General features: G+C 44.4%; 5 protein-coding genes and 1 pseudogene across 7 annotated transcripts in view; 2 read left to right on the forward strand and 4 right to left on the reverse strand.

Moving 5' to 3' along the window:
- Positions 1-22,782: 22,782 nt before the first annotated feature.
- On the forward strand, positions 22,783-23,358 carry LOC127333217 (putative ripening-related protein 5). Its single transcript, XM_051359560.2, has one exon. The coding sequence runs from the start codon at positions 22,783-22,785 to the stop codon at positions 23,356-23,358; it is 576 nt and encodes a 191-aa protein (XP_051215520.2).
- Positions 23,359-25,545: 2,187 nt separating this feature from the next.
- Positions 25,546-30,254, reverse strand: LOC127301602 (CDT1-like protein a, chloroplastic). 2 transcript variants are annotated; one of them, XM_051331878.2, is made up of 8 exons: positions 30,120-30,254; positions 28,475-28,830; positions 28,266-28,385; positions 27,955-28,183; positions 27,028-27,756; positions 26,252-26,432; positions 26,063-26,150; positions 25,546-25,955 (listed from the first exon to the last, which is right to left on the reverse strand). In XM_051331878.2, exons 2-8 carry the CDS (start codon positions 28,813-28,815, stop codon positions 25,898-25,900), a joined length of 1,746 nt encoding a protein of 581 aa, XP_051187838.1. In that variant the 5' UTR covers positions 28,816-28,830; positions 30,120-30,254; the 3' UTR covers positions 25,546-25,897. The 2 variants fall into 2 exon arrangements, with proteins under 2 accessions (XP_051187838.1, XP_051187842.1); XM_051331882.2 differs by having other exon boundaries at positions 28,475-28,843; positions 30,120-30,243.
- A 141-nt stretch (positions 30,255-30,395) lies between these two features.
- Positions 30,396-33,477, forward strand: LOC127301615 (uncharacterized). Of its 2 annotated transcripts, none has more exons than XM_051331893.2 (3): positions 30,396-31,416; positions 31,810-31,976; positions 33,127-33,477. In XM_051331893.2, exons 1-3 carry the CDS (start codon positions 30,487-30,489, stop codon positions 33,212-33,214), a joined length of 1,185 nt encoding a protein of 394 aa, XP_051187853.1. In that variant the 5' UTR covers positions 30,396-30,486; the 3' UTR covers positions 33,215-33,477. The 2 variants fall into 2 exon arrangements, with proteins under 2 accessions (XP_051187853.1, XP_051187844.1); XM_051331884.2 differs by having other exon boundaries at positions 30,409-31,416; positions 33,122-33,477.
- An 8,336-nt stretch (positions 33,478-41,813) lies between these two features.
- On the reverse strand, positions 41,814-44,170 carry LOC127301630 (uncharacterized). Its single transcript, XM_051331902.2, has 3 exons — positions 43,978-44,170; positions 42,855-42,892; positions 41,814-42,174 (listed from the first exon to the last, which is right to left on the reverse strand). Exons 1-3 carry the CDS (start codon positions 44,051-44,053, stop codon positions 42,061-42,063), a joined length of 228 nt encoding a protein of 75 aa, XP_051187862.1. The 5' UTR covers positions 44,054-44,170; the 3' UTR covers positions 41,814-42,060.
- Positions 44,171-46,643: 2,473 nt separating this feature from the next.
- LOC139833012 (putative ripening-related protein 5) lies at positions 46,644-47,248 on the reverse strand (annotated as a pseudogene).
- A 23,502-nt stretch (positions 47,249-70,750) lies between these two features.
- The window catches only part of LOC127301639 (NDR1/HIN1-like protein 6), a 1,198-nt gene continuing 622 nt past the window's right edge, over positions 70,751-71,326 (reverse strand). Inside the window, exon 1 of the mRNA XM_051331911.2 lies at positions 70,751-71,326. This exon is cut by the window's right edge and continues 622 nt beyond it. Within this exon, the coding sequence (XP_051187871.1) occupies positions 70,987-71,326 (340 nt within the window). The 3' untranslated portion in view covers positions 70,751-70,986.

Raw genomic sequence — 71,326 nt, forward strand, 5'->3', positions numbered from 1 at the left:
GCACTATGCCCTAACAATCTTATGCTATTACATGACCAATCTCATCCAATCCCTACCATCCCCTTCGGCCTACAGCGGGGGAATTACTCACACATGGATGGGGGAAACATGGCTGGTTGATGTAGAGGCGTTGGCGGTGATGGCGGCGATGATCTCCTCCAATTCCCCGTCCCGGCGGAGTGCCAGAACGGAGACTTCTGGCTCCCGCGACGGAGTTTCGCGATGTGGCGGCGTTCTGGAGGGTTTCTGGCGACTTCGACTTCTCTTTAGGCGTTTTTAGGTCGAGGCCGATAAATAGTCCGAAGGAGGGCGTCGGAGGCCGGCCGAGGGGGCCACACCACAGGGCCGCGCGAGCCCCCTGGGCCGCGCCGCCCTATGGTGTGGGGCCCTCGGGCCTCCACCTCAATTGTCCTTCTGGCTCCGTTAGTTTCCTGGGAAAATAGGGCCTTCTGCATAAATTCCGAGGATTTTCCCGAAAGTTGGATTTCTGCACAAAAACGAGACACCAGAGCAGTTCTGCTGAAAATAGCGTTAGTCCGTGTTAGTTGTATCCAAAATACACAAATTAGAGGCAAAACAATAGCAAAAGTGTTCGGGAAAGTAGATACATTTTGGACGTATCAAGGGGCGGCACCCCGCTTGATCATTATTTAGTAGATCTGATCCATTACGATTGCTCCTTGTTCATCGAGGATTAGTTTAATATCTGCAATAGTTAGGCCTTACAAAGGGCTGGAGGATCCAGCGGCACGTAGGGTGTCGTTTGCTAGTCCTAGACAGGATGTTCCGGGGATCAACCTCGTGTTGGTTTTTAGGCCTTGTCTAGGATCGGCTTATGATCATCGTGCGTGGCCGCGAGGCCCAATCCTGAGTAGGATGATCCGATTATGCGGTGAAAGCCCTAAATCGTCGTAGATCTCATTAGCTTTATCTTGATCAAGCAGGACCACCATATATTAGTGCACCTCGTACGAATCATGGGTGGATCGGCTCCCTGAGCCGATTCACAGGATAACCTAAGAGCCGATCGAGGCTCGTATTTAATGTTTACGTGTATGCCATGCAGGAAACTAAGCGAGGTATCTCCATCACCTTCCTGACCAGGTATAGGTCAGGTGGCACGCCCTTGCAATCAGCATCGGACGTGTGACCAGAAGGCTTTGCGGGCCGTCGCTCGGAGGGACCTCGGCCAGCCGCAGCCCTAGGTTGTTCCCGGCTCTACGGTGTTGCCCGTCGCTGCCCGCCGGTGGGTTTTGGCAGCAACAGCAGTAGTGAAATATAAGCAGCAGTGTAATAAAGACAGCAGTAGTGATTATAGTAAACAACAGGATTAAAATACTGTAGGCATAGGGATGGATGAACGGGCGCTGCATGGATAAGATAACTCATGTAATAATCAAGACTAGGCATTTGCAGATAATAATAAAACAGTATCCAAGTACTAAATAACCATAGGCATGTGTTCTGTATATAGTCGTACGTGCTCGCAATGAGAAACTTGCACAATATTTTTTGTCCTACCAGTCGGTGGCAGCCGGGCCTCTAGGGAAACTACTGGTAATTAAGGTACTCATTTTAATAGAGTACCGGAGCAAAGCATTAACACTCCGTGAACACATGTGATCCTCATATCACAGCCTTCCCCTCCGGTTGTCCCAATTTCTGTCACTTTGGGGCCTCGGGTTCCGGACAACAATATGTGTATAAAACTTGCAGGTAAGATCATAAAACAATGAATATCATCATGAATGAATAACATGTTTAGATCTGAAATCACGGCACTCGGGCCCTAGTGACAAGCATTAAGCATAACAAGTTGCAACAATATCATAAAAGTACCAACAACGGATACTAGGCACCATGCCCTAACAATCGTATGGCTATTACATGAACAATTTCATCCAATCCCTACCATCCCCTTCAGCCTACAGCGAGGGATTTACTCACACATGGATGGGGAAGCATGGATGGTTGATGGAGAGGCGTCGGTGGTGATGATGGCGATGATTTCCTCCAATTCCCCATCCCGGCAGGGTGCCAGAATGGAGTTTCTGATCCCGAGATTGGGTTTCGCGACGGTGCGTTTTTAGGTCAAGGGCTTTAAGTAGTCCAGAGGGGAGCGTCGGGGGCTGGCCGAGGCGGCGCCACCATAGGGCGGCGCAGCCCAGGGGCCCACCGCGCCGCCATGTGGTGTGCGCACCTCGTGGCCCCCCTCCGTCTCGTCTTCTGGCTCCGTAAGTCTTCTGTGAAAATAGGCCCATTGCAATTATTTCTGGGGATTTTCCTGAAAGTTGATTTTCTGCACAAAAATAAGACACCAGGGCAATTCTGCTGAAAACAACGTTAATCCGTGTTAGTTGTATCCAAAATACACAAATTAGAGGCAAAACAATAGCAAAAGTGTTCGGGAAAGTAGATACGTTTTGGACGTATCAACTCCCCCCAAGCTTAGCTTATTGCTTGTCCTCAAGCAATTCAATTAACAACTGAGTGCAATAAAAGAACTTTCATGAACACATTTGCTCATATGATGTAAATATTCTCATTATATGGACGAGTACTTAGGCAATTCATAATAAGATAAATGCAAGTAAAGTCATCTAATAGTTATGTCAATCATGAAAAAGATACCAACAAACTAATAATAAGCATCATGAAACATATCTATCAACAGGATTGCAATGCTCATAAAAAGATATGATGAAGTGGTATCTCGCTTGCCCTATTTGTACAGCAAAACATAAATGCCCAGGCACCTCTGAATTTCATGGAAAGACTAGAAGTAAAGATTATCAAAGATAAAAGCATCAAAGTTATACCACAGTTAACCATATTCTGGGACAAACATATTACACTAAGAATGCCAATTATGCTCTCAAGAGGGTGCTCAAAGAAATGATGGTGACTCAACATAAAAGTAAAAGATTGACCCTTCGCAAAGGGAAGCAGGGATTAACAGGTGCTAGAACTTTTCATTTTTAAAACAGAAGTAAAATTGTTTTGAGAGGTGTTTGTTGTTGTCAACGAATGGTAGTGGGCACTCTAACTACCTTGTCAACCAGACTTTCAAGAGCGGCTCCCATGAAGGACGTTATCTCTACCACCAAGGTAAATCATCCCTCTTCTCTTTAGTTTACACATGTATTTTAGTTTCATTATGGATGACACTCCCCCCAACCTTTGCTTTCACAAGCCATGGCTAACCGAATCCTCGGGTGCCTTCCAACATTCACATACCATGGAGGAGTGTCTATTTGCAAATTAAGTTGCTTACTGATAAATCAGGGCAAAACATGTGAAGAGAATTATTAATGAAAGTTAATTAATTGGGGCTGGGCACCCCGTTGCTAGCTCTTTTTGCAAAATTATTGGATAAGCGGATGTGCCACTAGTCCATTGGTGAAAGTCTGTCAGAAGTAAATGACAAGGTTGAAAGATAAAACACCACATACTTCCTCATGAGCTATAAAACATTGACACAAATTGAGAAGTACTTTGAAGGTTTTAAAGGTAGCACATGAAAATTTACTTGGAATGGTTTGAAATGCCATGCATAGGTATTTATGGTGGACACTTTGGATAACTTGGTTTTCAGGGATTTGGAAGCACGAGCAGCATTCCCGCTCAGTACAAGTGAAGGCTAGCAATAGACTGGGAAGCGACAATCAAGAGAGCAATAACTGTCATAATCATGCTTGCGACAAAATAAAATTAACGGAGGCATAAAAGTGATACGAGAACTCTGAAGCAAAGTAAATCATCGAGGCTTAATTGACTTTTGTTTTTCAGTCATATGCATGCGTGAGCATGTGCCAAGTCAATTCAAATGAATTATTCATAGGAGGATACCACAATGTCATACCTATCTATGAATAAAACAATGCAAGCAAATATTTATGACATGCTACTCATTATTAATAAATTGGAGCTAAACATGAGAGATCATGAACTACTAGACTTTCATTAAATGACATATACCTCACATGAACCAACTAAGCATGCTCACATGAATGAGTATATGTACAAAAATGAAAAAACAAATAGAGTTCATACCAGCCTCTCAAGTCTCACCACAGTCGAGTTGTCGTAGATCGTCATTATTGCCTTTCACTTGTGTGGCTTGAATAATATGAAATGAAAACCAAGCTCCAACCACCGGAGACCGCTGAACTCCATCATAAACTTTACAAAACCGAAGAAGAACAACAAATATTTTTGGTGTTTTCGAATTGGAAACAAGAACAAAAGTAAAATCTTTTTGGATTTTCTTATAGCAAACCAACAATAGTAAATAAACCAAAATAGGAACAAGAAACCAAATAAACAAATGATAAAGAGAAACAACAGAAATATTTTTGGTCTTTTTGTTTTTTAGAAAAGAAACAAAGCAAAAACAAGAGAATGAAAACTAAAAGAGTCACACAAAGACAAGGTGGCAGAAATCCGTCAAACTTGACAGCAGTACAGTAATCACTTTTTTCAAAAATCTTCTGCTGTTCAACTCGAACAGTGCTCAACTAATGAAAGTTAGATGATAACCTGGGGAACATGTACAAAAATTGGCTGCTCAAAATAACGTTCTGGCTATTTTTTAGGAATTTTTTTAGTATCAGTCCAGAATCTGTTTTTTAGACAGCACTTCCACAAATATCATATTCCTCATATTAGAGGCAACCATCGGCAGACAAATGAAATAAAAAGGTAAAAGTAAAGGTTACTACAGTAGTAACAACCTTCAAAAACTAAAATAAGAACCTACTGAAATAAAAAATAACCGAAAGAGAAACAACCAAAAGAAGCAAAACAAGTATATATAAATGACTGGCAATTGTAATATGCAATGAATGAGTCATGCTGGCATACCTCCCCCTAAGCTTAGGATTTTGGCCTAAGTGGAGATCAATCCCACCGAGGGTCAGGGTTCCACGTCGGTGGATCATACATGGCGTGGTCGTAATAAGATCCATGTGCAGAAGAAGAGGATGAAGGCTCCACATGCCCAAAATGCTGATGTGAAGAACTTGCTGCGTCGGATGACGAGTCGAGGGGTTCCCGGCCTCCTCCATGCCATCCCCTGCATGATGGCTGCTCCTCTCCATGTATGCATCAAGTTCATCTTCTGTGACCGACCAATTTTCCCTGGAATCAAGGTTAAACAAAGTAGGTCCAGGCAATCCAACTAGCCTTTCAGATTTAGTTACTCTCCACTTTTTCTTGAAAAAGGTTATCTCATAGGACAGGTTATTCAAATTAGACCAATTAGAAACAAAGTCATGTTTTATCATGGAAACAATATCAAGTTTCTCTATAGAGAGCTGAACATCAAGAGAGTGAGGTTCTACACCATGCATAGCTAGCAAACGAGAGGCAATGAGACCTCCACAAATTCCTCCTTTATCATGGTTAGTAGCAAGCCTAAAAGCTATCAAAGCACCCAAATTATAAGTTCTATCAAGTTGCAATGCAGCAGCTAAGAAAACCAAGTCATGGATGGATAACTTATTTGCATTCTTTCTAGCAAGAACGCACTTGGTGATAAAGTAAGCAAAATAGCGAATAGATGGGAGTTGAATACTACGAATTTTACCACTCTCATCTGAGAAGCTTCTCCCTTGACAGATCATCTCGCATAGATTCAAGAGTTGCCGTGGCAGCCCCCTAATATTCTCACATGATCCCCACTGTGGCACTTTAATAGCTGCACAAAAATCATCAAAGGGCAAGTTGATAGTTTTATTGTAGATTTTATATTGAACCATGGGGTTAGGTTGGGACCAATGGAATTCAAAATCCTGCATAACTGACATGGTTAGTTTTGCATATTGGTAAGGTTCACCAACAACAAAATCCTCTAACCCTGCATTAGAAATTGGATTTTGAACATCCTGAAAAATTCCTGCACTCTTCATGAAATCGGTGCATGGATAGTAGGAGGGAAATACCCCTCTTCACGGTGGACTCTCATAACGTCATGCACCTCCAATTCATGTTGGTTGAGTTGGTGTCTATTCCGCTCCATTTTTGGAGAACAAATGTCCCAAATCTCAACAGCAAAGATGGGCTGAGCAAGGAGATCGAAAATCTTGAGCAAGAACAGCAAGAAACTCGGGTTTGAACAATGGTGGTGTGTTTTCCCGTGGAAGAGAGTGGAGTGGTAGGTGGATGAGTGAGTGGAGGGCCAGGTGGGGGGTGCCCCACTGGTCAGCCCCAGGCACTCCCAGGTTGCAAATTTAAAAATAGGACCAGTGGTATAATTTTTTGTAAATTTTTGAAAACTTTGGAAACTGCACATTTCTGGGTGTTAAAACAACTACTTCAGGGCAGAAAAAGATTTTCAAAGTTTTAAGAAACTAATGCATCTTGCAAAACAGGTAGTATTACAGAAAGTAAAACAAGTGTGGAGAAAGAAAGAAATGTTGTTTAGCTCTTCCATGCATTTAAAATGTACTTGTTAACAAGGTTGATCAAGTCTTGCCACCAAATAAATTTTACATGGCATAAGAAGAAATAAACCTCAAATCAATTATGTTACCTTATATTGTATTGATATGGACCCAATCATAATATTTTGATATCCTTCTTTAGGTTCATATATAGGACAATCAATAACTCCCACTTTGATAGTTCTCAAATTAGAAATTGTATTAACTCCATATACTTTATCAATCCTCTTGGGAAAATAAACAGTATGCTCCTTGTCATCAACATTGAAAGTAACTTTTCCTTTATTGCAATCAATAACAGCCCCTGCAGTGTTAATAGGTCTTCCAAGAATAATAGACATATTATCATCTTCAGGCATTTCCAACACAACAAAATTAGTTAATATTAAGCAATTATTAACAACTTGAACAGGAACATCCTCACATATACCAACAGGAACAGCTGTAGATTTATCAGCCATTTGCAAAGATATATCAGTTGGTATCAACTTATCTAAATAAAGTCTCTTGTAAAGAGAAAAATCCATAACACTAACTCCTGCTCCCAAATCACATAGAGGAGTTCTAACATAATTATTCTTGGTGGAACAAAGGATAGTCGGTATACCTGGGTCGCCCTGCTTCTTTGGAACCTTGCCATTGAAAGAGTAATTAGCAAGCATAGTGGAAATATCCTCATTAGGAATTTTCCTTTTGTTAGAGACAATATCTTTCATATACTTTGAATAAGGAGGCAATTTAATAGCATCAGTCAAAGGGATTTGCATGAACAAAGGTTTCGTCCAATCAGAAAATTTATTATAGTGTTCTTCCTCCTTTGATTTTAGTTTCTTAACAGGAAAAGGCATTTGCTTTTGAACCCAAGGTTCTCTTTCATTACCATGTTTCTTAGCAATAAAATCTTCTTTAGTGTACTTTTTATTTTTAGCATGCTTTTCAGGTTCATCTTCAACCTCTTCTTTATCAGAAACATAATTCTTATCATTATCTTCATCATGTTCATTACCACTTTCAGTTTCAGCATCAGAAATAGAAATACTATTAGGATCATTAACAGGCTCAGAGGATTCTACAACAGTTTTATGTTTCTTCTTCTTTTTCTTAGAAGGAGCGCTAGTTTCTTTGGTTTGTTGAGAATCTTGTTCAACTCTTTTGGGATGCCCCTCAGGATATAGAGGATCCTGAGTAGAAACACTGCCTCTAGTTGTTACTTCATAAGCATGTTTTTCTTTAGAAGTATTTCTTAACAAGTCATTTGCACTTTAGTGAGTTGATCAATTTGAGTTTGAATCATATGAAAATGTTTAACAAGCATCTTAACATCATTGGAGGTTCTCTCCACAATATCATGCAATTTACTAATAGCTTGAGAATTTTCCATTAAATGATTCTCTACTCTCATATTAAAGTTATCTTGCTTAACAACATAATTATCAAATTCATCTAAACATTGATCAGGAGGTTTTGAGTAAGGAATGTCTTCTTTATCAAAGCGTTGAAGAGAATGTACCTCAATCATGGATGAAGGGGGAGTTATCTTAAATAAATCTTCTATGGGGGGTAAATTCTTCACATCTTCAGATTTAATACCTTTCTCTTTAAGAGATTTCTTGGCTTCCCTCATATCTTCATCATTTAATTAAATCATACCCCTCTTCTTCAATATTGGTGTTGGGGTTGGTTCAGGTATAGTCCAATCATCATGATTTTGGCTTATTCTAGCCATTAATTCTTGACTTAAATGTCTGAGTTCTTTTCCTGAAAACACAACCAGCACAACTATCCAGGTATGCCCTAGACTCAATGGTTAGTCCACTATAAAATATATCAAGTAAGTCATGCTTTTCCAAATCATGTCCAGGCCGAGCTCTAAGAAGAGAGCAAAACCTTGCCCAAGCTTCAGGCAATTTCTCTCCATCTTCCTGGTCAAAACTATAAATTTTCTGCAAAGCAATATGTTGAGCACTAGCAGGAAAATACTTCCGAAAGAAAACATCAAGCAAAACATTTGGACTATCAATAGAATCAGGAGGCAAACTATTATACCAAGTTTTAGCATCATCCTTTAATGAGAAAGGAAAAAAATTAGCAACAAAATAAGTACGCTTCTTGGTATCATCAGAAAACAAGCTACTCAAAGTAGAAAGCTCAATCATGTGCTCTACAACAGTTTCTTTTTCAGTACCACAAAAGGTGTTTTCTCAACAATAGATATATGAGATAAATCAAGAGAAAAATCATAATCCTTAACCTTAATGTTTATAGGAGATGTGGCAAATTTAGGATCAGGAGACAGTTTATATCTAACAACACGTTGTGCAAGAAGCTTTTTAATATTACGTACTTGCACCAGTAGTAGCATTACATTTATCAATAAAATCATCATCAAGTTCCACATAATCTTCATCAAGATCATCACTAAAGTGTTCAACAGACTCAGGTGAATTAACAGGTGTAACAGTATTTTCATTAGGAATTTCAGTATTTTCAATTTGTCTAGACCTAGCAATTGTAGCATCTAGAAAAAGGACCTAATGAACCATTATCATCAAGCACAGTAGAAGCATCATTAAAATTATAAGAGGAATTTTCAGATTCAGCAGAAGTACCAGCATGTGAAGCTTGAGGTGGTGAAGCAAGTTGACTTATCACAGATGGTGAATCAAGAGCAGCAGAGGTACTCAGAGTTGTACCTTTTCTTGTAGTGGATGGTAATATGGCGACTTTAGCATCGCGAGGTTTACCCATGATGGAGGATTTGCAGCGAACAATATCAATTCAGGTGAACTTGCAAATAAAGCTATGCTCCCCGGCAACGGCGCCAGAAAATAGTCTTGATGACCCACAAGTATAGGGGATCGCAACAGTCTTCGAGGGAAGTAAAACCCAATTTATTGATTCGACACAAGGGGAGCCAAAGAATATTTGTAAGCCTTAACAGCAGAGTTGTCAATTCAGCTGCACCTGGAAACAGACTTGCTCGCAATAGTTTATCAGTGGCAACAGTTTTATAGCAGTAGCAGTAGTGAAATATAAGCAACAGTGTAATAAAGACAGTAGTAGTGATTATAGTAAACAGCAGGATTAAAATATTGTACGCATAGGGATGGATGAACGGGCGCTGCATGGATAAGATAACTCATGTAATAATCAAGACTAGGCATTTGCAGATAATAATAAAACAGTATCCAAGTACTAAATAACCATAGGCATGTGTTCCGTATATACTCGTACGTGCTCGCAATGAGAAACTTGCACAACATCTTTTGTCCTACCAGCCGGTGGCAGCCGGGCCTCTAGGGAAACTACTGGTAATTAAGGTACTCCTTTTAATAGAGTACCGGAGCAAAGCATTAACACTCCGTGAACACATGTGATCCTCATATCACAGCCTTCCCCTCCGGTTGTCCCAATTTCTGTCACTTTGGGGCCTCGGGTTCCGGACAACAATATGTGTATACAACTTGCAGGTAAGATCATAAAACAATGAATATCATCATGAATCAATAACATGTTCAGATCTGAAATCATGGCACTCGGGCCCTAGTGACAAGCATTAAGCATAACAAGTTGCAACAATATCATAAAAGTACCAACAACGGATACTAGGCACCATGCCCTAACAATCTTATGGCTATTACATAAATAATCTCATCCAATCCCTACCATCCCCTTCAGCCTACAGCGAGGGATTTACTCACACATGGATGGGGGAAGCATGGATGGTTGATGGAGAGGCGTCGGTGGCGATGATGGCGATGATCTCATCCAATTCCCCGTCCCGCCAGGGTGCCAGAACGGAGTTTCTGATCCCGAGATTGGGTTTCGTGACTGCGGCGGAGTTCTGGATGTCTTCTGGAAAATTGGTCGAACCCCGTGCGTTTTTAGGTCAAGGGCTTTAAGTAGTCCAGAGGGGAGCGTCGGGGGCTGGCCGAGGCGGCGCCATCATAGGGCGGCGCCCAGGGGGCCACCGCGCCGCCATGTGGTGTGCGCACCTTGGGGCCCCCCCTCCGTCTCGTCTTCTGGCTCCGTAAGTCTTCTGTGAAAATAGGCCCATTGCAATTATTTCCGGGGATTTTCCTGAAAGTTGATTTTCTGCACAAAAATAAGACACCAGGGCAATTCTGCTGAAAACAGCGTTAATCCATGTTAGTTGTATCCAAAATACACAAATTAGAGGCAAAACAATAGCAAAAGTGTTCGGGGAAGTAGATAAGTTTTGGACGTATCACAACCCAAGAAACTCTGTTCTTCTTGGTCCATGGAGCTGAGGCGGTACTCCCTATAGAGATAGAGCATAACTCTCCAAGAGTCGCAGAATATGACGAAGAAACTTCAAAAAAGGCACTGGAAGATGATGTCGATGCACTCGATGAAGCAACGGATGAAGTATTGTCAAGAGTAACCAAGTACCAGGAGAACCTCAAGAATTATCATAGTCGATGTTTGCGACCCAGATCCTTCCAAGTTGGCGACCTAGTTCTTCGGCTCACGCAAGATTTATACGCCACCAAAACACTCGGGGGCTAGAAGAAAACAAAAAACATATAAACTTCCTTTGACTATACATAAGTCTCGGAATAGTGTTTACAACTCACATGACTCGCAGTATACAAACTTTACACTTTGGCTCAGAATCGAGCACAATAGAAGAAAGAGAAGATGAGGATCTATAACAAATAATCTATGGTCACTTTTTCACCCTCAGCAGGAGCATCAAGGGCATCTGCGTAATGATATTCTTGGAAGAAAGCGGCATCCACCCTCAGAAACTCTTCAATCATTTTTTCAGCAACGGGCGTCACCGCATCGTTAAGCTTGTCGACGTTTCTTCTCCTATGCTTTAACTTGGAGTAGCAGACGTCGATAACTTTATTCAGATCCAGTTTTGAGTGACAAATTTTCAACCAGATCAAAGCAAATCTGGCGCCGGCCATCAGCTGAACTTTCACAAAGTCATGAATCTGATGTACGCTCTTGATCTTTTTTCATCAAATCAGGAAGAGTTGCGGGTTGAGGATTCCGAGGAAACATAGCGTTGTACACCATGGCCAAAGTAATAGTGCAGAAGTCAAGAAACTCCCGGACTTGAGCGGCATGATCCTGGAACCGAACAATTCGTCGAGTGTGGTCTTCGTTCGCCCAGAAATCACTACCACTTTGTCTGGCAAGCTGGAGAAGGACCTCAACTCGCGAATCAACGCGTTGATACTCAGCAACAGAATCAAGAAAGGAACCTAGATCCAGTCAAGAAAAAAAAAGATATGACAAAGCACACGGGCAATGTCGAGGAAAAAGAAAGATGTAGCAAAACGTACCCGCCATATCCTGACTTGTTTCAGTCATCAAGTCAAGCATGTAATCTTCATGGGTGGTAGCTCGCAAAGCTTCAGTTACCGCAGTTTTCTTTAACTCCAGAGCTTCCTAGGCTTGTCGAAGAGCAGTTTTCTCATGCTCGGAGGATTTGCGAGATTGGTCCATAACAGTGACGGCTTATTTTTTCATGGCTTGAAGCTATTGTCGAAGTTCGGCCAGCCCCTGTTGAACTAAGTCAGCACACGAAGAATCGTCCAAGTAAACATCGGCATGTGTCCATATAGAGCGAGACGTGGCAGGAGAAGCATGGGAAGGTCTAGCAGCCTCGGTATAGTTATCAAATATGAACTGGAAGAAAGAAATATCGACATCAATCATTCAACAAGGATCACTTTTCTATTAATAGTGAAGATATTTACATAATCGAGGTCCTTTACAAAAGTTTGACTCCTAGCGATTCGACATAGATAGTCGCAAATCACAAAGATAACGACAACTACAAAAGAAAAAAGAGGAAACATAGGCACAGGTTGGTCTACTTGACCTCCGTCCTGGCAGTACTAGCGGATGGAGCAAGCTTCGGTTCCAAGAAAGCGAGGATTTTCTTCGAGTGAGGCTTGGCAGCCTTCACCAAGCTTTTCCAATTCTCCTTGTTCATCCATTCAGGGCTACCAGCTTTTGCCCAATCGACGTCCTACCGGCTGTCGGTCACCAAAGCGATGGTTCCCTCGACTCCAATCTTCAAGTTTTCCTGCCGATAAACCAAGGCAGGATCTTCCTTACCCAGGAAGCGATGGACAAGCTCAGAGAAAATTTCAGGATGTGTTTCCTTAGGAAAGAAGTGGGGAAAAAGTCTCTTAAACGCGACACGAGCGTTGGAAATATTGGTGTGCGCCAGGTCGCCATGCAACTCGAGGATTGAAAGGGTGTCGAGAATACGATCCTCGACCCCCTCGTGCAAGGTAAAATCTTCACCCATCCTTCCTGCTGGAGCAAAGAAGGGGTTCGTCAACATTTAGAGAAGCAAATCAAGATAAACACAAAGACAAGTGAAGGAAAGAACTTACTAACAAATCTACGATTCTGGGTGTCGAACCGATCTACTATGGCGTTCTCACGCGCGATCTGTTGAGCAATTTTGTCGCTCAAAGCGTGATCAGCATCTTGAAATCTCTAGCGGAGGTCCCCAACAGTAGCGGCATCTTTCTCGGCTTTTTCGCGGGTCTTTTCGCTGAGCTCTAGCTTAGCCGCAAGAGTGTCAGCACATTCCTCGGCCCGGGGGAGCGCCTCTGGAAAGATAGTCAAGGAGCAAAGATCGATAATCAAAAATCAGAAACAGGTGCTAGGCGACGAAACTGAGTTACCAAAGATAAGGCGGGTTCTACCTCTCAAATCGTCGGCTTCATCACGAAAACCAATAAACAGGGTTCCAAGGTTGACGAGATGCTTCATCAGAGGATATAAAGAGTACAAGTTAAGAAGTAAGTCCAGGAGAAGAAAAATTCGGCAAACGCTCAAAGATACTGACGGAAAGGAAAAAATATACAATACAAAACATCGAGTCAAAGAAAATGAAGACTTACATCATCCAGGGAAGGATTCGAGGAACTCCCCGCAACAATTTCATGACTATCGCCAGCCCCAACTCTTCGTTTCTTCAGCAAGGGGGCTCGGGGGCTGGCCAAAGGAGTCGACGTTTCCACGTTTTGTTGAGGGGGAGGCGAAGATTCCGCGGCAGTGCGGTGTTCTTCAGAAAGAACCATGGTATTGGATGTGCTCTTCGGAGTTGTACCATGAACTGCGGGTTCTTCCTTTTCTTCTTCCTCTTCGGAGTTGTCAATATATAAAAATGAGCATTCCGAAGAAAAGGGAGTTAGATAAAACATAACAATAAAGTGACTCACGAGCTCACGGCGCCAGCGTCATCATAGGGGTTAAAGGCACCCTCTTCTTCAGGAGAAGCTTCTTCGGCAGCCGAGTCAATAGGCTTGGGGGTGCCCCAATCTTCGACATCATCTGTTTTCCTCCTGCGCCCAGGACAAACGGCGAGAGGAGGAGAGATGGAGTGGTCAGAGTCAGAGCGTTCTGACTCAGTCTCTTTTTCGGAGGATGCTGTGGATTTTTGAGATCCTGCGACTTCACTCTCAGGACGAGAGGTTTCTTGCGAGTCATCGGTAACAACGTCTCTCTCTTCTACCTCTCCACCTTCAGGAAGGGGGAGAAGAAAGAATTTGGTGACCCTATACAAGGCAACATCAAGACAAAGGTGATTACACAAGGAAAACAAAAAGCAGTCGACAAAAATAGCTAAGCAACACAAAGGACAGCTACTTACTTTGGGAAGAGCGTGGGAGGCGCTATATGGCTCCACGCGACTGGAGGAAGGAACCTTGTGTTTCTTGCTCAAGGAGGAAAAACGTCGGATGAGCCTCTCCAAGTCTTTCACAAAGAGATCCTTGGACAAACGATCAATATATTTCTTGCCAGAGTACATCCAAAGGGGGTTTTTGCAAGCCTGCAGAGGCTGCACCCTGATCCTAAGGAAGTAAGCAGTTATCTGAACACCCGAGAGTTATTCTCCACGGGTGTTCTGGAGCTGATGGATGCGCTTCATCAGGGCATCGATAGTCGTCTTTTCTTCAGCAGTGGCCTCTGCGTCCCAAGATCGGTGTCTGAGAATTTCTTGGGCAGGTTCAAATGGAACAATGACATACTCCTGGGAGTTGACATAATCATCATGGATGTACATCCATCTTTTGCGCCACCCTTGGACGGAGTCGGGGAATTTGGCGTCAAAATAGTCAACGTCGGGTCGAACGCACATGCAAACGTGCCCACGTTGTAGACGACGTTGCGGGAGTTGTTGCGCCGGAGGTAGAAAATGTGCTTCCACAGGCCCCAATGAGGATGGGTGATGAGGAAGCATTCGCACAATGTGATAAAAATAGAGATGTGAAGGATGGAGTTTGGGGTTAGCTGGTGTACGTACTTGGATCCCGTAAACAAAGAGAATACCACGAAGGAATTCGTGGACAGGGGTGGAGAGGCCGCAAATGAGGTGGTCAATAAAAGTTACCCGATATCCAATTAGAGGACGCGGGAAGCTCTCGTCGCCAGGGAAGATCAACGAGTCCTTTTTCTTCAGCAGCCCAAGTTTCTTGAGCATCCTTTAGTCCTGATTGGAGATCTTGGAGCGCTCCCATCCAGAGACCTCAGTCTTGTCCATCGGAGCGTTGGTGCCCGAAGCTATGTGTCTGGTCAGCTTCGTGCGTGGTGGCATAGAGGAGCGCTTTGGTGGAGCAGAGGAGCGAAAGAGAGCGAGAGGGCTCGAAGAGCTCAGAGGAATAGCAATGGCGGAAGCAGAGGGAGGAAGAATATGTGCGGCGCCGCGAAGGGAAAAAAGGTAGAAGGTGCGGTGGCTTTATAACGAGGAGCTGATCCGCCGCGGCGTTAGATGAAAAAGAAATGCATCTTAAGCCTGATGCGTGTCCACAAGGGTACAAAGGTCTTTTCAGCGAGAAGTTACTGGAAATGAGTTACTGCATGCGTGCCGGAAATTACGGAGGACATGTGCCCCCCACTTGTGCAACGTGTCGATGGTACAGAATCTTGGGCCCACGTTTCAGCGAAGTGACAGGAGTCGTGGTTTCCCAAGGAAGCAATCGTGGCTATCGTCAGCACTGACATCGCTCCAAAGAGAACCTCGAGTGCTTCTATCAAATATAGCGACAGGAAAATTTCGAGTGTTTCGGTAGAGAAACTTTGAGAGCCCATGATCAAACACAAGCATTTGCTCATATGCTCGGGGGCTACTCTTATCAGAATTATTGTTCATACTTCTGATAAGAGGACAAGGTAGCAAAGAAAAAGATAGAGCTGGTGAAAATAGAAAATAATGAGCTTACAACCAAGTGCAAACACTTGATTGTAGCCTCGGGGGCTACTCCCGTCGGGAGCGCTGGTCACGCACCCGATGAAATTGAAGAAAAAAAGAGAGCGAGGGAGATAAAAAAAATAGCGAGAAGACAATACAAGTTGAGCCTACAACCAAGTACAAGCACTTGGTCGTAGCCTTGGGGGCTACTCCCATCGGGAGCGCTGGTCGCGCACCCGACAAAATATGGGATCATCACATTTTTGAGTTATATATAACTCGAAATATAATCCCATCGGGAGGACAAGATACTATGTCATCATATGAGTCGAATAAATGCGCCATTCCAACAGCCAAAAAAGGCACTCGACAATATATTCTCAGAACGTGTCTGCCGCGGTAAAATTTCTGAATGCCGTAATTTTTTACGAAGGTAAGTCACGGGATCCGTCCTATGCGGCGTGGTATCGCACCCGAATGCGCTCTACTATTTTATACGTGTCAACAGACGCAAAGAAAAATCCTAATGGAAGCTTTAGGTACTCGATAAAATTCAATTGGAATTCGGCATATGGTAAGACCTTGAGCGGCGCATGTCGAATTAAGCCAGTATCCCAAGGTCGTGTCCAGGGACTTGACCTTAAGTAGGTTTTTGCGGCATTGCTACAACAGCAGTTAACTGGTACCTGATCCGTCAGATGAACCAGCCCCTTCTACCATTATCGTTGTACAAGATATAAATACTTCGAGCAAAAATATTACAAAGATTCATAGAACTTATGGATTGTGTTTACAATGAAGATTTTACTCGACTCTATGATTCAAGCAAAATCTCGGAGGCTACTGACATAGGCATCCCTGATGGGCCTGCCAAATAAGGTACCCGGGGATAACTGAAGGCCTACGACCCGAAGTCTTTGAAGCTCGGAAGCCCAATAAGTATTGATATGGAAGATAGATGTATTAGGAAGTCTTGATGTAATACAAAGAGGACTCGTGTAAACCTTCCAAACATTGTAAACTTGTACGATACGAAACCCTCGGCTCTACCTCCTATATAAAGGGGAGCCGAGGGAGAAAGAAAGGATCGAATCATTGTCCACACAAACCCTAGTTTTCAACAGTCGAGCACCTTTTCGGCTGAAACCTTCGAGATCTACTTTCCCTCTATTTTCCGCAACCCTAGTCTATAACTTGTAGGCATTGACAAGTTAATACCTTGTCAACGACGTACCTAGGTTCACGTCCCCGCGGTGGAGGATCGCTACGTCCTACTAGCAATCTACTAAATGAGTATATGTGTACAGGGGGCCGCCATAGGCGGAGTTGTTGTATCTAGTCTAGTTCTAAGTTGCGGGTTGCGATGTCTAGGCGTATCTCCTCTATGTATTTATGTTTTTTAATATGTGTACCCTAAGGGGTGCCCCTGCATGGCTTTATATATCAGCCAAGTTAGGGTTTACAAGATTCCTAGTAAGATTCGTATTGGAGTCTTTCTTCTTGTAATCCTAGTTGATATTCCTTGTGGGTCCAGCTTGTCGAGTCCTTGTGCTGGCCCATCTTCATAATCTGCTCCGAGTATGGAAATGTCGGGTACCCAAAGGGTTATGCCCACATCAGTAGCCCCTGAGTGTCTAGCCGAAGTGAAGCTTCGGGCAGGGACTAAAGTTGTCATCGTCCGAATGTCTTGATCATCTGTTGAATATTGAATCTTGTGCTTGATGTAGAGTCGAAGTTTCTTTTTGTCGGGTGCGCGAAGCGCTCCCGATGGGAGTTACCCCCGAGTCTATGGGCGGGTTCTCGCAACTGCACATAGACTCAAGTTGTACTAATCGAAGATCTTGATGTTGATGCCGACATCTTCGGATTTAATCTTCTTTGTTGTTGAGGCTGCCATCTTTTTATCGGGTGCGCGACCAGCGCTCCCGATGGGAGTAGCCCCCGAGCCTGTAGATGAATATGAAATAGTCATGTATAGGGTGTAAAAAATGCTGAGTCCAATACCATAGACTTCTTCGAGTTCCGAGAACATTTGGATGCTTTTGATGACGTCGATGATTTTGATGATATCATAGATAGAGGAGTTGATGATTTTCATGATGTCACAGAGGAATCGATGATTTTGATGATGTCTCAGAGGAATCGATGATTTTGATGATGTCCTGGAGGAGTCGGTGATTTTGATGATGTCCCGGAGGAGTCGATGATTTTGATGATGTCCCGGAGGAGTCGATGATTTTGATGATGGCGCGAAGGAGTCGATAATTTTTATCGGGTGCGTTTCCAACGCTTCCGATGGGAGTAGCCGCCGAGTCTAGGCACGGATGGTTGCAACCGTGTGTAGACTCAAGTCGAGCAACCCGATGTTATAGTTTTCTTCAGATGCCGGTGGAAAATATTTGTTGAGCAAATCTTGATGCTGTTATTTTTGGCATCGGTATTATGATGCTTTTGTATGAAAGTTTTCGGGAGAAATTTCTTTGAGTGATCAGCTCATGTTGCAGGTTCAATAAACCCATAGTAATAGCAACTTTGTTACAACCGATGATGTATGTTTTGGCGACATCCCCCGAACAAATCGAGGGAACTATGCCTGCCGTTGACTCCGTCGCTCTTTAGTACCTCCTTTTTTTGATGTACCGACATGGGTCTTTTTTGTAAGTAATTTTATCCTTGCTATTAGCAGCACTCGCATATTTTCTGAGGCATTTAGCAAAAGGATAATTGTATATTTTTGCAAGTCCCGTTGATTGCCATCTATTGCAGCGCTCGTATTTTTTCCGAGGCTTTAGATGATAATTTCAGGTATAAAGAGTCTTCATGTTTGCTTGAATTCCAGCGAACCAGCGCTCCTAATGGGAGTAGTCAAAATAGTCGGAGATCTTCATGTCTTCTTGAATTTCAATGAACCAGCGCTCCCGATTGGAGTACCGACATGAACCTTTCATATGTTTTATTGTTTCCAGCAATTGCAGCACTCACATGCTCCCTGAGGCTTTTGGTGAAATCATTGATAGTATAAGATTCTTCATGTTGCTTAAATTCAAGCGAACCAGCGCTCTCGATGGGAGTAGTCAAAATAGTTGGAGATCTTCATGTCTTCTTGAATTCCAACGCTCCCGATGGAAGTAAACTCAATAGTCGAAGATCTTCCAAGAGCCCCCAAGTAATTCCAGCGCTTCCAATGGGAGCGCATCGGTTCAATATTATATAAGATGATATCCATTGAATATTCCTGATGATAAATCCACTGACCCAAGAATATATCGGATCAATATTATATAGCCATAGGAGATAAATCCGTTAATAACCATATGTGTCATCGGGAGAAGATATATCCAGAGATGAAGAAAGTAAATCTGTTGATAACCATAGATGATGAAGCCATTAACTCGGCTGTGACGAGACCAATGTGGAAGCAGGTCGCATGGTGGACGCAGTCGAAATAATTGCGCAATCAGAAATAGTTGATGTGACGGACGCAGTCGAAGTAGATACGCGGCCATAAATAATCGATGAAGAGGACATGTGAACACCCGAATATATGGGGTCCGTGATGTCGGGTCCATAGCAGGTGAGCCCCCTAGTAAGACGAGTGCACCATGGCGGGCGCAGTCGACCGAGCAGAGTAATCGAAGCTTTGTTTTCAATCTGTAATTATACTGTAGTACGCAAATTCGCTCGCAAATAATAGTATGGGCCGAAAATATCTAGCCAAATAATTTTACATGTAAAAATTAATTGAAAGTATAACACCTGATGATCCTTGTGTTGGATGGCGATGTAAGTTTCTTCGGACTTGATGGTGATGAAAACTGCCCATAATTGAAGCCATCGGAAACCACGGCGAAGCCGAAAGTGGCAGCAACAAAATATGAGTATATGTTAAATTGTCCGCGCATGATGTACTGGTGCCTCGAAGTAATCTTCTTTTTCCCTTTGTCATAGCATGAGCATGTACGTACGTAGTACAAGGTAGGAACTTGTAAAGGAGCTGATTCCTTTTTTTCCTTCCTTCTTTGCCACGTGAAGTCGTGTTGCTAAGCAGCACTTTGATGGAAATGAAGCAGCACTTTGATGGAAACGAACCAGCACTTTGACGGAGGAAACAATCTTGCTGCAGTCGCGAGTCCTGTTGTCAAAATTTTGCTCGACTTTGACCGGCGTTTTTCACGAGCAACCTCGTGATGATGCTTTGATCTGCTTCTTTTCTCGTCTTCCATCTTGCTAACGATGTTGATGGTGAACTTTATAGATACAACCCAGATGATAAAATTCAGTCGCCGTTTTTTTCATAGACGGCGTCAATTGACGAGGCGGTTCCTCGACAATGCCCACCATGAGAGGTCTAGGTTTAGAGAAAGGCGACGACGGAAGTTTCGGGAGCGAGAGGAGACACGACGTACCCAGGTTCACGTCACCGCGGTGGAGGATCGCTGCGGGTTGCGATGTCTAGGCGTATCGCCTCTATGTATTTCTGTTTTTGAATATGTGTACCCTAAGGGGTGCCCCTACCTGGCTTTATATATCAGCCAAGCTAGGGTTTACAAGAGTCCTAGTAAGATTCGTATTGAAGTCTTCCTTCTTGTAATCCAAGTTGATATTCCTTGTGGGTTCATCCTGTCGAGTCCTTGTGTTGGCGCATCTTCATAATCTGCACCGAGTATGGCAATGTCGGGTACCCGAAGGGTTATGCCCACATCAGCCGGCAACATAGTACTCGAACAACGGTTGATTCGCTCCAAGACAATCCCCAAAAACCTTATCGCATGCCTCCTGGTGCAGGATCTCATCGGGGCGGGGTTTTTGAGACCCTTCTCTCCCGATGGCCGTGCACACGGTCGCCGGGATGGGAAGCCCAGAGGATGGCCCAACTGTTGGAACTTACGGTGAGGAAGAGACGGAATGAACGAACCACTCATCGTATTTGTTAAGTTTTTCCTCTATATAGCTGAGACTTGGGTGACACTCTACCAAACCAAATTGATATGTGGCGAAGGAAGACTCTAGAAGCCGAGTACATGTCAAACAAGCACATGCTTGTCGACACATTCACACCCAGCCTAGCTGGTACACCGAACAAAAAGAAGTCTGCCACAAAACCGGTTTCAAACTCGAACTCGAGTCACGCGACGCAATGTGGCGGCAGAGGAGGGGTGTAAGGGGACCCCTTCTCTTCTCACTCACTTAGTGGAGCTGGAACAACTACCCTTGTAAGCTACTTCAACTCCCTCCTAGCTAGCAATGTGGGACTAAACATAATCGCCACAACTCCAACCAGCTGCCATAGAATTGGGGTTGAGATTTCAAGAAGTGTAGGTTACATGGGCTGCCTAAATGGGATGCAGCCCATCTATATCTATCATGTAGATCGTGTTTTATTCTTCTATCTAGATTGTGTGACGGAATTAAGATAGAACAGTCTTATCAACTATTGTACATGCCACTAAAATTTGTTGTTTTTGTTTAAGAAACATGTTTTGAATTTGGCTATGAATTGTCTACATGTTATTTCTTTGCACTCGTTTTCTATGAAATTTTTGATGTTTAAAACAAGTAAAAAAAAGGTTTGTCTGGTACACCTCTTAGTCTCTTACCTCGGATAGGAACATTCACGTGCAGCAATCAACCTTCTTTTTTATGGGTAAAAGAGGATATATTAAGCCACAGGGATTACAAGAAGGTCTTGGGCAAACACCTGAGACAGAACCTCGGGCCCCGATCCAAGCCAAATGGCAGTTCTAGCTTCTGTTCTTGCTAAATTAGCTAGACAGTGACTAACCCTGTTTTGCATACGATCCACTTTTACAAAAGAAATAACTCTATTACTATTAAGCATATCTCTAATCTCTGAAATCAAATGTGCGATTGACAAACGGTCTTGGTTCTTCTCCTTGATAGCATCAACTAGGACTGAACAGTCGAGCTCAACTGTTATTGGACTATCGCTCCTTTGCATAGCCAATCTCAAACCTTCTTCACATGCCATAGCTTCGGCCTCAAGAGGATCAGAACAGTTTAACAACTAGCGACAAGCCAAGAATATGATGTGGCCATTCTCATCTCTAATTAAGCACCATACCAGCTCCGGCCGAGCTATCTTCCAACTTGACCGATCCATCGCAGTTTAACTTCACCCAACCCATAGGAGGGAGTTCCCAATGTTTATCAGGTGGCTTTTCTGGTACAGCACCAACCGAGTTTGAAACTGAACCAGTCAGAACTAGTTGCTTGCCTTTGATCATATCTCCGGTTGATGAAGTCTTCAGATTTTTTTAGTATACTCACGTAGCCAGTGAGGAAGCGTTTGGAACTCTCGATCGAAGGGAGAGGTTTAGAATGAGTAGCTTCATTACGAGCATACCAAGCTCGCCAAGCAACGAGCAGAGCATCGCACATCTGCTTCGGAGCAGCTTCCAGGATGGAACGCAACCAACAACCTGTGTTGGTCCGGAGCTCTACGTCCGAAGGTAAATACCAAATGCCTCTCATTGCATCCCAAAGTTGACGTGCATGTGGGTAGCTATACAACGCGTGTGCTGAATCTTCCTGGGTAGTGCCGCAAATTAAGCAAATTCCAGTAACTTTAAGCAACCAACCTTGTTTTTCTCTCCTTGATCAGGAAACTGATTTTTTTCCTTATAGAAATTGACATGATTATGGATGTATATATATACATTACTTGTATAAATTAACTCCGTTTTGTTAAATAAAACACTTCAACTTTTTAGTTGTTCTACCATGATCATTCCCGATGGTGTTAGTTTAAAAATTGTCATCGGTTCATTCAGTTTATAGAAAACACCTGCACCTTTTTTGTTTATATAACGTTGCTATCAGTTCATTCAGTTCCTTCACCCTATTCTTCAATATTTTATCATCGCTCTAATCCGCTCTTCCGGAGGATCCTGATGAGACGTACGTCACGCTCCATCCTATTTCAAATCATTTGATACGCTACGGAGTATAAAACTATCAGCAATTTGCCGTAGAAAACATGCAGATAATTTGTGTTCATAACTGAACTAGAAGCAGGGAGATCACCACCTATAAAATCGACCCTGCAGCTCTTTAACTCAAGCAACCAACGCAAACAAACTAGCGTAGCATCAACCAAGGGGGGTCATACAAGAGTGCTCAGTGTCTAAGATGACAACTGTAAGAGCTCTTGCCACCATGGCAATCTTCCTCATGGTGGCGCTCTCGACCTCCCACATTGCATCCTCACTCCGCCCAGGCCTCGGTGTTTGCCGTGCAAGCGGCTACCTTCCGGGAAAATCAGGGAACTGTGAGAGGAGCAACGATCCGGACTGTTGTGAGGATGGCAAGAAGTACCCGCAGTTCCATTGCTCGCCACCAGTCACGGCGAGCACAAAGGCCGTCCTAACTCTCAACAGTTTCGAGAAGGGCAAGGACGGCGGTGGTCCGTCGGAGTGTGACAATGCCTACCATAGTGATAAGGAGATGGTTGTCGCGCTGTCAACCGGCTGGTTTAATAACATGGATCGTTGCGGGCATCGCATCAAGATCAGTGCCAATGGCAAGTCCGTGTATGCCAAGGTGGTGGATGAGTGTGACTCCGTGTATGGCTGCGATGAAGATCACAACTATGAACCCCCTTGTGCCAACAACATTGTCGACGCCTCTCCTGCAGTGTGGAATGCCCTAGGGCTAGACCAGAATATTGGGATGGAGGGCATCACCTGGTCCGATGGCGACAGTTGATTAGTAGGCCACTAATACCCATTGTATTGTTCGTGTTTGTGTCTATATTGAGTGCCATGTCGGTACATATTGGCATTAGCATGTACAAATATTGCATCATAGATTTGTTCCTAGTAGCATGTATAATTATTGCACATGTATGTTCCTACCAGATGTTATCCGTTAAGATCATTGATTTTTAAAATAAATTGTGAGACGTATTGGTAGCACTTGTTAGGCTGAAGAATGTTGCATTTTGCTGTCTGAAATTATTGTAGCACCTTGTTTCCTTAAGCAATTAGTTTCCTATTGTTGATTAAAATGTTGTAATAGATGCATACATAACCTATAATTTCCAAGTAAACCAACCAAGTAAAACTAATTGATTATATTTTGTTCTCTCGCTGATCACTTTAGTTCATTTGCTCGTCGAAAACTCAATTACAATGACATATTTTCAGACTAGAGCACTGATTAAGATAGTGTAAAAAAAACCAAAGTCTTAAACTCATCTAGGAGAAACCATTTGTGTTTGACTTAGAGCATCTCCAGCCGTTGGAGGTCCCCGGGGCACAATCCGGATGAAAATTGATCCGGATTGGACCTATTTTTGGCATGGGGAGCAACGATTTTCCAGTCGTTCGGGGAATTTACGCGGGCCAGAGCGCGGAATCTTCAATGACAAGCGGGCTAGAGCGCGGAATTTTTGCTCCATCCGGAGTCCCCGGCAGCACTCCGGGAAACCGAGGATGGCCTGGGGAGTCCGGACAGATTTAGGCCTAAATTCAGACGAAAATGAGAAGTTGGGGCGTGACTGGGCCGTTTTCGTCCGTCCGAATTAAAAAAAGAGGTCCTGGAGGCCTTCCCGGGGAGATGGCTGGAGATGCTCTTAGATTGGTGTGAGGACAGATGGATGTACCAGCTCGCCCCATGTCAACTGGACCATCAGGGCTACCCTGACGATCAACAGCTTCGAGAATCAATTTGGCAATGGGGCCCCACTCCCCGATCCCCGGTGGTTAAATCACCTATTAGGGGACGATTTTGGTTAGTACTTCATCCCCGTGGGGGTCCTATTGAAGGCAAACTCTTCCCGTTAGGCAAGGTGGGGATGAATCTGTGTTACCACTATCCATACCCGATAACCATGAAATCCCCGTTAGGCACATGACATGTGGCACTAGGGTACAAGATATGTATGTATAGATACCAGAAAACCCTAATTCTATTGTGCTCACATTTCCCCTCCCGTCCCCAACCGCCATAGCCCCAAGATCCCAACTCCCAAATGCTCGCCTCTCCTTTCTAAACTCCTGATCTAGCCAGCCCCATCATCCTATTATGTTGTTATTTTTATTTTGGGCTCATAGTTAGCAGCTAAAGCGGGGATGGTTAACCGACAGTTATTTATTTACCCGATGGAGATGTGGATGACAAAGAACTGACCACATGACAATTAGTGGGGATGGGAACGGAGAAAATTTTCCACGGGGATGGTTATGGTTGAGCAATAACCAGTGGTTAGTGTTTCCGTTGCCATATAGATTCGAGAAGGACATGGATGGTGTGGCGGCCTTTGGGAGTGCGGCAACGCCTACCAGACTACCATAGCGACGGAAAGATGATTGTTGCACTTTCCACTGACTGGTTGAAGAACATGGCCCATGTATAGTGGATAATGTACCAAAGGTCGCCTGCAATAGCAACTCCGTCTCGGACAAGATCGTGGATATATGACCGTACGCGAACTGTGATGACAACCAAGACTACGAATCCCTCCAAGATATGGTCATGTGGAATGCCTTGTAAGTTAGGGCTCGACCAGAATGGTGGCACGAAGGGCATCACTTAATCTAATGACTGCCATCTTCATCAAAGAAATGGTGAGCTGTTGGTGGTTGTGCTCGTCATGTACTCCCTCCATCTAAAAGGTGTCTCAATTTTATCTAGGTGGCATACCTAGATAAAATTGAGACACCTATTTTTAGACGGAGTATTGATTTTCAGTGTACGTATATATGTCCCACATACTTGAGGCTGGTGATGTTATTACAAAATAAAAACAAAAGCAGTGTATGGTTAGCAGCAGTGAGAGAAGTTCTTGCGTGCAGCATCTGGTAAGCAGTAAGACTGAACATATCAAGACAGTAACAAACATGTTATTCCTATTTGCAGGAGGAACTCGAGACTAGATCATCACAAAGCGAGTAACAAACACGGTTAAATTCCATAGAAAATGATATTCTACAGAAGGTTCTCCAGCATGGTTCCATCTAAACTACAGCATGCATGCAGCATCTTTTAAGCAGGAAGGATGCATTCCCCCATGATGCAAATTCAACTCGGTCAACTCCAGTATTACACAAGAAATCAACAAATGGAGCTGCTAACTCAAGGCTCCGTACAGATCCATGGAGAATCATTCCATGATGCTTGATACTTGATTGAAGCACTGAATGTGCAGTCAAGAGGATTCCATGATGATAAGTAACACGACTGGTCAACTCCCGACAAATCAGTACGTACAGATTTTTCCAGGTTCTTCAGCTTAGCACAGATCTCAAATGACTTCCACGAGTCTTTCCCGAACTAACTTCTGGTCTGGTATTTGTTTAATGCTGCCCATGGGTCAAAAATTTAAGTGTCAATACTTATTACCTTCATAAAATATTTACAAAAGGTTGCCTAGGAATACATAACAATCAAAATGTCAAATATAACTTGCCTGTAAAGAACTTCTCCACCACGTAACTTCTTAGATAACCACTCGGGAGAAAGATCCTCCAAGATATGCAACTGTTCTTCTATCTCTCCTGTCAAGTGACAGACCAGACATGGGGAAGAGAATGGACAATCAGAACAGCTTTGAGAAATATTCAGTACAGAAGGGTTGGAACTGTTATATACGACGTACCTGTCTCTTCTATATCCAGGTTATTAGCCAGAATATTGTGAACGAGTTCTTGTTTAGTGATTAAGGAATTCTTCGAAGATCCAGAGATGCCACAGACAATGTCGAAAGTGGCACGTAATGAATCTAGCTTTTCCTGGGAATTCGTCGAGGGTACTTGATTGGTTTTGTCAGTATCCTTTTCCTGCAATTAACAACAAAAAGGTGCTAAATCAATATGGCAAAATAAACAAATGAAAACAGTAAACAAAGATGATTAGGCAATTACTTTCTTTCTTATATACAGTTACTGTTATATTTTTACTGTGCAACAAAACCAAGTACTCATTCCCACATGCCAGGCTATGGTATAATAAGATAACTGGCAATTTACTGTTGGTTCCCAGTATTCTTATGAGCATATATTTTTAAGACAAACGATTCTACCTTTTGGCATTTGAACCCAGGAACCTTCAGTCACCGAATAGTCCACTCTGTCACTCTGACCACTACCCAGACTATTGAGCTAGTAACTAAGAGAACTACCCAGACTATTGAGCTAGTAACTAAGAGATATATTGACATGATTCACATTAAAATCATGTTATCAACACCAAAATGACATACATGATACATTGCACAGTGAAGTTCTTAAAAGAGATAAGAATGCAGTAAACATAGTTGCTACTTAGTTATGCAATTGCAATGGCGTAAGAAATTCATTACCTAGTATGTATAAACCCATATGCTCAAACAATATCATAGAATGAAAATAAGAATTAAATCACATAGAGACATACCACCAGTATGCTGGTAAAAGTACATGTTTCTTCTGGGAAAAGGCATTTTCCAGCTATAACCTCATCTTCTGCGACAAAGGCCCCATCCTTGTCAGGCTTTGATGTGTCAGCAGAAGGGCTTTCATCAAATTTTGATGGTGAGAACATTACTAGTGATCTGCGTGCTGAACTGGCAGATCGTGCTTCAGATCCATGTCTACTTGAGGTTTCTATTTTCCCAAGTGGAGTAGGCAATGGCATTTTTGGTGTCTGCATTTGTGGTGTTTCGGCCATCAATGGTGAATGTGAGATGGCTTGCTTTGGTGTATCTTTTTCAGAGAAAGAGATCAAATGGCGGTTTGGAGTATCACAAATATTGGTCTTGGCTGGAACAGAGACATGCTTGGTAGAGCTTGTATCTGGAGCTCCTGTATCATCAGCACCCAGGAAGGTCACTTCTACTGGATCAGAAAGCAGTTGAGTCTTTTTAGTAACTTTAGCAATACTTTTCTGGGACATGATTTTCTGAAAGGATTGAGGGAAGTGAGAGGAATTTGAAAATCCATTTTCAGAGGAACTTTCAAGAACTCCCTCAAAAGAATGCCCATTATGCAGTTTATCAAGATACAGCTCCCCCTTTGAATCAACAAGAACTCGCTGAGCAGAATGCCCATTATGCAGTGTATCAAGATACAACACCTCCCTTGAATTAAAGGGTTCTGGTAGTGTGGCCTCAGGAATGTCAATATCCTGCATGCATAAAATTCCAACGAAAATACTGAGAAATATATCATGACCTGAAGATCGTAATAATAAAAAAGCAATGGGTTATTGTAGCTGAAAAATAAGTAACTACAATTGAGAAGCTTGGGGTGCTCCAAGCAAGTTACAAAACATGTCATACACAGAAAACTAACAAAAAACTAGCAGCTGAACTAAGTTCAGTACCTCATGATGAGATTCCAAAAAGCACAAAAGCTTTGAGCGAAAAGCTTCGCAAATTGCCATGGCTGGAGACTCATGAGAATTGCTGCACTCCACAGTGTCCATTCGAAGTGCGATTTCCATGTCAGCATACATGCATATGCTTTTCTCATCATGCAGGAGTATCCTAGTTATCTGGATTGCTTCTGGGAATAAATGTTTCATCTGGGCCAAATGAGTGTACAAGAACTTCCTGGAACGCAGAAACCCGTTATCAAACTCCAGTACATGAGTAAATGATTTTGCAGACATACATTTCTCATTGTCATTAGTACCTCTTTGTAAGTACTTCCACCTGGGTCGCAATGTCCTTAAATGTAGCCATCTTCTTCCTCAGACGCAGCAACCTTATAGAACTCTCCATCCGGTTGAAAATATTTAGCAAATTCTTGTGTCTGACATTGTAAGAAGAAAGAACAATGGACAGTCAAGGATAGACAGCAAAAGGATACACAGCATATAAGATGAAAAAAAAATGGCTCACTTCTCAAGAAGCCCGTTTGGAACTGAAGATTGGCTGCTACCAGGCAACAAAATATTGTCATTATCATCTTCATCGTCGGTTTCATCCTCATTTCCCAATAGCTTCTCAGCTAATATGTCCTTGTAGCTCTCTGCAAGTAAATTAGTTGCCAATGTGCTGACAACAATCTCCTCCCTTTCAGACTCAGGCTTTTCTAGAGTTGGTGATTCCATTTTGCCCCCAGCATCTTCCATATCAGCTTTGATGTTCTGCATAGTTGCAGGGCTACTTGAGTTATCATCACTAGCCATTTGATTAATTCCTTCCCCAAGATCAACCTGAGCACTTTTCCCGTCGGTCATATTCAACTCCAAGCACTACAACAATGGACTAAACATGTATCAGACAATTTTCTTGCAGTAATTTGCTCTAAATCAAACGGGAGACAAATGAGAGTTGCATACAAGTACGTCAGTAAGTTGCAAACAAAAGTACAGTAATAGTATCTCCCAGATCTACTGAATTACTTGTTATACACCATGGTACGATCTAGTCCTCATGGCTCCAATACAAAAAAAAAAAATACGCCAAAAAATACAGAATTACAAATGGAAAAGTCTCTACTTGTGTAAATCTATTTGAAATGTAAATTACCATCAACATATGCTAGCGAACTCCAGGCTAGGCTCCACTGCGAATGCGCAAGGATGGGAAAGGAAGAACTTGGGATGGGTTTTGTTGTTGGCTTAACAAGGAGCTCTGAAGCAGACAGGACAAGATCTACATAGATGCAACTATCGACTGACAGAGAACTGAGGTGGTGGCTGTGGAAAGGAAGAAAAAGAGGGAAACCCTGAACTTGTTCCATCATATGCAGTGAGAATGTAAGAGATGGGACGGGGATGGTCACTGGGGTGAGCCAAAATTTGCAGGCATTCTGGAGACTAGTTCTAAGATGCAACTATGGAGTGACAGAGAATTGAGGTGGCGGCTGTGGAAAGAAGATAGGGAGGGAAACCCTAAACTTTTCTGCCCATATGCAGTGAGAATGGAAGGGATCAGATGGGCATGTTCACAGGGGTGAGCCATATTTTGCACGCATTTTGGAGACTAGTTCTAGCCAGTGAGGTCCCAAATTCCTGGGTTAATAACAAATATGATAATTACAAGTAGCGCCCAAGTTCTGTTGGCATTACCAAACTATGGGATGGTTCACAAGGTTCAACATAAGCCGCGAGGATGGGAAAATCTGGACATATCTAGTGCGAAATTTCATACAAAGGCACCACTAGACGAGTAACCAAAGCTGAACCAAGAGGAAATAGAGATCAACAACTATCTGTTGCCCCCTCAAAGCCAAATCCACAAGCTAGAGAGGGAAATTTGGCACAACTATTACGATTCAAAGTGGAATCTGACAAATACCACAAACCCTAGGCGTTTCTCCACGGCACTGGTCATAGCACAACATGCCCAGTGGCCGGCGGCGCGATTTCCGGCCACCGCCAGGCGAGGTGGTCGGATGCAAAAATACGACCCAACCGAACGGGCGAGACGGAAACAGCGGAAGACGCCGAATCGACGAGACAAGGCACGCATCGACAGTGGTGGCACCAAATCGGCGACTACAGAACCAACGGGAGGGGCAGATCCAGAGAAAACGTACCGGCGAACCGAGATCCGGGAGCCCTTGCGGTCTCGGATCTCACGGGACACGGCGCTTCGGGCGGGGCTAGTTCGCCGTGGGAGCGGCCGGCGGCGGCGGCGGGAGTTTGACGCTGGGATGGGAAGTGGATTGGAGAAGCGGGGAGAGAGACAGAAAGCCGAAGAGCAACAATGGGCAGGGTGCGGTTCAAAATAAGCCGAGCCCAACGGTTACATTCCCGGCCTTCTTATACGGACGAAATCAGGAAATCTCGTTTGGGCCGGCCCAAATCTCCGCCGCAGCTGGGCCGGCCCGCTGGACCCACGCCGGCGTTCTTCCCCAACTTCGACGCCAATCCCTCCGGCCGCTGGCTCGTGCCGCAGAGACGATGGCCGAGCCTCCGGCCTCCGCCTGCCCCGCCGAGCTGGACCTCGCGCGGGCGCGGTGCCGCGCGCTGCACGACCGCCTCGCCGCGTCGCCCGCCCTGCCGCGCCACCCGGCGCTGCGCTCACTCCTCCGCCTCGTCGCCGCCGAGCTACGCTTCCTCACCAACTCCCCCGACCCCGCGACCTCACCTCGGCCGCTCTCCTCCAACCTGCCCCACCTGGGGGCGCTCCACCGCCTGCTCACCCACCCCGCCGTGCGCGCGCCGTCCCGCCTCGCGCCGCGCCCGGGCGTGGACTTCGCGTGCGCCTTCCGCTCCCGCGCCGCCTGGGTGCTCCTCTCCGGCCGCAACCCGTCGGGTCTCCGGTGGGCCCCACGCCGCCAGGGCCTCCGCCCCCGCGTCGCGGCTGTCCTGGATTCCGCGCGCTCCGCTCCGCCGGCCACCCGCCCCGAGAAGCTGCTACTCGCCTTCGCCCGCGGCGTCGGCGCGGACGTCGTGCGCGGGCTCGCGGTCGAGTTCGGGGCCGTGGAGATCGACTTGCTAGCAGAGTTCGTGGACGACACCGAGGACGACAAGGAGGAGGAGGATGGCTGGGTGAGCGTCAGCTTCCACCCCGATGAGGAGATGAGAAGCTTTAGGGCGTTCGAGATTGACGTCGTGGATGGTGGTGGTGCTGAAGCACTGTCACCGCCACCGCCACCGGCCCAGGACGTGAACCTGGATGTGCGTAGTGACGACACATTGGAGGGTTGTTTCGGTGACTTCTTGGGGAAGATGAGGATGGACTCGATGGAGCTGCTGAATTTGGACACCACTGCTCTTGTTGCCATCGTATCTGGTATCAGCAATGGCGGGGTGGGGAAGCTCATGAGCGCGCCGGAAGCGGAGACCAGGGGGAGGTTCAAATGCAACTACAAGTTCGTCATGGATCAGGTACTTTTGGAAAGATTGCTTTTCGAAATTCAACCTAGCAGAGCTGTGTTTGTAAATAATCCAGTTCAGATAGTTATCATCGACTTCAAGTTTGCAGTGTTGTTTGATCTGTAAAATGTTGGCAATATAAACGTGCATGGTACTGAAGCATGTGGATTTGCAGAAGCTATACATTTTGCAAAACTTCCAGTACAATATATGTTTATATAGTCCATAAAACGTGATAATCACAATTAAGAATAACATGGTATCCATAGCTATGGGTGGCAACCACTTTTCTGAAGAATATAAGTTGATGACAATGTGCTAGCAAGAGCAGTGTATCTTTTTTTCTTTTAGCAAGAGCAGTATATCTTGTGTCAAAATAATAGTATCTTTTTGTGCTTCTTGCAGGCGCAATCTGAACTCCAGTATCCAATATTTGTTGAGTTAGGGAAAGCAGTGGATGGAAAAAAATGTATCATATGCGAAACGGTTAGCTCGGAGTTTACGGAAATTGCTTCAATGTGCGGTGGACCTGACGAGAAAACCAGAGCAAGTCAATTACTGAAAAAACTTATGTGAGCTTCCTTACATAACTCTGGTTCTGTTCCTGCTTGTAATTTATGTTACGAAATCCTAAAACTTAGTATTCCATAGTTCTAATGGGCCTTTATCTGTATTTTGTCAGCTTTACTTTGCAATTTTATTCTGTTCGGGCTTGTAATTTATGTTATCGGGGACAAGTTTATGCAGCGGATATCCCAGTAATTTCTTTTCTAATTATGGCAGAATATTTGCAATATGTTGAGAAGCATGAAGTGTTATTGTCATCGACAGTTTTGCAAGTATTCTTCCTTTTTTTCTAAAGGAGAAACTTATTGTAGGACTGATCCAGAGTCCAGACACTCTGTGACAGAACTAGGATGGGAGAAGTGTAGAATATATATTTTCCATTGGAACATAAAAGTTATAGACCATGCGCATAGAACGGGTTTTTTTTGTGAAGGAGGCTCAGAGAGCCCTGGTTTTGCGCACAAAAAGTTTGGTCCAAACTTTGAATTACTTAGTACTAATTATCAACTCCCAGTTTCATGGCTATGCTATTTTTACACTTTTGCTTACTGCTTACTAATGCTGAACAAAAGAGCTGATTCACTTAAAGGGAACCAATTTCAAATACTTTGTTCCTGTTTTCTTATGTTGACAAGCGCTTGCTTGAACTGTTTTCTTGGTTGATGATTATACCCTTTCTTTTCCTGCCTTTGCATTTCTGCTTGTAAGCTAGAGAATAATGTATATTGGGGATTGTGATTTCTGACGCCTTATATTGCCAGCGGATTTTCATTGATCACCTTTCCAGTCACTGTACTGTTAGCAAATTTCAGTGTACAGTAACATGACATAAAAAATGGATCAGCAAAGCTTCCTAGTGCTTTTACTAAGTGGGTGGGATCCAGCTTCAAACACTTTTTTCTGTAAAACCTTGGTCTGCATGCATGTTACGCTGTTGGTTTGTCGATTTTTGAGCTTTCTTTTCATTCACACGAACTATGAAGCCATTCATGTAGCTTTATGTTGCTCAACCAGGAAACTTTATTTGCTGTCGTTTACTGTTTATTATCATCTCGAGATTCCACTGCTGCAATCTGCAAACGGTCTTCGATTCTTTTTACCCCAGTCAGTCTTTTGGCTCATACTTAAGCAATGCTTTTTTGTCCTGCAGAATAGTCTCGGACAGTCCTTCACCACGCATGATGGATCTTCCAACAACAAGGAAGCTTGCGATGAAAAACAAAGTTGTCTTTGGTACAGGTGACCACTGGCGCGCACCCACTCTGACTGCTAACATGGGGTTTGTAAGAGCTGTTTCACAGTCTGGTATGCCATTGTTGACCATTGAGCACAAACCCCGGGCGCTGATTGGCTTGTGAAGGCATAATGTTAGAGTCCTGAAGCTGTAGTAGTAACTGAGCATGCTTGTTATTCCTACAGCTGTGGTTTTGTAAAATATTGTAGTTCAGTGGAGCCATATTTTATAGAAGGCAGATGGAAGATATCTCTACATCTTATTTTACTGAACCTATGTGTCTTTATCTGCTTTCTTCACTCTATCCTCCTGGTTGTCTAAAACAAACCTTCAAGAAACCAGTTTCTGGTTCATTAAAAACTCATAACATAACAAGCACTTAACCAGCTGATGATAGCTGAGGAAGAATTTTAAAATTAATAAAACTAGGCGGACAATTTTTCCATCTCCATGGGAAAGGGCTATCATCTCCTACTAGATAAATTCCTTGTTCACCTTTTAGGCTTCCACTCTTAAATAAAGCTCTTGCTTTGATAATTCAAAATTGGGTGAAGGTTTTTTTACCAAGAAATTTATATTCGGAATTCTTTGCTCTCTTAAAACGTCGGCCGTCTAAATTCTTATAAGTGCCTCGGGAATTTATTTTTATTGTATTTGGCATTGCAAAGGGTCCAAATTCTTGTAAGTGCCTATGGGAATTTACGAGTATTGTATTTGGCATTGCATAGTGTCCTTTATTTTCTACAACCTCCCTTCCATATTAAGGGCCTGATTGGTTGCCAAAAATGGGTTTCCCACCTTGAATAGGCCCCCGTATTCTTCCCGGCCTTCGGCTTGTCACTCCAGGTCTCGAAGCGTTCCTCCACCAACAGGAGCGCTCGATTTCTTCAAGGTACCTCCGCAATCTCATAGATTTAGGTAGCGGTTAGGGTTTGATCAAAATTGGTAACCACCATTGATTGGGTAATTTTGTGGCAAGATTGAGCAAGACAGTGCCGAAGCTGTTGATCATGGTGTTGATCATGCTCTGGATGATGATCAACACATTGACAGTGCCAAAGTTGTTCATCCTGGTGTTTACCATGCTCAGTGCCAAAGCTATTGAGAGTGCCAAAGCTCTTGATCATGTTATGGATCAAGATCAGGACATTGACAGCTTGACGTCCTTGATCATGCCACCTGCACAAACTTTCTTATCTGATTAGGTCATCAAGCTGGAGTGCAACAGGGTGGGCAAGGGGTGGTTCCCTCCACCCGGCTACGAGGACTGCATCGCCCTGAACCGTTGGATGAGCGCTCTGAAGCCGAAGGTGCCGGGCAGGGTGGAGGCTATGCTGATGCCACCTCTCACCGTGGGCCGCCAGCCTGAGCTGGGGCACCACTCCAGGTCGTTGATGTCGCGGAGGTTCTATGTGCAGCTCAGCACAGACAACCTCCACATTCTCGTCGTGCCGCCATGGTGGGAGTGGATCAAGATCACACTGCCACGCAATGTGCCTTGTGTGCACGCCGGTTCTGCGACGAGTGGGTGCAGGTCATCTATGGCCAAGTGGTCATCGGCAGGAACTGGGCGCAGACGGCCTGCAAGTGCAATCTCCATTACGGCGACGTCGTGGAGTTCAAGCTCTAGGCCTTCGTCTTGAAGATGATCATCTACAAGGCCGACTGATCCACCGCCAGACTCTACACCTGCTCCGATCACAGCTAGATAGGGGCTTCCCTCCTTTTATATGTATGTCTGTTAATTATGTCCATATGTAGTTGTAGTGGTACTTCTAAACCTATGTGTACAAGACAGTGACTTGGTCTTTGATCAAGGGGTTCTACGGGCTTATATCGCCCTGAAACATCCTTGTCTTTGGTCAAGGGGTTCTACGGGGTTATATCACCCTGGAACATCCTTATATTTTATCAGGGCGTGTTCTGATAATGGTGATTAGGTGATGCACTTAGCTAATTATGTCTGTTCTCTTTGCTAGTTAAGGTAAGAGCACATAACCAAACATGCAATTCTTCCCTCGATGTAGCGCGCATTGTTACCAATTAATCAATGAGCCGAAACTGCACTATGAAACTTTGTTTTGTAGAGTAATAATGCCGTTCAAACCGGACTTTTCCTATGCGAGACCGGCTTTTGTGAACATGGGGGCATGTGAACCCACTTTTTGAAAAGTTCCGTTTGTGATGTCAAAACATGTTTCAAAAATCGAAACACAAAATGATTTCCCAGATGATCTCAAATATGTGCCCCGGGCATGAATTTCGTGACGAAAAAATATTTTATTTTGTCTCGGCAAAAAAGTGAAATTTTGCAGGGCTATATAGCGGTATATATGTGACGTATTGTGTCTTTTTTAGATTCTGAAATAAAAAGGTGGTTTCTCCGCGAAAACTTTCTACGCACACATGAAACATGCGTACGTACCCGGATATTTTTATTTCAGAATTTTTTCACATTTCAAAAATGCATTTCCAACTAGGGTTCACGTGCACCCAGGTTCAAACCGGACTTTTCCTATGCACTATGACTTAAACAAGCATATAAACCTTCCATATGAATGAGTTTGGTTCCAAATCACGACGTGCTACAAATAAGCATAGCTTACTAGAGGTTCAGGTTGCTCCAGCAGAGATGACGCAGATTGATTTGGGTTTTCCAGTTAATGTCCCTCAAGGTCTTTGTTGAACAAGATATCACCAGACCTCCTATAAAACTCTGTAAAAGGAAGTTTATGGCTCCGGAGTTCTTCTAGCTTCCCATCAGCAAATTGGTTAATTTCAAGTTTGTATGGCAGATGAGCTTTGTCCGTTTCGTCCACCTTGAGCACAGTCTCCTTGAAGGTGTTGAACCGACGAGCCATCTCATCATGGTCACGCTCCTGGTTGAAAGCCTTGCACCAGTGGTCGCAAAAAAAAAAAAAGAAAGCCTTGCACCAGCGCTCATACAAGGCCCACAAGGCTTCATTTGACTCAAGGTCTCTCTCTTGTGCCACAAATTTCACCTTACCTGGTGCTGGAGCTGGACGGTGGATTTTGGTATTGGTTGGTGGTGCGGCGATTGTGGATCCACTGCCAGTGCCAGGGCTCCAGGGGGGCTGTCGCTGTGCGGCGATGGGGAAACGACCGCTGCCCAAGGGGTGGCTCCGGGAGAACGGATCTGAGGCAGCCGCAGCCGCACCGCCTGAATCTGCGCGGGCGACTAGCGCGGCACAGCGAGATGCGGCCGACGCAGCTGAGCGGGCAGCGCGAGATGCCTGACGGCAAGCCTGCAACATCTTCGACGCCGTCGAGGGCATGATGATAGGATGGATCTGGATTGGATGACCGCCCTCGGTGTCTCCTGTTTCGCTCTTAGGGCATCTCCAGCTTCGCGTTTTAATATCCTGTTTACGTTTGGGACTGCTCCAGCGGGATAACGTATTTATTTTTTTTCTTATTTTTTTCCTCTACTCTATTTAAACATAGTTCTAAATACTATTATATATTGGAATATGGTTTTACACAAACTAATACATAATTGAGATTATGGTTTACGCAAACTAATACATAGTTTGAACCATGGTGGACACAAATAAAACATTGCAAAATGAGGAAACCAGTTGTGTTGATTTCCGTATGTTCGCTGCCAAGAAAGAACATTCGAGGACACACTCAGTCACCCAAACTGGAAAATCCAGCGGGAGATGGTACACTTGTTGGTTCTACCGAGGACGAACATCCAGAAACCTCCACTAGTGGCTTCGTCTGGCCGTAGCCAGATTTGCTGCAAAGAAAGAACACTCTAAGTTCTAGCTATCGGTATCCGAGCCAGATTCGCCGGTGTGGTAGTGCCTGCGGCACACCGTGTCGTCGAACACCTTGACGATCATCTCGCCATCACCCTCGTAGAGGAAGGTGAGCTGGCAGCCGCGCTCGAGCTCGAGGTCACGGGCGAACTTGTCCCAACCCGTGTGCAGGTACATCTTGCACTGCCCGTCGAACAAGACCTCCACGGTCCAGCGGCAGAAGTTGCATCTGGCCTCCCGTAGCTGCAAATGCGCCGGCTCGACGCCATCGACGAACTCGACGAACTTGTCCGGGAGCCGCTTGATGCCGAGTGGGTCGTCGTCGATGCGGAGGAGGAACTCGAAGCAGCGGTCCTCCTGCGAAGACGAGGAGTGCGCAAGCAACGGCGAGCGTGGGGCCGTAGCTACTCCACCACGGCGGCCCCTTCCCCGGCCACGGGGGTGCCCAGGGCCGCGGCCTCGACCGCCTCGCCGTTCACCAGGACCAGCCATGGACTTCCTCGCGGGCCTGGCTGCGTCGCAGGAACACTTAGGCAGCGCTACGGTCGAGCTTTGTGGCGGCTAGGGTTTCTTTGGAGGAGTGGATGAGGAAGAAGAACGCGCGTCCCTTTATATAGGCCGAAGCCATGCGGTGGCCGCGGGACGCGTGGCGTCGCCATTAACGTGGTTGGCGGAGGTGGGCTGCAGCCGCTCGGCAGCCGAGGCATCGCCATTAACGTGGCGCAGGCTGCCGAAGCGACGCAGCGGTGCAGTCGCTGGCGCATTTGAGAAGACGCATCGACGCAGGATCCCTGTCAGGCGGTCCCGATGAAACATCCACCAGACACGAGCGGACACTTTGCCCGACCGCGGAGCGTCCACGTAGACGCAAACCTGGCGCATATTTGGGCCAGGTTTGCGTCTTCGCATACGGCCCAGTCACTTTGCGTTCCCGCTGGAGGTGGTGTCAGACACATTTCCGATCACGACGGACGAAAACGGCCGCTCAACGACCATTTGCGTCGCGCCGCTGGAGATGCCCTTACTATGAAAAACTTTGTTGAGATCAAAACATAGTATACAAACAGGTCTAACCTCTATTTCACCTCATTCGGCATCCATCGGGCCAAGGAAATTGAAATTTGGGTACATCACCCAATGAGGCTCTAGGGCGTTTGGTAGGCTGCATGTTCCTTGGCTTGATCGGGTCAGTAATTTTCGGCTCGTTTGGTTGTGTGGGCCGAGCTGCATTCTTGCAGGAACCGGTTCTCAGCCTCGGGCAGCCTTGAGGAACGTCTAGTTCGCCATCGAGTTGTTGCTTACTCTCACTCTTCCTTACGCTACTCCACACACCCTCTCTCAAATCAACACAAACATAGTTCGACACGAAAAAAGATGCGTGTCGATGATACGAACCAATTCTCCCAATCGGTTTCGAGTTTCGCCGGTCGTAAATCGTCAATTTTGTGTATGAAGTTTTAAGAGAATTTTGTCAAATTCGTCGCACACGCTTAACCGTTTGAGATTTCCTTTCAAGAGTAGGTCCACCTCACCATTTCGCATGACTTTCATGTTGACAGGTTTTAGTTTTGGTGTACATACGCTGATACATAATTGACTCACAAGTATACTGTAATTTGTATGTATGTGTGACTAAGGTTTGGAATACTTTTGCTCAACTTCTCGCTCCCATTTCATGGACGGCGACGTGGTGATGATAGGTGAGAAGTGAGAGGTGATAATCCATGGTGGTGGAGTCATGGTGGTGTTCGTCTTTGTGGTCGGCGACGTGTTGTGACCGACATGACCGACGATGTCATGGTGATGTTCGTTTTCGTGGTCGGCGATGTGCCCATGCTTGTGACCGGCGTGACTAGCGGTGTCCTGGTGGTGTTTGTCTTCGTGGTCGGCGACATGGTGATGCTTGTGACCGGCGTCACCAATGGTGTCATGGTGGTGTTCGTCTTTGTGGTAGGTGACCTGCCCATGCTTGTGACCGGCGGTGTCCTGGCGGTGTTCGTCTTCTTGGCCACGACATGGTGATGCTTGTGACCGGTGGTGTTCGTCTTCTTGGCCGGCAACATGGTGATGCGTGTGACCGGCGTCACCGATGGTGCCATGGTGGTGTTCATCTTCGTGGTCGGTAACGTGCTCATGGTTGTGACCGGCGATGTCCTGGTGGTGTTCGTCTTCGTGGACGGCGAGATGGTGCTTCTTGTGACCGGCGTCACCAACGGTGTCATGGTGGTGTTCGTCTTCGTGGTCGGCGACGTGTCCATGCGTGTGACCGGCGTCACCGATGGTGTCATGATGGTGTTCGTCTTCATGGTCGGCGACGTGGTGATGCTTTTGACCGGCGTGGCCGGCGGTGCCATCGTCGACGTGCCGAAGCTTGTGAACGGTAGTGCCATGATGATCTTGTCATAGGTGAGGTAAGATCACCATGTTACCATATAGGTGAGGCTACGAAAACCATGTGACCAACCAATCAAAGTGTCACTTAGGTGCCACCCGGTGCAACACAGCCCATCAAACAATGTGTCATTCATGAATCGGAGCTCGTCCGGAACGAGATGGGACTACCAAACTACCAAACGCGCCCCTAAGAGCATCTCCACTCGTGTCCCCGACGAGGCCCCCAAGACGCCTTTTTTGCATCCGGATGGACGAAAACGGCCCAGTCGCGCCCCCGGTTCCTCGTTTTCGTCCGGATTTGGGCCTAAATCCATCCGACGAGCCCACGCCATCCCCGGCCCCCCGGGGAGCGCTCGGGGACTCCGGACGAAACGAAAGCGCGTGAAACGTCGAGGAAACTTCCCGCGCGTCTGGTGGCCCCAACTTGTTGGCGAGAGACACCGATCGTCGTCCTCATCGCATTGTCTTCCGCGCGCTGCAAAAGCCTACCGCCGATCACTATTCGCCGACGCGTAGCATCCATGCGGCAAGTTAATGCCGTCGCCTCGGTAGCACGCACAGCTACCTCTATTATCGCCGATCAACCGCGTCTGCCCCGCATTCACCTCCTCGCTCACCTTCCCCAAATCTTCCCCGATCTCGCTCGAACCCGCGGCGACCAAAGCAATGGCGAACGACGGCGCGGCAAACAATGGCTTCGGCTGCCGCTCTCTCCACCAATGGGAGGGGCGACTCCTGCACGCGGCGGGCTACCCTGCGCCGCCGGACTTCCGCGCGCCGGGAGGATGGAGGCGGAGCGCAGGCGGCGTGACGATCCCGCCGCCGCCAACGGGTGGGGGCGGCGGGGCGCACTCAGAGCGGCGATCGACGAGGTGCTCGTCACTCTCAGTGACGAGCAGCGCGCGGATCCACGCTTCTTCCCTGACAACCACGAAGCGTGGATCGCGTTCTTCCGGCGCAGGTAAGAACGCGAACTCGCCGCGTACGACGGCCCTCCTCCTCCTCTGGCAAGGCACAACGCCGCCGGCCGCCGCCGATGGTGGAGCGCGCCTGGCCGCACCCTCGAGAATGTGCTCGCGCACATCGAGGACGGGAACTCCCCCGTCCTGGGGATGCCACCGCCGGTGGAGGCTACCGTGTCGCGCCGGCACGGTAGTTCCTGGATGCCGAGGAGGATGGCGCCATCCTCCTCGTCGTCTGGCTCGAGGTCGGCGTCCAGGTCCGGCGGGTCGACGCCGGCCACCGTCAAGAAGGAGTGGCCTTCTCCTTCGACCGTCAAGAAGAACCGGCGTCGCCACCGCCGACCAGAGGACGCAGCAGCGGCGCCCTCGTCATCCGCGACCAGCCTTCCTCTCCGCAGCGCGGGCGGAAGAGGAAGTCGTCGAAGAAGGAGGCCGCCGCGGCCGCCATCAACATCGCCGCCAACAAGCTCGCCGAGGAGGAGGCGAAGCGCGCGGAGGAAGCCGCCGTGGCCGAGGCGATCGCCAGGTCCCTCACGGACCTGGTGCCCGCCGACAACAGCCTCCCCGAGGACGCCGCATTGGAGTGGTCCAGGCAGGACTGGGAGCGCCAGGAGGCGGAGCAGCAGCGGTGGCTGCTGGACCTGGCTGTCGCGCGGCAACGCGCCGTCCGCGCCAACGAACGTCGCGCCGAAGCCCGTCGAGCTGATCAAGCTCGAGGAGAGCAGCGACGACGACATTTACCGGCCGCCGCCACGCGCCGGCGACCCTGGCCAGGGTTCGAGCCACTGGTACGAGGCGGCACCGCCCCAGGCCGCCGCCAGCTCGAGCGATGACGACGATGGCGCGGACTACACGACCTTCTACCGCCATTTCGGCATGTAGGAGGCCGCTTTTAGTTTAGGTTCATGTTTCCCTGTCGCCGAATTCAAATATATGTACGAATTCGGCCTATATATGTACGAACTTGCCTATATAAGTTAAATATCACTAAATTTTGCTTATGTTTGCATGAGTTTCGCCTACTTCTGTTCGAATTCGTCGTATTTTGTCAAAAACTATACATCCGTCCTAGGCTTACCGCTGAGAAAAATGGACTCCCCGGGCCAAATTTTCCTCCAATCCGGACGAAACTTTCGCCGGATTTGGGCATTGGGGCTGCGTGGGGAGCCCAACGAGTGGAGATGCTCTAACTACCCATGACACCCCAATACATCAGTTGCAAAGGTTTCTTTATTTGCTATATATATGACAGTCGAAACATCAGGCGATTTTTCCTCGAGTTGCCAAAGGTTTCTGGAGAGAGCAGCACAGTCACATCTTTTTATCATTTTGACTTAAAAGTTCTTGCATTTGTCACGGTCAAGTTATACACAAATATAATCCATTAAGCGAGAAGGGAGTTGGAAGAGTGCATTACTAATTTGGAACGAGTTGGAACAGTGTATTACTAATTTGGAACGCATGTAGTTGCAGGGACAAAATCACACAAACTTGAAGGACCAATGTTTACAACAAACTAGTTTTTGACCAGGGATGCTTCCAAAAGCTACAATCTTAATAAAGATGGACATCTTTTATTTCCACTCCAAAAGTAGGACAAACATATCAAGAGTCGAGAACGGGTAAATAATGGCAGAATTCGATTGTTCTTTAGACATCAGATGGTCATTTGAAACCTAAAACCAGAAGTACTGTCCAAAACTTAGAACGCAAACTAATAGTTTTTCCCACATTGTATCAAGCTTCCAGCTCCCAGGAAAAGCCCAAACAGCGCAGCGCTGCCAACAGTCGCTTGTCCAATGTGTCTGATCTTCAGCAACCCCGGGATCTGAAACAAAATCACAGTGTTGAGAGCACTCACAAATTTCAATGTCATGTTTGATTGTTGGTTAGAAACCAGCTAAACAAATGCAGTGTAAGTAATGAGTTCCACATGGTGAATTATAATCTGGTAAGTTAACATTCTCCCTCTCTTACCAAAAATTTACATTTTTCCAACATTATGGTGTTAAGCTGAGATTCAGTGCTTTATGTGCAGAACAGTACTCCCTCTGATCCATAATAAGTGTTGGGGTTTTAGTTCAGTTTGAACTAAAACCCCAACACTTACTATGGATCAGAGGGATATTTTTAAAGAAACCTTTGAAATTTCATTTGAACTAAAACCCCAACACTTATTATGGATCAGAGGGAGTAGCATATATTCAATATTTTTCAAATAAACCTTTGAAATTTCGTACAGAGCTACCTATTGATTTTCCCAGACAGTTCAAGGTTAATCACAACATAAGTATAGGACTAGGATATATCATGACTGAGGTGGAAAGGTACAGTGTTATGATTCCTTTATATAGCAAAAAAATAAGGGCAGACCAATTAATATAATTCTGGAAATATTTGTATTTTAACAAACTAAATATGCCATGGGAATACACACAAGTTAGAAACAGGTGTTAGTGTGCTGCTACCACAACCTATTTTGGGTATTACATAGCAAACATTGCTTACCCTGTATCTGAGAGCGCCATAGGTCCCATAGACAGCACCTGCGCAGAAAGAAACATGCCAATTGCAAAATATTACAAATTAATACCAGCACCTGGGAGTTCAGAAATTAAGAGTATTTAAAATACATAACACAAATAAAAATCATAGTAAGAAGTTCCCTCAGAGTTGTAGCATGATATTACAGATAGCTCTAGAGTTGTTACACCATAGGAGCAAACTAACTAAGGGTCTAAAATACCAAAAACATCTGCTAATAAACTAGTCAGTTTACACGAAATAGAAGAAACAGCCTACTATGCCTCCAAGTCTAAAACCAATGACTATGCATCATTCCTACCCTTCAGATGCCATGTGAAACAACACAAAGTGAAGCCACTATTTGTGAATGCCAATTATCAAGATATGCAGAACGCCAATAATCTAGAACTTTCTTTTATCAACTCCAATCCAAACAAAGGCCGAAAAGTGAAAATTATAGCATAACCAGCCAACTATGCCTGCAAGTCTAAAAGTAATGAGCAGGCAGCGCATCTACCCTTGAGGTGTCATGTTTCCACAAAAATTGTAAAACGCCGGAGTGGAGCTATTATTACTTCTCAACGCCAATTACCAAGGTACACAGTACATACAGCATCAAACTCTGCTTTAACTTGTACAGAGGTAGTGGTTCTCAAGTCAAATACTGTGACCAAAGTCTGAACTGAAAATTTATTCTATTCCACAACGCATCATACATCAGCATTAAGCACCCCATAATATTCCTGGTAAACAGCCAAAAAGTAACATAGAAAATCCGGTCTTCTTCTCACCCCTGGGTCTAATTCCTGACAACCACCAACCAGACGGCCTACCACACGAAACCAGCCTCGACCCTACATGCGCAGAAACTCCTACCTAGAACAAGGGAATTCCACCGAACACGCACATCTCATACGCCCACAGCTCCAACATACTAGCCGGAAGTCTCAGATTAGCAGCCAACCGGAGCAGATCCTTCGAATCAACTGAAACCCCGTTCAGCCCGAAACGTCTAGCCAATGCCTAAACGCGAAATCGAAGCAGCACCGGGCGGATTGGTACGGGAGTAGCTAGGGTTTAGGGCTTTAGTGAGAAGGGAGCTTACCGACTGCTCCACCGACCGCGCCGCCGACGCCGACTCCGACCGCGACCCGCGTCAAGCAGCTATCGCCTCTCGCCATCGCCTTCCCTCTCGCCGCTCGCCGCCGCCGCGCTCCCCTCTTCGCTCGCTAGGGAATCTCTCCTTCTTGCTTGGGGAAATCGGCGCCTGGTTCGGTTTGTGGGCTGTTCGGGCTCGGACCGGCTCGGCCCTGGGTTTTATTCTGTTTTATTCTCGCAAGATAGACCCCCGGGTCCTTGCCGGGTGAACAGAACGAGCCGTCCGATTCGTGGATCGTACGGCTTGGATCAACAGGGGTGAAGATTCTGTAACAAGCAATACACACGGGTTGATGTTTTCTTGGAGTATAATTTTTGACAAGTTTTCTTGCAATTGAAGTTTTCATTAGTGTTGTGTCCCGCAGTTAAGAGAGAATTACTCCTTTTCTCCTGCGTTGCGATTTTCATTTGGCCACTGTTCTTCACTCGCTTTGTACTGTATTATTTTGCCAGAAATCCACTTAAAGATAATGGTTTTTAGTTGGACCCGTTGTTTTGGCACATAGATCTAGATAAACTGTTATAAACATGCATTTTATAATTTTAATAAAGTGGAAAAAATTCCCTTTTGTGCATCTGAATATTCAATGTCTGCACATAAAGTTTTGCCCCAAAAAAGTTTTGTGGCATGTGGAAAAAAATGTCTTGTGAAAAGCTATTTTGGAGTACCAAAAATTTTCCTTTTATATAGAGGCCATAGAAAATGTTTTTTACCAAAATTTTGCGTGAGAACATAGAATGATTGGATTTACACCCAGGCAACTTTTCGGATTTTTTAGACATTTTGAAATATGTTTCTCAGGCAGTTGGTGCATCTACACCTGTGAATCAAAGTGACTTTTTGTGGTTATTTCTTTTTCTCTCTTACATTATTGTTCAATCTTTCGATTGTTGTTAGATCAAAAAAATTCCAAAACTATCATTGCTTTGATTTATTTAAGATCAAGCCAGAAGGTTTCATTGGCCAATCGACAAGTTAGAAACCTCGTAAAATAAAAAAATATTCCAAGAAACGCGTGAAATACACTTAAGCCAATAGAACAGACATGTTTGTATCAAACTGAGAGGAACACGCTTCCAAATCTAGCAACTGGAGTGCACCCGCATAACCAAGTAGTGGAGTGGCCGACAAACAATTCCTCTTCCAAATCCACATAGCCATCGAAGCCTAGAGGCATAGGAAACCATTATCGACACTAGGTTTATTGTTGGAGCACATCACCGAACTAGGAGGGTTGTCCTTGTAGTATTGTGGGGTTAACTGGATAACGTGGAGGTTCGAGTCATGAGTGAGATAGTTGTGAGTAGGGTGTGTGTATGTCTCAAGCAACATGGTCGCACCACCTGAGAGTAGTAAGTAGAGGTGTGTAAATGGATTTATGAGAAGGTCACTGTACACCTTGCAAGAGTTGACACATCAATGGGGTGATTCACACGCCTTGTGGGAGCAAGACTTGGTGCTATGTTGGAACTTGGAAGAGACGATGGAACTGGTAATGTCGGTCTCGACAAAGCAACACAAGAAATTAACCTACACTTCCATGGGAGCAAGAACTCAAATAAAGCGTGGAATGAGCCACCTCTCTAGCACATCTTCACACTGCATACACACATTCATATTATGCCTTGAAGTGGACTCAAACCTCCATGCTTTTAAGCATGAGATTTGGAGTCTGTCATGTCTACAATTTCACCATCAAGTCATCTCGAAAGTGTATATAATTCCATAAATATGATATGTATCTAATGTGATATATGGAAAAGGTTGAGTCTTAGATCATTTCGATACTAGGAGCACACTTGTTCACGAATCAATCAAACACTCACCAAACAGGAGTAGGGTTGTTAGCTAGCCCAGGCTTGTATATATCGTCTGTGTTTGTCTTGTGATCCTTACTCATAGGATCCTGGCCTCATACTACATACCCTAGAAATATATTGTTGGGCAAAGACCCTAACAAGGAGTATGCTCATGTGAACTCTAAACTTTATGGAATGTTATCCTAAAAGGGGGCATACAATGATAAATGTTAAGTTTGTTTCATAAAAGATGACAAAGGTAAGAAATTCCATTTACTGTTTTACCTTTCTTTCTTCTTAATCTTCAAAGTTCACGTGTACATAATAGTTGTGTGTGTGGTGGTTGCAAAAACAGTGCCATATGAGAAATGTTGATTCTTGTTTTGGAAAAATAAAACATGTTCATTTTACATCATTAAAAAATTAGTACCGGCTACACCGGATCATTATCTATGACCATTTTTTGGGTCTTCCTCAATGATCTCCTTATAGATCAATAAAAATATTGTTGTGTAAGGCTAAATCTATTACCATCATCTATAACACCACAAACCAAAAATAAGTAACTAATTCTTAAAAAATAGGTAATCGATCTAATCATATTGCTAAGTACGTACAACATTCTTTAGACTAGCATGCACTAACTATACTTTGCAACTATTTATTTTGGAAAATAATGTTATTAACACATATCATGTGGTAGGAACACACATTATTTATACCAACTGAACTACAAATATATCGATGATGCAATACTAGTACATGATACTACAACTATTTTGATACCACACTGAATGTAGACACAAACAAAAATCATGCCATTGGTGGGAATTGCTTCTCTTGCTGATCAGTTGTTGCTCACCAAGTGATGCCCTCCATGCCAATGTTTTGGTCGAGACCTAGTGCATTCTAAACCGTCGGTGAGGCGTCGACAATGTTGTTTGGCGCAGGGGGTTCGTAGTTGTGCATATCGTGGCAGTGATGCACAAAGTCGTACTCGTCTACCACTATGGCGTATACAGAGTTAACGTTGGCAGTCATCTTGATGCGCTGCTCACTACGAGCCATGTTCTTGAACCAACCGATGGATAGTGTGACAACCATCTCCTCGTCGGTATGGTATGCGTTGTCGCACTCCAACGTGCCACCTGCATCCTTCCCTTCTCAAAATTGTTCAGCGTCAAGGTGGCCTTCATGCTCACGGTGACCGGTGGCGAGCAATGGAACAATGTGTACCACTTGCCATCCTCACAACCGTCTGAATCATTGCTCCTCTCACAATTCCCTGACTTTCTCGGAAGGTATCTGCTTGCACGGCAAACACCAAAGCTTGGACGGAGTGCGAACACAATGTGGGAGATCGAGAGTGCCACCAGGAGAAAGATTGCCATGGTGGCTAGAGCTCTTATAGCTGCCATCTTAGACACTAAACACTCGAGAATTATAGACCCTCCTCTTGATTGCTGCTACACTAGTTTTATTTATTTTTCCTTGATTGCTTATGGTTAGAGAGCTACAAGGTCGACTATATATGGTCATTTCCCTGGTGTTGCTAGTCCAATTGTGAGCATCAATTGGTTGCATGTTAGGGATATGCTAAATGGGTATACCCACGATGTACGTAGTTCTATACCGGAAAGCTCGGGTGGTCAACATATGCATGGTGGATGGGCCTATGGCCTAACCGGACGGCCTACTTTCTGATTGACCAAGATGGAGAGTCCAGCCGAGGAGAAGCTAGTCGGGTCCTTACATGAGAAGACTAGGTGGATCCGTGGCGTGCACGGCAAGAATAGAACTTGTAGTGTCCGGGTAACACTCATCCATGTAAACCCTAAATCTGTTGCGCATTTATAAGCCAGATCTCGGGAGCCCTTGGGGCAGAATCAATTCTATGATTGTAATCGTCCACTTGCTGTCCTTATAGTGAATTATATAAACACGTAGGATCTCCCCTCCGTTGTGAGATCTGAAGTTGAATAACTTGTGTATCACCATCACTGTAGCTTCCCGTCTTTTGTCCACCTCTCTATCTCCACGCCGCGAGGTACCCTCTCTGGTGTACTCGTCAATCACACAACGATATTGCATATTTTCCACGACATATTGTTGACAAATTTAGCCATGGTAGTCCGCAATGTATCAAATGTTTTGACAAATATGACCAACGTGCCATATGTCTCACCATGATCCTTCGGAAAGAGGGGATTAGAGTGATGATAAAATATTGAAGGATATGTTCCAGAAACTGAATGAACTGACAACAACATCTCACCACTATTTTCCAGTGGTTTCAAACACGACTAGCAGGAGCTAATGATCATGAAAATCGAGAAAAAATTGTAAGATAAATATGACGTAAAACTTGAGGCACGTTTGAAAGGATCGTATGCCGCACCTAGAGGGGGGGGTGAATAGGTGCTAACCAATTTTTAGTTCTTTTTCAATTTAGGCTTGACACAAAGGGTAAATTCTCTAGATATGCAACTAAGTGAATTTACCTATATGACAAGGCTAACAACTTAAGCAAGATATATCTAAGCAATATAGAGAGAATAGGATAGAGGTAACCGAGAGTGGAGCACGCGATGACACGGAGATGATTCCCGTAGTTCCCTTCCTTTGCAAGAAGGTACGTCTACGTTTGGAGGAGTGTGGTTGCTACGAAAGCCAAACCAACAGCCACGAAGGCTTCACTCAGATCTCCGGTGAGCAACGCCACGAAGGCCTAGCCCACTTCCACTAAGGGATTTCCTCGAGGCGGAAACCGGGCCTTTACAAGGTTCTTGGGGCACACATCTGAAGGAGATATGCCCTAGAGGCAATAATAAAGTGGTTATTATTTATATCTTTATGTTTATGATAAATGTTTATATATCATGCTAGAATTGTATTAACCGAAACATTAGTACATGTGTGATATGTAGACAAACAAGAAGTCCCTAGTATGCCTCTTAAACTAGCTTGTTGATTAATGGATGATTAGTTTCATAATCATGAACATTGGATGTTATTAATAACAAGGTTATGTCATTGTGTGAATGATATAATGGACACACCCAATTAAGCGTAGCATAAGATCTCGTCATTAAGTTATTTGCTATAAGCTTTTGATACATAGTTACCTAGTCCTTATGACCATGAGATCATGTAAATCACTTATACCGGAAAGGTACTTTGATTACACCAAACACCACTACGTAAATGGGTGGCTATAAAGGTGGGATTAAGTATCCGGAAAGTATGAGTTGAGGCATATGGATCAACAGTGGGATTTGTCCATCCCGATGACGGATAGATATACTCTGGGCCCTCTCGGTGGAATGTCGTCTAATGTCTTGCAAGCATATGAATGAGTTCATAAGAGACCACATACCACGGTACGAGTAAAGAGTACTTGTCAGGAGACGAGGTTGAACAAGGTATAGAGTGATACCGAAGATCAAACCTCGGACAAGTAAAATATCGCGAGACAAAGGGAATTGGTAATTTATGTGAATGGTTCATTCGATCACTAAAGTCATCGTTGAATATGTGGGAGCCATTATGGATCTCCAGATCCCGCTATTGGTTATTGGTCGGAGTAAGTACTCAACCATGTCCGCATAGTTCTCGAACCGTAGGGTGACACACTTAAAGTTGGATGTTGAAATGGTAGTTCTTGAATATGGAATGGAGTTGGAATATTTGTTCGGAGTCCCGGATGAGATCCCGGACATCACGAGGAGTTCCGGAATGGTCCGGAGAATAAGATTCATATATAGGATGTCATTTTATGTGAATAAAATGTCGCGGAAGGTTCTATGGAAGGTTCTAGAAGGTTCTAGAAAAGTCCGGAAGAAACCACCAAGGAAGGTGGAGTCCACAAGGGACTCCACCTCCATGGCCGGCCAGCCCTAGTGGGGGTGGAGTCCCAAGTGGACTCCACCATAGGGGCCGGCCACCCCCACATGGGAGGTGGGAATCCCACCTTTGGGTGGGAGTCCTAGTTGGGCTAGGTTTGCCCCTCCTATGGAAGGTTTTGGTTTCGGGTCTTATTCGAAGACTTGGACACCAACACTTGGGATCCACCTATATAATGAGGGGCCAAGGGAGGGGGCCGGCCACCCCAAGACCATAGCTTGGCCGCCCCCCTTGAGTGGCCGGCCACCCCCTCCCAAACCCTAGCTTTGCTCCTCCACTTCATATTTCCCGCGTAGCTTAGCGAAGCTCTGCCGGACTTCTACACCGCCACCGACACCACGCCGTCGTGCTGTCGGATTCAAGAGGAGCTACTACTTCCGCTGCCCGCTGGAACGGGGAGGTGGACGTCGTCTTCATCAACAACCGAACGTGTGACCGAGTACGGAGGTGCTGCCCGTTCGTGGCGCCGGAACCGATCGTGATCAAGATCTTCTACGCGCTTTTGCAAGCGGCAAGTGATCGTCTACCGCAGCAACAAGAGCCTCATCTTGTAGGCTTTGGAATCTCTTCAAGGGTGAGACTCGATACCCCCTCGTTGCTACCGTCTTCTAGATTGCATCTTGGCTTGGATTGCGTGTTCGCGGTAGGAAAATTTTTGTTTTCTATGCAACGTTATCCTACAGTGGTATCAGAGCCGTGTCTATGTATAGATGGTTGCACGAGTAGAACACAATGGTTTTGTGGGCGTTGATGCTCTTGTTGTCTTTAGTTTGAGTACTTTGCATCTTTGTGGCATAGTGGGATGAAGCGGCCCGGACTAACTTTACATGACCGCGTTCATGAGACTTGTTCCTCGTTCGACATGCAACTTGTATTGCATAAGAGGCTTTGCGGGTGTCTGTCTCTCCTACTATAGTGAAGATTCGATTTACTCTTCTATTGACAACATTAGTATCACCGTTGTGGTTCATGTTCGTAGGTAGATTAGATCTCTCTCGAAAACCCTAAACCACGTAAAATATGCAAACCAAATTAGAGACGTCTAACTTGTTTTTGCAGGGTTTGGTGATGTGATATGGCCATAATGTGATGATGAATATGTATGAGATGATCATTATTGTATTGTGGCAACCGGCAGGAGCCTTATGGTTGTCTTTAAATTTCATGTTGAGTAGTATTTCAAAGTAGTTGTAATAGTTGCTACATGAGGTGAACAACCATGAAGACGGCGCCATGAACCTTGACGCTACGCCGACGATGATGGAGATCATGCCCGTTGATGATGGAGATCATGTCCGTGCTTTGGAGATGAAGATCAAAGGCGCAAAGACAAAAGGGCCATATCATATCACATATGAACTGCATGTGATGTTAATCCTTTATGCATCTTATTTTGCTTAGAACGCGACGGTAGCATTATAAGATGATCCCTCACTTTAATATCAAGATAATAAAGTGTTCTCCCCTCGTATGCACCGTTGATATAGTTTGACGTTTTGAAGCATCTCGTGATGATCGGATGTGATAAACTCAAACATACAACGGGTGTAAGCCATGTTGCACACGCGGAATACTTGGGTTTGCTTGACGAGCCTAGCATGTACAGACATGGCCTCGGGACAACGGAAACCGAAAGGTTGAACACGAGTCATATGGATGATATGATCAACATGTTGATGTTCACCATTGAAGCTACATCATCTCACGTGATGATCGGTTTTGGTGTAGTGGATTTGGATCGTGTACCACTTAACAACTATGAGGGATGTTGTATTAAGTGGGAGTTCATTAGTAATTAGATTAAAACATGAACTAATTATCATAAACATAGTCTCGAGTAGTATTTTGAATTAATTTGTAGAATTGGCATCCGTTTACTACTATGCGTTAGTCTTGTAATTGAGATAGAAATACTGTTAAATCTGACAAATAACTTTACGGACTGGTGCCGTATTGTTAAAGAATCAAGAATTGATTAAGTCCTATTGCAAACTTTTAGTAAACCTCACATTGTTGATTCAAAGAACTATGGTTTCAATTAGTACCTAAAGTTATCTTGTCTCCGTGAAACTTGAAGTTCAAATCTGTTTGAAAAGTAAGGAGCTGAAAATTTAGTTTTCAGAAATAATCAAGGTATGAGATATATGTGATATCTAAGACCTTATTGCAAGATGATAGAATATAATTTGGTGAGACTACATAAACTCATAAGATTTATGGGAATGTACGAAGGTTGAAGACGCAAGGCGTCTCAATCCTCCAACTATTGGGGCACTAACGATATTCGCATATCCATGAAGTGATCGTCCTTAGTATGCACCGTTGCTATGACTCGTCGTTTCGAAGCATCACGTGATGATCGGATGTTATAGATTCTACATGTGCATACAACGGGTGCAAGCCAGATTTGCACATGCGAATACCAAGGTTAAAACTTTATGAGTCTAGCATGTACGAGACATGGTCTCGTAAAGTCATCATGATACAATGGATAAAATTATGAGTGAAACTGTTCATCATATTACAAAGTTACTAATAGTGAAATCTGGAACACTTGTCATATGATGATCAACTTCAAAGTAAGAACCTCAAGGTTATTGGTATTTGACCAACAAACCTAGAAGTTAATGATGTTGATGTGTTTTTCTGAATAATGAGGGAAGCTAAAAGAGAAACTACAAAAGATTATTGGCAGAAGAAAGAAAAGACTAGAAAGTCTAGCTCAGGTGTATATAAATGATATACATGTTATGGTTGTATTCCTAGTTAGGTCACAATATGAAATTCTTGGGTATTAGTACTATATTGGTTGGTATGAAGTGTCATACAAAACAACGCAATACAAGAATACAATGGCCTAAGTGACTGACAAGGAATATGATAGGAATGCACGACTGGAACAAAATAAAGTGTTATTATGTTCGTCGTTAGCATTCTATCTAGCCCTTAGAATTTATAATAAAGAACTTAATAATTGTTATTTTGCTCTGGTCAAATGAAAACAATGAGTTGTTCAAATTATGACATTACTCCATATACGATGGATAAGTTATTATAAATCTTAATGGTGAAACACACATACATAAAACTGACGCTAAAATGCCATAAGGCAAATGATTTGAATTCCACTTATTTGTGGAACCGCCATTTAGGTCATGTTAGAAAGGAACGCATGAAGGAACTCCATGCAAATGGATTTCTGGAGTCATTTGATTTTTTGAATCATTTGGTGCTTGCAAATCTTTTCTAAAGAGAATGATTAAAATACCGTTCATAGGCCAAGAGTTGAATGGGCAACTAACTTAGTGAAAAATACATGATGATGTATATGGTTCATCGGGCATAGTTGTGTGCGGGAGATTCTTCTACTTCATGAAAACTTCCAACAATGAATTGAGTATATATATGTGGATATATTCAATAAGGAAGAAGTTTGAAACATTTGAATGGATTCAAATAAATTTCAGCATGAAGTAGAAATCATCGTAATAGAAAAGTTAAATATCTATGATAGGATCATGGTGGAAATATTTGAATTACGAGTTTTAGCGAACATCTAAGAGAGTTATGAAATTGTTCTACAACTCACGTTTCTTGGAGTATCATAGTGATGATAAAGTATCCGAGAGATGTATCCAAACCTTGTTGGATTAATGATGAGATAAAATATTATGACGCCATTATATTTTTGTGGATTATGCTTTAGTGACTACCGCTTTTACACTTAATAGAGCATCATCATGATCCGTTGAAATGACACCATACGAGTTATGGTATGGGTATGAATCCTAATAGTCTTTTCTTAAAATTTTGGTATGCATAGCATAAGTAAATAAGTTTACAACCAAAATCGGATGAATGTCTTTGTTGGTTATCCCAGAGAATTGATTGGGAATTCTTCCCACTATGTAGACAAAGACAAAAGTGTTTGTCAATGTTTCTTACTTCCAAGAAATTGTTTCTAGTGAAGTATTTGAGTGGGAGGACAATATAATTTGATGAGGTTTATAAACCTGAGCATAATGATCAGTGTAGCGCAGCATCGGAAATTGGTTCCTAAGCGACCACGACGATCATGGCTCCCATGACTACAAAGTGTTTTAGCCATGGAGATCGAAGTACATATTGAACCTTGTAGGTATGGTTTACTTTGTGATCAAATAAATGATTTATGGACAAAGGATTGATTTTGAAAAAAATGATAAACCAACTACAAACAAAGAAGTTATAATGGGCCCTGACTCCGTTAAAATGGCTATATGCCATGAAATCCAAGATAGATAAAAACTTTTTGAAAGTAAATGGATCTATAAAATTGATGGACTTGGATGGAATATCCTTGAAGAAGCTTGACTTGTCGAAAAGTCGTTTACGACAAAGTTCAAAGAGTTGAATATGATAAGATTAGATCTTCCGTAGCAATGCTTATAGTCTATGTGGATTATTCTAGTAATCACTACATATTTCTTTTATGAGATATGTTAGTAGGATGGCAAAATACACTACTTAACAGAAGTGTGTATTAAAGGAGTATATAAGATACAACCAATTGTTTTGCTAGTCCGTAGAATACTAGATAGGTATACGAACTTCAATTGGATGAAGTGAGTATCGCGGAGTTGGAATCTTCACCAGATGAAATAGTCAAAGAGTTTTTGATTTCATCAGAGACGATGAAGAGACTTGCATTTGCAAGAAATTAAGTGGGAGCGCTAAGACACATTTATAATACTTTATGTAGGTGACATATAGTTGGTTATAAATGATGTAATTATATACTTGATTAAAAGGTTTCATTGAGAATTAACTTCAATGAAAGGATATGGATCTGAAACAAATTTAGTGTCAAGATCTATGAAGATAGATTGAAACACATAAATAAGTTTAAGTCAAAGTACATATGATGGATATTGAAGTAGTTCAATATAGAAATATTAAGAAAATGTTCTTGTCATGTGAAGGTTTAACAAGACTTGAGTGTATCTGACACTCAATGAGTAAAAACACATGAGTGATTATAGATCACGAATAATATGTACACAATCAGATATCATGTGCTATAAAGTGTTATGAGCATATACCGTAATGATTCATATGATGATCATTGGACGATAAAGAAGAATATCCTTGAGTACTTTAGAAGAACTAAGGATATATATATATTTTTTTTTATATATGAAGAAATGACAAACAAATCGCTGTAAGGTGTTACACCGATATTGGTTTTGTCACATATAAAATATAATCTCAAATTAGACGAAGTGTTGTTTAAAAGGTAGCACAATGAGCTAGAAGTTGTCTATACTAGATTTAGAAGAGTTCTAAATATTGTGACGGATTCTACAAAAGAAGGCAGTAGTATGTCATTGTTTTGACAATGACAAAGGATGTTAAGTCAAGAGGTTCTTTGAGAACTTGGTGTAGTTCCGACAGAGTCGAACTTTGAAGCTATATTGTGTGTGACAATATAAGTGACATATTTCAGACAAATGGAATTAAGGTTCCGAGTAAGATCAAACATATATAATGCCAACTCATTTGGAAATGAGTGATGCGTTGAGACGCAAATGAATTACAAAATACATACGTTTCGAGCGTGTCGATCCGATGACTAAAAACCTCTCCCGTGAGCAATACATGATAAAGCACCAGAAGGCCAAGGTGTTATATCTTTACAAATGTAAACTAGATTATTGACTCTAGTGCAAGTGGGAGACTGAAGGAGATATGCCCTAGAGGCAATAATAAAGTGGTTATTATTTATATCTTTATGTTTATGATAAATGTTTATATATCATGCTAGAATTGTATTAACCGAAACATTAGTACATGTGTGATATGTAGACAAACAAGAAGTCCCTAGTATGCCTCTTAAACTAGCTTGTTGATTAATGGATGATTAGTTTCATAATCATGAACATTGGATGTTATTAATAACAAGGTTATGTCATTGTGTGAATGATATAATGGACACACCCAATTAAGCGTAGCATAAGATCTCGTCATTAAGTTATTTGCTATAAGCTTTTGATACATAGTTACCTAGTCCTTATGACCATGAGATCATGTAAATCACTTATACCGGAAAGGTACTTTGATTACACCAAACACCACCGCGTAAATGGGTGGCTATAAAGGTGGGATTAAGTATCCGGAAAGTATGAGTTGAGGCATATGGATCAACAAAGTGGGATTTGTCCATCCCGATGACGGATAGATATACTGGGCCCTCTCGGTGGAATGTCGTCTAATGTCTTGCAAGCATATGAATGAGTTCATAAGAGACCACATACCACGGCATTTAGTAAAGAGTACTTGTCGAGACGAGGTTGAACAAGGTATAGAGTGATACCGAAGATCAAACCTCGGACAAGTAAAATATCGCGAGACAAAGGGAATTGGTAATTTATGTGAATGGTTCATTCGATCACTAAAGTCATCGTTGAATATGTGGGAGCCATTATGGATCTCCGTGATCCCGCTATTGGTTATTGGTCGAGTAAGTACTCAACCATGTCCGCATAGTTCTCGAACCGTAGGGTGACACACTTAAAGTTGGATGTTGAATGGGTAGTTGTTGAAGTATGGAATGGAGTTGGAATCTTTGTTCGAGTCCCGGATGAGATCCCGGACATCACGAGGAGTTCCGGAATGGTCCGGAGAATAAGATTCATATATAGGATGTCATTTTATGTGAATAAAATGTCGCGGAAGGTTCTATGGAAGGTTCTAGAAGGTTCTAGAAAAGTCCGGAAGAAACCACCAAGGAAGGTGGAGTCCACAAGGGACTCCACCTCCATGGCCGGCCAGCCCTAGTGGGGGTGGAGTCCCAAGTGGACTCCACCATAGGGGGCCGGCCACCCCCCACATGGGAGGTGGGAATCCCACCTTTGGGTGGGAGTCCTAGTTGGGCTAGGTTTGCCCCCTCCTATGGAAGGTTTTGGTTTCGGGTCTTATTCGAAGACTTGGACACCAACACTTGGGATCCACCTATATAATGAGGGGCCAAGGGAGGGGGCCGGCCACCCCAAGACCATAGCTTGGCCGCCCCCCTTGAGTGGCCGGCCACCCCCTCCCAAACCCTAGCTTTGCTCCTCCACTTCATATTTCCCGCGTAGCTTAGCGAAGCTCCGCCGGACTTCTACACCGCCACCGACACCACGCCGTCGTGCTGTCGGATTCAAGAGGAGCTACTACTTCCGCTGCCCGCTGGAACGGGGAGGTGGACGTCGTCTTCATCAACAACCGAACGTGTGACCGAGTACGGAGGTGCTGCCCGTTCGTGGCGCCGGAACCGATCGTGATCAAGATCTTCTACGCGCTTTTGCAAGCGGCAAGTGATCGTCTACCGCAGCAACAAGAGCCTCATCTTGTAGGCTTTGGAATCTCTTCAAGGGTGAGACTCGATACCCCCTCGTTGCTACCGTCTTCTAGATTGCATCTTGGCTTGGATTGCGTGTTCGCGGTAGGAAAATTTTTGTTTTCTATGCAACGTTATCCTACAACATCCACAACCAAATTGGAGGCTCCCAAATCTGTTACAACACAACAATCAACAACAATACATCAACACAAATCAACTAGGGAACCAAATAGGAACACTAGCATGAGATCCCTCAAACAAGAGAGGGGGAAATGAAGAACGCTTCGGTGAGGATGTAGATCGGTGTCTTCTCCTTCGAATCTCCAAAGATCAAGAGCTTTGGTTGGGGGAGGAAGGAGATCTTGTAAATCTTGACTTTCTTTGAGGTGGCTCTAATGGAGGTGGCTTGGCAGAATTCTTGTGCAATGATTGAGCAAGCAACCAAGGAGGAAGAAGGGGGGTATTTATACCCCCACTCGAAAAGGAGCCGTTGCTGTTTCCGGGGGGCCGGATAATCCGGCCTAAGTAAGGGCCGGATAATCCGCCCCCCCCCCCCCCCGGATAATCCGGTCTTCGGGGCAAAAGTGTGACATTGTCCGGCCAAAAGTCCGGCCCATAGCCAGAGTAGATTTTCTTCCAGTCCTTAGCGAAAAACGGGGGGGCCGGATATTTCCAAAATATCCGGCCCGGATAATCCGGCCCTGGTACAATACCGGGACATTATCCGGGCAAATGTCCGGCCCCCATACAGAGCCAAATTTCCTCGAAGACTTAGCCAAAACCAGGGGGCCGGATATTTCAACAATATCCGGCCCGGATTATCCGGCCTGGCCAACCTTTTTCTGAATCCTTTTGACACACGATCAAATCCAACACACAAGAATAAATATCTATGTAATCCCTGTACCACTTAAACAAACATTAGTGTATCATATATATTGACATCAAACACACAAAACATAATGTGAGAGATGTTCTTTCAATCTCCCCCTTTTTGGTGTTTGATGACAATATACGGATTTGCAATAGAATCATTATAGAGACAAGCATGAAGGCAAACATAGAGGCACTCCCCCTACATGTGTGCATATAAGTAATTTGCATTTGAATACAAATACACAACACATAGGAGTATGGTGCCTCAACACAAGAGATATCCAACATGAGCTCTAACAAAAGACATTGACACATATGAAGTTGAGACAGGATGAAAGAAGTCATACCCATGTGTAGATATATAATACGGAGATATAGCATCACACATAATGAAATATCCTTGATCTCAACAAATAGAAATCCGAAAACCATAACAATGTCTCACACCACATAGCACATAGTTTTGAACGGCACACAAACAAACCAAATAGTTCAAATAAGCAGAATGGTAAACGCATATGCTTGAGCCCAAACCATGCAAATCCCCGAGAATCCTAATAGAACACTTCTCCCCCTTTGGCATCGAGACGCCAAAAAGGGGACAAGCGCGATGCTACACGTCCCATGGGAATCACTCGGAGGCATAATCATCATCGGACTCTTGCACCTCTTCTTCTTCTTCTTCCTCTTCATCAGTGTCAGGAGCATCCGGAGAGCGACGAGAGGTGTTGGACCTTTGGAGGCAATCATCAAGATCACTCCATGGAACCTGTGCAGAGTGCCAACCACTGTAACCCTGGTGAGCTGGAGGCTGAGGCGGGGGACCTTGATCACCACTGAGCTTGTGTAGAATAACCGCCTGAGTATGCTTAATCTCAGAACGCTCACGGCTAGCTGCATAGTTCTCCTTGTGAATCTCAATGTTCATGCAAAGGATGTGACGCTGAAACCAACTAAGCCGAGTCACTTCCTTCCTCATAGCCGGGACATCAGGATGACGAGCAGGAGCAACACCACTAGAACGAGCATCACCCATGAAAGAGCCAGGTGCAGGTACAGCTGAAGAGACTGGCTTAAGCTTGTAGGCCTTCTTGACATGGTGCTTCACCAACGGATACCCACTCAAATCTTCACTCACAGACACAGAGTTGTTGATGAGAAGCTGGATGTAGGGTGCATAAGGAATGGTGGTCCGGGAGACCATGGCATCACGGATCTCATGGAAGATAAAGTCCATGATATCAAGAGTGTAGTCCCGCACCTCATTACCATCACGAGCACACTTAAAGCTGAGGTGCATAAGATCCACCAGGACTCCCCGGATAGCATCATTGTTACCACCACTTGGGCAAATGGTTGCCCGAAAGAACCGGAGCAACTGACTGTATATGAGGAGCAGCCCCTTAGTATAACCAATCCTTCCTGCTGAGGTATAGAGATTCGCAAGAATATTCTTGTCAGCCTGTTGTGGTCCATGAAGACGACGACCCTCATCAATAGGAACTCCAAGAATACCAGCAAAGCGGCGCAGAGTAGCAGTGCAGTGAGTAGAGCCAGACATCCATTCCATAGTGCGTTCCTCATCGGTCTTGATTGCCAAAGTGGCAAAGAATTGCTTCACCAACTCTGGGCTATAGTCACATTGAATCTTCATGATATCTTTCAAGCCCATTCTTCCAAAGAACCCGTATAGCATCTTCAAAATGATCGTTTTCAGCCAGAATGTCCACATTGATAGCTTGCATGGGTCTCAGATTCTTCATGGGCTCATAGATGTCCTTGTAGATGAATACTTGCTCCATGCACCAGAATCTCCTGCCTTCTATCTCTTCATCCCTTGGAACATCTTCATACCAGTTCTTCAGACGAATAGCAGAATAAGACACTGGATCCATGGTCTTGTAGTTCTCCCTCACTTCCTTGTTCTTCCTCCTTGAGGTGACGGACTTGCGAGGTGCATTGGGTGCAAACTCGTCACTAGATCGATCATGCCTTTGACGTCTCCGTCCACCCCGAGAAGCACCACCTGTGAGAAGCAAAGGCGGGAAGCAAAGAGAAGGTAATGCTCATAAGTCATGTAAGATATAGTAATATACTCGAGAAACATGCTATAAGTCGGTACACATCTAGACATGATAGATTGAAGCAAAACTGCAGCGGCGATGAAGCTCCAGGCCGGATAATCCGGGGTCCCCTGGGGGCGGATAATCCGGCCCGGCCGGATAATCCGGCCGGCTCGGGGGGGCGGATAATCTGGCCCTGCGAGATGTGCAGATTTCCAATCAAAAACTTGTCTAAGACTAGATCGGCCTCATAGCATGCAAGAGGAGTACACTACTCGTGATTTGGAACAACTAGACACCAATTCCACCAAGAAAATAGCACATATAAAACACAACATCTAGGGTTAGAGATTGTGAATCATACCCACATCCATTGTGGAAACCGCTTGGAGGAGAAGGTAGCTAGGGAGGAGATGCACCCGATCCACCCAAGAACTCCGAGAGAGGGCGGACGGAGCGTCTCCGGCGAGGAGGAGGAGATCCGGCGGCCTTGAGAGGAGAAAGAGGAGAGAGGCGCGTGGGGGGAAGGTCTGAACCGTTTTGCCCCCTGCGCCCTCGACTCAACCCTTTCAAGATCTGCCCAGGCCGGATAATCCGGCCCTAGCTTAGGGCGGATAATCCGGCCGGGCCGGATATTCCGGGGTCGCCTGGGGCCGGATTATCCGGGGTTACGAAAATTCCGTAATCACTGGGAACTGCCCATCTTTCGTTGGTTATTTGCAACACCCATATATGATGTAATAAAGTATCACGTCACATATAAGGTGCAAATTTACCAATAAGATGGAGCACCCTAGATCATCCGACCGAAAAACCTCAAACTCCAAGTTTTTACCAAACATGACAAATGAGCAAGATGGAAATGGCTTATAGGAGAGTGTAGGCTTAGGTTTTAGAGGATACAAACTGTTAATGGTACATGGTCACTCAAGTTTGCAAAATATGAGCAAATAAGGCCATACTAGAGTGATTTCCCATAAGAACATGGAGATGTCAATAAAATCCAATGAAAAACCAAACAACTCCAACTCTTCACGAAGAAGAGTGTGGTGGCCTAGGCCACCATATATGAGTGTTATGGTATGGCACCGCGAAGATATATCTTGGGTCCAAACCAATACTCATCATTTAAGCTCACATATCAACATATGATATAACGAGAATGAAATCTTTAATGTTGGCATTATGGGGGGAGGGATAGCTCAATAATTTAAACCGCACTCCCCCTATTTCCATGCCCACATCTAAACCAAATAAAGTTTTGAGACGAAGGTGTGTTTGCAAGATGGTCAAGCTATACTCCTTGAATCGATGATATTTAGCTCATTCCTCAAATAAGTGAACCTTACTTCATCAAGAGGCTTCGTGAATATATCGGCAAGTTGATCTTTGGTAGGAACATAGATGAGCTCAATATCACCACGGGCAACATGATCCCTAATGAAGTGATTCCGGATCTCAATATGCTTCGTTCTTGAATGTTGCACCGGATTATAGGCAATCTTGATAGCACTTTCATTGTCACATAAAAGAGGCACTTTGTCACAAATGACACCGTATTCCTTTAAAGTTTGCCTCATCCATAACAATTGAGTGCATCCACTTGCGGCGGCAACATATTCGGCTTCGGCGGTGGAGAGAGATATGCAATTTTGCTTCTTAGATGACCAACACACCAAGGACCTACCAAGAAATTGGCAAGCCCCCGAGGTTGATTTCCTATCATCCTTGTCTCCCGCCCAATCCGCATCGGTGTACCCATTGAGAATAAAACTTGAGCCTTTGGGGTACCAAATACCATATCTTGGGGTATCAACCAAATATCGAAAGATTCTCTTGAGAGCTATCATGTGGCTCTCCTTAGGAGAAGCTTGATACCTTGCACACACACCTACACTCAACACTATGTCCGGTCTAGATGCACAAAGGTAAAGCAAGGATCCAATCATGGAGCGATATACCTTTTGATCCACCTCTTTACCATTGGGATCAAGTGCAAGATGACATTTGGTAACCATAGGAGTGGCAACACCCTTCATCTCGGTCATCTTGAACCTCTTGAGCATGTCTTGGAGATATTTTGCTTGATTGATGAAGGTTCCTTCTCTCAATTGCTTGATCTCAAACCCAAGGAAAAACTTCATCTCTCCCATCATAGACATCTCAAACCTATCGGTCATAAGCTTTGAGAATTCATCATTGAAAGCTTTGTTAGTAGAGCCAAATATAATATCATCAACATATAATTGGCAAACAAAAAGCTCCCCATTGACCCTCTTAGTAAAAAGAGTGGGGTCGATTAGCCCAACATCAAACCCACGGTCTACCAACAATTCCTTAAGGTGCTCATACCAAGCTCTAGGAGCTTGTTTGAGACCATAAAGTGCTTTATCAAGCTTGTAGACATGGTTAGGAAAGTTGAGATCCTCGAACCCCGGGGGTTGCTTAACATAAACCTCTTCATGCAAAGGACCATTAAGAAAAGCACTTTTCACATCCATTTGTTGTAACTTAAAGTTATGATGCGATGCATAAGCAAGAAGGATACGGATGGACTCAAGACGCAGCCACGGGAGCATAGGTCTCTCCAAAGTCAATCCCTTCAACTTGAGAGAAACCTTGAGCCACCAATCTTGCCTTGTTCCTCACAATATTTCCAAACTCATCTTGCTTGTTCTTGAATATCCATTTAGTGCCTATAACATTGCGGCACTCCTTTGGCTTCTCTACTAAGGTCCACACTTTGTTGCGCTTGAAGTTGTTGAGTTCCTCATGCATAGCTTCCACCCAATCCGAATCTTCAAGGGCTTCAAACACTTTCTTGGGTTCCACTACGGAGATATAGGCATGATGATTGCTAAAGTTAGCCAATTGCCTTCTTGTGGAGACTTTTGCTCGAACATCACCAAGGACCTTATCATGAGTGTGTCCACGAATTTCAAGGGTCCTATCTCTTCTTGCCAAACGGCGGGCCTCGATCTCCTCCTTGGTTCTTCTTGGCCTTGGAGGTGTCACTTGATCAACTTGATCATTTGGGTCCCCGTCTTGACCTTCAATTTGAGCTTCCTCAATTACTTGAGGTTGCTCATCCTCATGTGCTTGATCTTGGACATTATCCGGTGAGAGTAGAATGTTGAAAGGATATTCATCGGATCCATCATGAATCCGTGGTTGATCTTGTCCTTGATCTTGTCCTTGATCTTTCACACAAGGGGGAGGGTTTTGTTCTTGTTCTTGGGTTGGTGCATCATTTGCTTCACTTGATGGGGTTTGTTGATGTTGAGAAGATGAGGGCTCCACCGTGGTAGAGCATAGTCCTTCCCGAGACGCCACACCGTGTCCCTCAATGGGGTGGAAAAATCCCACGCCCATTCTTACTATGGCATCTTGAGGTATTTCATCACCTGCACAAACATCAACTTGCCCCACTTGGGAGCCATCATTTTCTTCGAACTTCACACTACAAGATTCAATGATAATCCCGGAGGATACATCAAAGATTCTATAAGTGTGAGATTCGGCACCGTAACCAACAAATATACCCTCCAAAGCTTTAGGAGCAAATTTAGACAAACGAACCCCTTTGATTTTGTAGAAACACTTACACCCGAACACCTTGAAGTATGAGATATTAGGCTTGTTCCCGGTGAGTATTTCATATGGAGTCTTGTTCAAGCCCTTGCGGAGGTAGAGCCGGTTGGAGGAGTGACAAGCGGTGGAGATGGCTTCGGCCCAAAAGTTATAGCGGGATTTATACTCCGCCATCATAGATCTTGCCATATCCATAAGAGTCCGGTTCTTCCTCTCCGCAACACCATTTTGTTGAGGGGTGTAAGCAGCGGAATATTGATGACGAATCCCCTCATCACTAAGAAAATCATTGAGTGTGTAGTTCTTGAACTCGGAGCCGTTGTCACTTCTTATTGCCATAATGAGGAGGTTGTGTTGGCGTTGCACCTCGGTAGCAAAATCAATGAATACTTGTTGAGTCTCATCTTTCATCTTGAGAAAGTAAACCCAAGTGTATCTTGAGTAGTCATCGACAATCACCAAGCAATGTTTCTTCGCACCAAGACTTGCATGAGTAACGGGACCAAAGAGATCCACATGAAGGAGCTCCAAGATCCTCTTGGAAGAGATGATGGTCTTGCTTGGATGCGGAGAGTCATGCATTTTGCCTTCAACACAAGCCCTACAAACACGATCTTTGGCAAAAGACACATTTTCCATTAGTCCCACAATATGGTTCCCCTTGTGAAGACTTTGCAAAGTTCTCATGTTGACATGGGCTAGGCGGCGATGCCACAACCAACCCACGTCCGCCTTTCCGAATAGGCACATCGCACTTGACGTGGTGGTCCCCGAAAAGTCCACCACATACAAGTTGTGTTCGCGATACCCAACGAATGCGACTTTTAGAGTCTTGCTCCACAAGAGGACCACAATATCATTATCAATAAAGACGGCGAAACCCATCTTGCCAAGGGCGGAAACGGAAAGCAAATTGTAACCAAGGGTTTTGACAAGCATGACATCCACAAGAGTAATGTTGTGTGCAACCACAACCTTGCCAAAACCCAATACCTCGGATGTAGAATTATCGCCAAAGGAGACGGTGATATCATTTATGTTAGGCCTCAACTCCTTGACGAGGTTCTTGCCGCCGGTCATATGACTTGTACATCCACTATCAAGTACCCATTTTGAACCTCCGGCGGCATAGTCCTACATGAGATCAATTCTTGGATTTAGGTACCCATTTTTCAATGGGTCCTCTTTTGTTAGCAACAAGGGTCTTTGGGACCCAAATAGACCAAGCAACATAACCATCATATGGACCAACATACTTAGCATAAACATCACCATAATAATCTTTAAAGAGAACATAGTGAGGATTATCTATTCCCGCACCATCATCATTAATGGTGTTGCCCTTTCGGGGTTCACCATTAGCTTTCTCATGTGCGGGCTTGGTCTTTTTCTTGTTTGCCTTTTTAGCCTTGGCATTAAAACCAAGCCCCTCCTTCCCATTGTTTGATCTTTGCTTACTCAAGAGATCATCCAAAGAAAGTTTACTTTGGGGAGAGGAGGTCCTAGCAAGTTCATCTTTCAACCTAGCATTTTCCTCAATAACATTTGCATGATCACATGAAGGAGTAAAGGAGCTAGGCACATCATAAGAGGCAAGCCTAATTTGAAGTTGCTCATAAGACTTGGATAAGAAAGTGAATTCACTCTTCAAAGCTATGTGAGCTTTGTCTAGTTCATCTAGATCTTTCACAAGTTTCTCATGATCAACCTCAAATTGGGCCTTTTCCTTTTTAAGCACTTTAAACTTAGCCCTAGCAAGATCTCTAGCTTTGGTGAGCTTGTTAATTTTATCTTGAGGCTCTTCAAGAGTTTCTAGCCTCTCCTCAAGAGAATCTATAGTTTCTTGACTTTCCTCAAGAGCATTTTTAAGAGCATGGATTTCAAGAGAGTCTTCTCTCTCTATTTGACCCTTTTTCTCAAGCATATCACTTTGTTGAGCTATACGAACCATGAGGCTAGAAACATGCTTCTTAGTGTTACCTTGTAGGTTAAGAATGAAATCATCAAAATCTAGCATTTCTTGTTTCACTTTTAGACTAGCATCATCAACCCCTAGGTCACTAGATAAGTTAGGCATAGAGGGGTTAGGGGATGATACCTCGGAGGATTTAGCCATAAGGCAACTTTCTTCCTCCACATGAATGACCTCATTGGGGGATTCACTTGGTGATGAAGAGTTGGTGGAGAGGGAGGCAAGAGCGACCAATCCATTAGAGGTTGCATCTTCTTCATCATCAACATCATCATCTCCGGAGGTATACTCTTCTTGAGTTGATAGCACAATAGGTGTGTCCAAGGAGGACCTTGCCATGAAGCAATGTGCATTCTTGATATGAGGGTTCTCATTGGGAGATTCAAAGAGAGATGAAGAGGGTGTGTTGGTGGTGACGATGGCGGCTAATTCCTTTGAGCTTTCTTCATCTTCATCACCACTAGAACTTTCAACTTCATCCGTAGAATATTCTTCCCTTGTTACTAGCACAACTCTTGAGGGTCTCTTGCCCTTCTTGGTCTTGTTGTTGTAGAACTTCTTGTTGAGGGGCTTTGAATACTTGCCCTTTGAGTCTTTGCTCTTGTCCTTGGGAATGAGCCTCCCATTATGAAGCTCTCTATTCTCATAGGGGCATTCGGCAATGAAGTGGCGCTTGTCATCACAATTGTAGCATGATCTTGTCTTTGGACCAAAGCTAGTGAACCCATTTTTGTTGTTCCTCTTGATGTTGTCTTCCTTGGCCTTGGAGGGATCAACCCAAAAGGATTTTGCATGGAAGGCCATGTGATCATGATAGTGGCATTGCAAATCTTCCGGATAGGTCATACTCCAAGATGCCCTATACGATTCTTGAGGAACCACTTCTTCAACGGAGTTGACCACCAAGGCAAGGTTGGAACCTTTTGCCATCCCAATAGCACGATTGCGAGAATCATGAGATGTTTCCTCAAGCACCTTGAGAGCTTGCAACTCGTGCACGACTTGTTGAGAGGTGAGAGAGGAATAGCATTCCCTTCCCACAAGAGTCTTGACATCAATGGGTACAAATGGCATCATGCATTCAATGTACTTCTCCTTGATCCAAGAATCATTGATGTGGGTGGCACCAACAAGCCGGAAGGCATCGGCAACGGTGAGAAGTCTTCCATACATGTCTTCATGATCTTCATCCGGTAGCCTCATGAACCCTTCGGCTTTATTCTTGAGAGCATTATACTTGTTCCTCCTTGTGCTCTCACTCCCAATGCAACTCGAGGTCAAACCATCCCAAGCTTCCTTGGCGGTGGTATAGTTCCGGACACGATGCAATTCCTTTGTCCCCACACTAGTTTGAATCATGTACAAGGTGGTGACGTTGAGTTGACTATCAACCGCTTCTCTTCTAGTCAACTTGTAGGGGTTGTATGGCTTGAAGCCCTCCATGATGATTCTCCATAATTCATTGGAGGCACTACAAACATGAGAGCGGAACTCAAATCGCCAAGTATCGAAATTTTCAATAGAAAACTTAGGTGGGTCGCCCCGAATGTTCAAATGGGGATGGGGAACCGGTATATCGGGTGATTGGAAAGGTGGAGGTACTCGATTGTAGCTCTCACTTTCACTAGTTCCCTTGGGAGATGCAATGGGGGATTTGATAGTGTTTAAGTTATCACCTTCCACGGGTTTGGTAGATGAGGGTAAGTCCGAAGCCTCTCCCTCATGTAACACACCCGTGTCTTTTACCTCTACACTAGGAGCCTTGGGAAGGGCCGGAGCCAAAAGCTCGGCAATCATCTTTTTCATGCTTTCCATTTGGGCTTCCACGGAGGACTTCAACGAATTGAAGTCTTCCACGGAGACCATCTTGGCGGCCCCTTCCGAGGACTCCTCGTCCGGCATACTCTTAGGCGGTTAAGCCCGAAATAAGAGCCGAGGCTCTGATACCAATTGAAAGGATCGTATGCCGCACCTAGAGGGGGGGGGGTGAATAGGTGCTAACCAATTTTTAGTTCTTTTTCAATTTAGGCTTGACACAAAGGGTAAATTCTCTAGATATGCAACTAAGTGAATTTACCTATATGACAAGGCTAACAACTTAAGCAAGATATATCTAAGCAATATAGAGAGAATAGGATAGAGGTAACCGAGAGTGGAGCACGCGATGACACGGAGATGATTCCCGTAGTTCCCTTCCTTTGCAAGAAGGTACGTCTACGTTTGGAGGAGTGTGGTTGCTACGAAAGCCAAACCAACAGCCACGAAGGCTTCACTCAGATCTCCGGTGAGCAACGCCACGAAGGCCTAGCCCACTTCCACTAAGGGATTTCCTCGAGGCGGAAACCGGGCCTTTACAAGGTTCTTGGGGCACACATCCACAACCAAATTGGAGGCTCCCAAATCTGTTACAACACAACAATCAACAACAATACATCAACACAAATCAACTAGGGAACCAAATAGGAACACTAGCATGAGATCCCTCAAACAAGAGAGGGGGAAATGAAGAACGCTTCGGTGAGGATGTAGATCGGTGTCTTCTCCTTCGAATCTCCAAAGATCAAGAGCTTTGGTTGGGGGAGGAAGGAGATCTTGTAAATCTTGACTTTCTTTGAGGTGGCTCTAATGGAGGTGGCTTGGCAGAATTCTTGTGCAATGATTGAGCAAGCAACCAAGGAGGAAGAAGGGGGGTATTTATACCCCCACTCGAAAAGGAGCCGTTGCTGTTTCCGGGGGGCCGGATAATCCGGCCTAAGTAAGGGCCGGATAATCCCCCCCCCCCCCGGATAATCCGGTCTTCGGGGCAAAAGTGTGACATTGTCCGGCCAAAAGTCCGGCCCATAGCCAGAGTAGATTTTCTTCCAGTCCTTAGCGAAAAACGGGGGGGGCCGGATATTTCCAAAATATCCGGCCCGGATAATCCGGCCCTGGTACAATACCGGGACATTATCCGGGCAAATGTCCGGCCCCCATACAGAGCCAAATTTCCTCGAAGACTTAGCCAAAACCAGGGGGCCGGATATTTCAACAATATCCGGCCCGGATTATCCGGCCTGGCCAACCTTTTTCTGAATCCTTTTGACACACGATCAAATCCAACACACAAGAATAAATATCTATGTAATCCCTGTACCACTTAAACAAACATTAGTGTATCATATATATTGACATCAAACACACAAAACATAATGTGAGAGATGTTCTTTCAACGTTATACTACCAAGGATGCCAGAGTCTATCATCCTCTCTGTTTCGTAATGTTCGCCAAGTTCGTGTGAAAAAACATTAATGCTTAACTGTAACAAATTAAGTATTTGAGTTTTTTGCACATTAAGAAATACAAATATACAAATTGGAGGGCATTAAGACTATGCTCATGTGAACTCTATTTTTTTTTGCGAATCACAGAGATTTCATTAATCAATCGGCGGGATTACAATCTTTGGCTAGTACATCAACAAGGAAGGCTTGATTATAGTTGATCCATAAACACCTCCTTCTACAATTACTAGCTCTTTTAGCACATAAGTGGGCAGCCTCATTGGCTTGACGCCCGACAAATGACAGTTTAAATTTGCTAAAGTTCCCGCTAAGCTCCACTATTTCCCGACGAATAGTGGCAATAAAGGATCTACCACCACCTAGATCTTTGCTGAGTTTGATCACTACCTGTGCATCTTACTCAATTTGAACACATTGAAATCCTCTATCAATCGCCAAGCGTACTCCTTCTAGGATGGCGGTAGCCTCCCTAACTAATGAACTTGCAGCTCACTCCGTCCATATAGCTTGCGTCTGAATCATCGACCCTTCTGAATTTCGGATGATGAGCCCCATAGCCCCCAAATTATCTCCTTTCATGTGGCTGGCATCAACGTTTATTTTGGGACTGCCTTCTTCAGGTTTACTCCAACGAGCAATTGTTTTCCCTGGCTTTGGTTGTTACATGAAAGATGACGAAGGTACCAATTTTCCTCTTAGTGTTTTAACCTTTTTTTTTTGAAGTCCACATGAGCATAAGAAGGGGCATACATTTTAAGGTCGAAACATAATCAACATTTTTTAGATCGTTACATGAGAGATGGCGAAGGCATCATTTTCCCTACTTTTGTACTTCTTTTTTTGAATTTTAAAAGTCCACATGAGCATAATATATAGCCGTGTGTGGTGGTTGGAAAAAAAAATGCCGACAACCGCGTATTAGAAATGATGATTCTGTTTGGAGAGAAGAAAAGACATGTCAATAGTGCATCGTTGAAAAAAGAGTACCAACAACAGGATATTGAAAAATGGAAGACGTGCTATATATTTAGGATGGCATAGCAGGGTTGCAGCAAGTTGCACGTATGCTTTATTACTTCGTATTCTACTCGTACCATCTCTCAACGCGCTAGCTACTGGCTACAAAGAACTAGGATTTTGCTTGCAGCCTCCACGTAGATTAGAGGTTTAGGGCTGCACGATTGTTCTATTGGATTAGGTCAGCTGCACTGAACTTGCACTTGCAGTACATTCCAGCAAGTTTCCCACCTCATTTCCACTTTTAGGTGGGTACTTAAAACACACTGGTTGCTTGTAAGTTGTAACTGACCGTGCATCATCAGGTCACTAGGATTACTAAAGCTAAATTTCATAAAGTTTGATAAAAACAGAAACAAATATGAACATCTACAATATAAAAAGCATATAACACAAAAAACATATTTTATGACGATTCAAGTACCATAATTTTTTATATTGTAGATATTGATATTTTTTAGAAATATCGTGTTATTTTTCAAAGTTTAACTTTATCTAAATCCAAAAGGGGAAGTAAATAATAAAAAAACCTTCATGAAGTCGGCTTTGTTTCTTGCAATAACAATGGCACTAACCAACAAAGGGTTTTACTTTGATTCCTGCATTTGAAGTTCCTGACATTCCTGCTTCATGATCCCTCTCCATGTCGAAATTGTGTTACTACAAAACTAGTTTCGGGTTGAATTAGGTTCGAGGTTTCAACCACGCTAATTTCATGGGGGTTTTCATGTGTACTGCATCACTTACTAGCTGCTGAACCGAATTGCCAATTGAAGTTGAATAAAACCCAATTACTACATCTGCAGTTCATAAGATATGAATCCAAGGAACAACAGAGTTGAACTGCAGATGGTGAGCTATGAAAAGAATCTAGGCATGCATATTATTAATCCTCCGATCCTCTCTAACATACAGCAACGTAATATGAAGTCTACACACAAGAACAAGATGTACATGCACGGAGCTACAGGGCAGGGGGGCAGGGGAGTGCACCGAACCGATGCAAATACGGCGCGGCACTCGGCTGCGAAAAGAATCCATCCAACGCGCGCGCGCGCCCAGAAGGCAAAGAACAGCCCAAAGAATGCATCACAGAAGCTTGAGGCTGAATTTGCAGTTGCTGGCCTTGATCTTGATCTGGCTGCCGGCGTTGAGCAGGCTGTCGACGACGAGGTCGCACCTGACCCTGGAGGTGACCGTCCATAGCTTGAGCGTGCCGAGCTCCACCCTGACGGGCACGTCGGCGCGGAAGACGAGCGGCACGGCGCCCGTCTGCTGCGCGTCCCTGAGCGCCGTGATGACCTCGCTGCCGAGCTGCGCCTGGCCGGCCATGACGACGCCGAGGACCGTGGTGTTGCGGTGGCCCTGGTAGAAGGCCGGGAGGCCGCCGCGGGCGAGGCGGTGCGTCCCGTACCAGACGCCGAGGCTG

This window comes from Lolium perenne, chromosome 1 (assembly GCF_019359855.2).
Source record: "Lolium perenne isolate Kyuss_39 chromosome 1, Kyuss_2.0, whole genome shotgun sequence".
Classification (NCBI taxonomy): domain Eukaryota; kingdom Viridiplantae; phylum Streptophyta; class Magnoliopsida; order Poales; family Poaceae; genus Lolium; species Lolium perenne.

Coding starts and splice junctions, on each gene's coding strand:
- LOC127333217 (XM_051359560.2), top strand. CDS start 22,783: ATGACAACTGTAAGAGCTCTTGCCACCATGGCAATCTTCCTCATGGTG.
- LOC127301602 (XM_051331878.2), bottom strand. CDS start 28,815: ATGACCGACGGGAAAAGTGCTCAGGTTGATCTTGGGGAAGGAATTAAT. Junction 26,433..27,027: donor CTTTTACCAGCATACTGGTG/GTATGTCTCTAT, acceptor TGTTAATTGCAG/GAAAAGGATACTGACAAAAC. Junction 26,151..26,251: donor CCTGGATATAGAAGAGACAG/GTACGTCGTATA, acceptor GTCACTTGACAG/GAGAGATAGAAGAACAGTTG.
- LOC127301615 (XM_051331884.2), top strand. CDS start 30,487: ATGGCCGAGCCTCCGGCCTCCGCCTGCCCCGCCGAGCTGGACCTCGCG. Junction 31,417..31,809: donor ACAAGTTCGTCATGGATCAG/GTACTTTTGGAA, acceptor TGCTTCTTGCAG/GCGCAATCTGAACTCCAGTA. Junction 31,977..33,121: donor CAATTACTGAAAAAACTTAT/GTGAGCTTCCTT, acceptor TTTGTCCTGCAG/AATAGTCTCGGACAGTCCTT.
- LOC127301630 (XM_051331902.2), bottom strand. CDS start 44,053: ATGGCGAGAGGCGATAGCTGCTTGACGCGGGTCGCGGTCGGAGTCGGC. Junction 42,893..43,977: donor CGCGGTCGGTGGAGCAGTCG/GTAAGCTCCCTT, acceptor CTTTCTGCGCAG/GTGCTGTCTATGGGACCTAT. Junction 42,175..42,854: donor ATGGCGCTCTCAGATACAGG/GTAAGCAATGTT, acceptor ATTTTGTTTCAG/ATCCCGGGGTTGCTGAAGAT.